This window comes from Alosa sapidissima, chromosome 13 (genome assembly GCF_018492685.1).
Source record: "Alosa sapidissima isolate fAloSap1 chromosome 13, fAloSap1.pri, whole genome shotgun sequence".
NCBI classification, from domain to species: Eukaryota; Metazoa; Chordata; class Actinopteri; order Clupeiformes; family Clupeidae; genus Alosa; species Alosa sapidissima.
In genome coordinates this window covers 3,976,889-4,048,977 of record NC_055969.1, presented here as the reverse complement: position 1 = coordinate 4,048,977, position 72,089 = coordinate 3,976,889, and the positions used below count along the sequence as shown (strand labels likewise).

The following is a 72,089-nucleotide window of genomic DNA, read 5'->3' as shown; positions in this document are numbered from 1 at the left end:
AGTGTGAGTTAGTGTGTGTGGGGGGATGGGCTGGGGCTGGGTGTGTATGTGTGTGTGTGTGTGTGTGGGGGGGGGGGGGGGTGTGACTGAAGAGGCTCGTGAGGCGATGAAACCCTATCTGCAAAGTTTTCGCTGTGGGTTATTTTTCTTGCCAGGCGAGTGGTCTGCGATCAGCTGCGGTCCCTAAACAGAGGGGAGGTTGAAGGGGCTCTCGCTGCTCGCCGTGTTGTTTCTTCACGTTTACCCAGAGTGCTTTTCTTCCCCCTCCTCTCCTCCCGCACCGCCTCGCTCGATGGGTGGGTGGACCTGAGGATGAGTGGGGTGTGCGGGGGGAAAGTGAAGGTGGAGGTGGGACAGGGGTGGAGGTGTATTTAAAAGTTCCAGACAGCCTGCTGGGCCGCGGGTGCTGAATTTACTCCCGGATGTGCGGGCCGGGGGCTCTTGCCTTTGATAGATGGAGAGCGCCCTAGATCTTCTGGTTTCTAATAAAAACGGAGCTGTTCATTTTTACAATGTGACACCACTCTTGCCTCCTCATTTAGGGATGAGTTATGATCCACTGGGAGGGGGTGAGGTGGGATGGAATGGATGGTTGTAGGAGTTTGGGGGGGGGGGGGGGGGCACAAGATATTTAAAGCGCTTTTGCATTTTCCTCTGATTACGGGAGCTTTCATCACAATGCATCACCTCCCGACTATGATAAGCGTTCTCAGGTCACGCAGTAAAAACTTCCATCAAACCAAACCTCCTCACTCACTGATAACGATTTTAACCCAGCGCCCAAAATCAGTGACCTCTCCAAATGACTTTTTTTCCCCCTTGAACTTCAATGAACGGGTCGGGGGGGGGGGGGGGGGTTGTAAAAGCAAACTACAAGGCGGACTGTTCTGAAATTTCATGGATGGATAAGTATGAAGACCAGGGGGAGGTGGGATTGAGGGGGGTGAGGGGGCAGAATGAGGAGCGGTGTGTGTTTGTGTGTGTGTGTGTGTGTGTGTGTGTGTGTGTGTGTGTGTGTGGGGGGGGGGGGGTTAACAGTGTGACTGAAGGTGGCAAAGAAGAGGGCGCCACCAGCCAAAGCTCCAAGGACCACCTGCTACCTCCACATTAGTTCTGACTGAGAGGAGGTCAATGATGGGGAGGGGGAGTGAGGGGTGATATGGGGAGAGGAGGGGGTGGGGTGGGGGGTTTGTGGAAGACTGGATGGGGGTAATGAGATTTGTCTCAGCCCATCTGATCCTTTGCCCTCACAGACTTCCAAAACAGTCAGACAAGTAAATAAACCCCAACACACACACACAAACACACACACACACACACACACACACAGCACTCCCACCTCCCCTCCAAGCCGATACCACCTCCACCTCCACCTCCAGCACCTCCACCTCCTCCTGTGGAGACTCCCACTGGCTGAAAACAGATTACTGGCTGGGGCGTGTGCACAAAAGGAATGCACGCCACACGCTGGCCGAATATGAACGAGAGAGAGAGAGAGAAGGGGAAGAGAGAGATAGAGAGAGAGAGAAAGAGAGAGAAATAGAATTGGAATCTGTACAGTTTTTCCTCTGAAACACAACTACCCACGGGTTCATGTGGTTCACGAGAGGCCTTGAAACTATCCCACAGCAAAAGTACAAACAACTTTTTTGTAGTTTTTGCTATTCTGTGGCATTGAGTGAAGTCAAATGTTTAAAAACTTTTCTCTTACTCAAACCTGGCTTGTCCTAAAAAATGACATATTTTAAGTGTATGCAAGCCATGCTATACTCTCAAAAATAGTCACTGGTTACTTTCCTTCAAATTCATACTTTTTGTCATCTACCACGTCTTCAGTGAACTGTGACAGTGAGGCAGCATAGGCCTGGAATTTTCTCTTTTAACTTTCTCCTTTTTTAAGAGTTGGCCCTGGTCCACCCCAGACCCCCACCCCCCTCCCCATTCAGCAGGAAAGACCCGAGCTTTCATAACTCTTAACACATAAACGAAGCAAAAAAATAAAAAAAATAAAAAAAATCAAGTCAGGGGAAGAGTGAAGACATGCAAATGTCCAAACAAGGTCCAAAGGAAATCATAAAACAATACAAAAGACAACAGGTTGCCTGCATCTCCCCCACACAGGACATATTCATCACACTCATCTTTGGAGGAGGAGAAGGAGGGGGGGGTGTAAAAGAGAAAAAAGATGGATGCAATATTAGCGAAGCCAGGATCTGAGAGTTGGAGTGGAGGGGTGGGGAAAAAAAGAGAAACTGGCGAGTGAGTAAACTAACTGCAGCCAGCAGCTAACCACCAACTTGGCACTTATTTAAAGCTGCAAACATTAAAAAGGCACTGACACTGAACGATGAAAGGAACCCCTGAGGAATTCTGCCAAATCGATACTCTTGGCAATGGCTAGGCCGAAAGCCTTAAAACGTCGCAGGGGTTGGTTGAGTTTTTTTTTCTGGGGAGGGAAAGGAGGGAGAGAGGGAGGGGGGGAGGAGAGGGGTAGCCTTGCGGTCTCCTGTTTCTGCTCCCTTCCAGAGCCTCCGTAAGATCAGTCTCCTGCTCGCTTGGTCGAGGAGGAGAATTCGGGAGGAGGGGTCCCCCACCCCACCCCATCCTGTTGTGGATTGTTCTTGGGCCTTCTCCTTCTCTTTTCTCTCTTTCTCTCCATTCTTGACATAAATAAGGGGATTAGTGCAGAGGGTTTCCGTCAGCTCTCCAGCGAGCACAAAGTGGGCAGGGGGGGCTTAGTGTCACCATCAGTTGTGTGTGTGTGTGTGTGTGTGTGTGTGTGTGTGTGTGTGTGAGTAGGGAGGGGGGGGGGGTGTTGGTGTCACAGTCTGTGATTAAAGTGCGGATCTGTGTCATCCAGCCAGTGCGGAAACACGGGGGTCTGTGCATTAATCCCATTACGAGATGAAGAGAGCACAAAGGAGGGGTGGGGGGCGTCCCTGGGTGTTCGAACAAGACAGCGGGGGGAGGCATCAGATCTCAAAAGTCACTTTAATAGCCGAGGACTCCATCGCTCGGGGTCTGCCCACAAGGTCCCCCCGCGAGGTTCCGAGACACTGAAGTCATTTTCTGCCTTTGTTGCACGGAAAAACTCCCATTTGATGTATCGTTAGCAGTTAGCATGCTGGGCTAGATGGAGCTCTGCTGTGGACACGGACACTATGAATGTCACATGGACAGAAGGGAGCTGCTATGTCAATACAATGTTGATTCTGTGGGTTGTGAAGCCGAGGTGCCGAGCCGGTGGTTACCCAACCAACCAGTTTTCAGAACACACACCCTGCAGAGAGCCACAGGTGGACTGGCAAGAGACAAGGTGTGTGTGTGTGTGTGTGTGTGTGTGTGTCCGTCCAGAAACCCTCTCATTAGATCACTGAAAGCGTGTGCGCTAGTTAGCATGCACACGAGTGTGTGTCTGTGTGTGTGTGTGTGTGTTTGATAGAGAGTGTGTGAGTGAGTGTGTGTGTGTGTGTGTGCGGGCGTGTGTCTGGGCGCATGCTTGTGTGCGTGGGTTGCGCCGCGGTCCACAGGTAGAGGTTGAATTTGGGGCCCGTGCGTGAAAGCGGGGCCCCAGGTACACAGCACCCGTGTGGCAGCACTTGCCACCCTGGTGTCACCCTCTCCTCACACTGGGGTGCCAGCGGTGGAGGGGGGACCGGGCAGCGTGGACGGCGTGTTTGGACAGGCATTCCAGCCCCAGGGGAGAGGAGGAAGGCAAGGTGAGCGGAGGAGGAGGAAGAGGAGGAAGCTGGAAGCAAGGCAGCCGCGGAGAGAGAGAGAGAGAGAGAGAGAGAGAGGGCTGGAGGGGCTGAGTGTATTTCGCAGTCACACTCCAAACGCCCCTCATGAGGGGACCAGGGTACTCTCGAGTGCGTGTCATATAGATAGATGGAGGGGGGGGGGGTTACCGTGCCAACGCTGACAGCGGTCTACTTGACTATGAGTCAGGAGAGGTTTTTGGAGGACTGCGAGGACCAAAAAAAAAAAGGGACAGGGTACTTTATTTTTCTCCTGAGGGTGGTTGGGTTCAAACTCTCCGTTATAGTTATGTACATTGCATATTGTTGTCATTTTGAGAAATATTATGGAATGTTATTTGGGCACCAAGTCTTCTCTCTGACATGTCAACTCTTCAGTCTCAGCTTGATGTCTGAACTTGCCATCTCTAAAGGTTTACAAACTCAGTCCTTGGCTACTAAGAGACACTATCTGAAGGCAGGCCTCTCAGGGATGAACAATCCCAGTCATCATATTAGAAATTGTAAAAGTATTAGGGAGCAGGGCATTTACAAGTATTCAAAGTGTAAGGAGGGCGATAACTCTCCACACAGCATGCTTAAAGCAGCAGGTAGAGTACTGCTACACATTTGTGTAGTATCAAAACTACCACTTGTTGATACAGCAGAGAAGAGCATGTTCATATATCCACATTCGTACCCCCAGGCAATACAAGGAGATTTCACACACATTTACTTGAGCCGTAAAATCTTGACGCATGATATTTTAAACACTGATATGTCACAGTGCACACAGTGCACTCGCAACCAAATCAAAAAGTGAGTTGAAGTTTGCGCTGGAATGACAGATTGCTTCATCCCATTAGGACACGGATAGAGGACAGAGCGGGATTCGTTGATGAGAAATCCAATACCTCCTCACTGAGCATGCCCAGACGGAGACGGCATAGCAGCGCTCCACTCAGCCAGGGGCCACAGACAAGCTCGAGCAGTCGTTTTTTTCCCAGCATGCAACACATCCACAGGCAGACGGAGCTACATGTCTCACCGCACTAACTGTGCGCATCCTGAACGGCGTTCACCCAGAACTATTATTCACTGGATACTGTGGCAATAAAGACTGCAGCTCATATGATATCTGATATTCCGTTTCCACTATGCTTTATGTTCGCAGTATTAACACGGGATGCTTTTAGTTTTCCCCTCTTTACCACTCCATATTGACCGCATCTGGTGGCTTTTGAAATATAGCTTTTCCATTAGTATCCATGTTTCTTTTTTTCAATTCACCACTTTAAAAACACCGAAAATGCAACACATATACATTTGTGCACAACACATTCACTCATTCAATAAAATGAACCTTAATACGCCATCAGTGACTATTAACATTTAAAATATGACATTTATCCATGCTATGCACTGACAAGTATCTGTTTTGGAACTGTTATCAGCATGTTCCATAAAATGATGCAATTCTGTTAATAGTGACTGACATCATGCGTTCTAGGAGAGGTTAGAAAAGTGCTGCCACAGTGTGGTTGGGTGGATGGCGACAGCGGACCACACGCATCGCAGCCGACTGACCGGCTCGTAGCTTTTACGATCGATCTCATGGACATAGATCATTACCTTAACAAAAATGCTAAATCAGGGAAGAGATATCATTTTGCTCACATGAAACCCCAGACAGCATCATAGTAAAAGCACTCGGCAAAACACACACACACACACACAAAGCACTGAGTTGGCTTTTTTAGTAAATGTCCAAGTCCAAGTAGAGGTTTTGAAAATATGAGGAACTGAAGAAGTTCAGAGGGCTGGCTGACTGGAAGTAGAGGACAGAAATGGTTAGGGGCTGGAGAGAGAGAGAGAGAGAGAGAGAGAAAGAGAGAGAGGGAGAGAGAGAGATGGGATGGGGGGGGGGGGTCTAAGAGGTGAAGAGCGAGTTCATCTTTCCCATAACATTTCTATCAGGCTGATAATTAATTCTTAACTAAGCTTTAATTTACTCTGGATGGAGGGGAATGGGTCTGTTGTCTCTGTAAACTGAGGACTATTTTTCTGTGCTGCAGCAATCTAAACATAGCTGGAAGAGACACTTGTACCAGAGGGAGTTTGGACCCTCATTCCGCCGCAGCTCTGGAATTTCAGCGTTGGGCACAACTATCCAGCCTACTCCTCCTATTATTTTTTGCCTGCCTCTCTCTTTTCTTATTGTTGGTCCCAGGCCACTTCAGAAACGGTTCTTCTTTTCGTATAGTAAAAATCTACTCTGCTACTCTCAGCCCGTGTAATCTGCCGTTGGCGATCTCCAGCTCATGCTGAAACAAGGTTCGCTGAGTGTACTGTCACAAGTGGTCATACTCCCTGTATCACACAAGGCAGCCAGAGACAAACCACAGTAGACGCAGGGACCCCAGAATTCCACTGCAAGGAAGTCTCCCGAAGCGCATTTGAGTTCTCTCTATACACTGAGGACATTTTGAGGTCAAATTGCTTTAAAACTATTTTTTCAAATGTTGCTTCCCGTTTGTATTTCATTATATAAATCTATTCCTTCCTTCCTCTAGAGAACAAAAAGTGCAAGTAAAAGTGCAAAAACCACCAAAAAATAACCTTTAACCTTTACACATCTCTTAACAGTCTAGTAGACAACTAAAACATTCCTTTCCTCAACAACAAAGCCTGCAATCAAAACAGACCTTACACCTTACGTAAATTAAAAAAATACTTTGATACCTAAAAGCCAAACCACAAGAGAGACAGATAGTTGTATGCACACATCTTCAAGATTTACAACTACAAAGTGACACGACAAAAAAGCACCAATTTGGATAGTGCAGCTCCTGTGACATTATCCCATCAGAAATCAAACAAACCAGAAATCAAACAACAAACACCGGTTACATCGTGGAGCAGGAAGTATTTAAAAACATGCCTCTAAATAGGAACCAAAAATGCCACCTGTGACTTAAAAGGTGTTTCCGAGCGCAGATGAAAGCACAGTGAGGGTATGTTTTGATTGATTTACAGTTAGGCTAATAACAGGTTGTGACACATTGTCTGGAGATCTGAGATCGTGCCTGTACACCCGCCTTCACAGTGTGAGCCTCTGTCTCGAGTCTCTGGCAGTTTGTGGCCTGACTAATGTGAGTTAAATGAGAGCCATAAAAGTCAAAATGGGTGTGAATTAGATCTGTAAATAACCCATCATTGTAAATAAATGCAATTTTATAGAACCAAAATAGGAAAGAGAGAGCTAGCAAGTGAAGAGCCGTGGTTGTCGTGGTAAGGTGCCAAGGGTGGGAGAGGTGAAAGAGCTCGCCATGAAGGGTTAAGCATTCACAGACACCCTTGTCTGATTGGCTGAGGCCCAAGAAACTGTCCAACCAGAGGCAAGCTTGGTGGCTCAGTCGTGGCATGTGAGGCCATCCTATGCAATATTTTGAAATGAAGAGATCGAAAGGCTGCAAATGTGCAGGCATAGAGATATGAACATGCTCACCCACACACACACTGTAAAATTGACAGCAGAATGAATTATGCCTATTTAATTATGCCTATTTACCAATAAGCTCATATATCTAAATCAACTTTAATTAATTTTAAATTACATCTAAATTGTTTATGAACTTTTGCAATAAATGACAATACAATTGCAATGATGTTTTCTGGCCAATTTCATTTAATTGTATTCCTAAATATGTATATGTGTATTAAAACATAGCCGTTTGTTCTAAATGTTTGATTTATTTCAGATGATTACTTTGTGTACTTGTGTAAAATGTGGGATTGTCTTTGGGAATCCACATTTAGGTTTCATTCATCTTAAGAGCACACACACACACACATCCAGAGAGAGAGAGAGAGAGAGAGAGAGAGTCTAAAGTTAGTGTTATAAAATATTTACTGTTCAATCTTCCCTTAAGCTAAACATGGCACTAGAATAAAATGGATGGAAAGCGCTCTGGAGCTATTCCAAACCAGGTAAGAGAGCAGAGATAGGCCTACTGAGATAGGCGACAGCGCTGCACCTCCAGCGTTTCTCGGGAGATGGAATGCCGAGCTGCCGCTATGAAATTCCCATTGTTTGGCCAAACTGCTTGCCATCATGTCGGGCGAAGCGGGGTGAAAGGCGGACAGGCCCAGTGATGCGAGCCGATGGATGTCGTCCATTGTCTGTTGCCAGACTTCTAGCAGGGAGCGATAATGTCGCAGTGATTGAAGTAGCGATGTTTAAAGCCCCCAACAAAAAGTCCTTAAAACTTCTTGACAGGCATGAAGAGTGCCCATGCAGAGAGAGGGGGACCAGCGACACCCCACCGTCACACACTGGCCACACTGTCTGTGCCCGGGTCCAAAACACAAACTAGCGCCGAGGAGAGTGCCCACACATAAGTCATGTCTACTAAAATCATCTTACGCTATATTAGAAATGATAATAACCTTACCAAGACAGGATACACACATATACTTAACTTCCACATAAACAACTGCGCGATACGTAGGCCAATTGCAACAGCTCAAGTAGGCTAGTGCAGTGGCTACGAAGGCGCGTGCACAAATTGCAACCACTCATAACCACTCGAACAAAAAACGCACACTTCTAAAGATTATTCAGGAGAATAATGTAGACCATATAAAAAAATGCTATACTGTACTGACTATACATTTAATATATTATTTATAATTTCCTTACTTTTGCGTTAACATTTACCATATTTCAAAGTTGAAAAGAAAGCGATGGTAAGAACGTTATACGTAAATACTAGTGTAAATAATACCAGAACAATAGGCTAGTGTTACTCAATAAAATAGCTTAATAAATGTACTGGTAGCATTATTTTTTTAAACAATAATTAATGTAGATTACTGGATAAATAATAATAATAATAATAATAATAATAATAATAAAATACACAATGTTATACTTTGCGCTGCAATTCTTATTAGCCTATATTTGTCTATATTTCATTATTTGTTAACATTTATGGCTTCATAATGTGACATAGACCATTGAAAATATTTATTCTGTGTGTTTTCCCAGAAATGATTGCTCTTTGGAAAAAAAGGCCTAGCCTACACAAAGCGTCAAATGTATTATTTTATAGTCTACAAAAATTGAGGAAAACAACGAATATATATGTCAAACAAACAATATCCTTGGTAAAGGCCGTATGTCCAATTTTGATGTGAATGTAGGCTATGAGGTATGCGGTTTTAAAATAATAAAAGATCAAAACAATAGCACAGAGACACAATAGTCCGGTTCGAAAAACAAGTGCATTGCAGCAAACTAGGGTCGCTTATAAAACACATTTCTAAATCTGTGGAACTAACTGACCATCCAGTGGTAGTCCTTTATGATATTTATCAACAAATACCATGCTAACGTCTTATACTGGAAACAAGAAATATACGTTCCAGTATCACTCGGCACTAATAACTACACCATGTGTCGCCTGTGATATGGTCATTGATGGAGTTACCTGTTGCGTGTGGACTCATTTAATAATCAAATTCAACGAAACCTGCTGGAACAAAGGTTTCGTTTTGTCTATTTTGTCTATTTGTACCTATTGCACGAGTTTTCTTAAAAACACAAATCATACTATCCAAATAGGCCCAACAGACACCCACACATAGGTCATAAAAGTACCCTGTGTCAGAGAGGCTGAGGCTACAATTCAATAGGTAGGAAAATAGATTGACATGTTCTTACTGTTGGTAGTCCAGTTTGCAGTATAGTTTTCTGTCTCGGTAGTAACAGGTCGTGGTAAGCGGCTGTTGACACACCGCGCATTGCAAACAGTCCTCGTGCCAGGACGAGTCGTTGACGCGCATGAGGAACCGGTCAGAGATGGGCCGCTGACATCCCTCGCAAATCGCTGGATGGTGGCACTCATTACCTACAATAAAGACACAATTTAGCACAACTAAAATGGCTTGAATTAAACAAGTAATACTGACTCCAGGCCACAGGTCAATGACCAACATAAAAATAAATTGTGGTGTCAATTGTTGGAGTAGGCTAAAACATATGATCTGATCATCTGATTGATATATTTTAAATATTTAACAAAACACCTACCCTGGCGAGGAGTCAAAATATCATAACAGAGAGGTGTCTCGACATTATTCAACCCATCCTAACTAACTCGAATGATTGTCTCACTCAAAGGTCAAGCGTCTGTGTGTGTGTGATTGTAGCAAACATGCATGGTTGGCCCAATAAAATAACTAATGCAATTCAAGGTACTCATCAGAACTGAATCCTGAAATGCAATGCTCAATTTTCCCTTGCTATGTGTACCATTCACTTAGCATGATATGTGCATAAAACATAAATGCTCCTGAGGAATTACCAAAACTAAAGTTTAAAATAAATATTCACCTTCACTGACATTATACTCTAAGAATCTGCCATAATTGTTGATCTTTTATGTGATGCAAATGACAGTTTTCAAATATGTAAACAGTTAAACATGCAATTGCAGTATTACATAGCCTACTCACCAAGCATAACTCCCAAACTTGCTGGTCCTGTCCTTATGTGATCTTCTATTTTAATGCCGTCTAGCATCTTAGCACTGGAGGAATGATTCCTCGCTGAGAAAAGCTTCTCCGTTGACCTAAAACTTGTTGCAATGTCCATATGAACTCGACCTGGATATGGGTTACTCTCCTCCAGGTCTTATACGTAAACCTTCGAAAAAATCTCAACAAAGGAGGAAAGCCAAACTGCCCTTAACAAGCTTGACTCAAGAAAGCTTAAACGCGCGGCATTCGCAATTGATCTCAAGAAAATTATATACAATACACCATGTCGGTGCAGCAGAATATATTTGCAAGGGCGAATTAGGCTGTCAGCTATTCGATTAGGTTTGATTTACGGGTCCTCTTAGTTGCCAGACTGTCAGAGGAATATCAGCCCTACGATGAGTTTCCGGAGAGATCCAAAGACTCGAGGTAAAAATGTTCAATCGAAAATGAGCAACACCGTCACGGAAGGTGAATATATCCAGAGATGACAAGCTGAGGAGCTTCGAGAGAGATCTCTGAGATGTAATGTTGTGAGCCGAGTGGGGTGTTTTGAGGAGTTGAAGACCGAGATTGAACTATCTGCTGAGAAACACCCTCCCTCTAACCTACCTCGCGTCACTTTCCTGCGCTTTTTACTGGCTCTTGCAGATGCTTAAGAAGCGCACCGCCTACGAACTGACTAGAGCGAGGAACCCGTCCGGAGGAGACGAGACTGTGCCAAGGAAGGAGGGATTAAGCTAATATTGTATAAAATGTACAGTTAAGGACGGACATACCCTAAACTAGCTATCTTTCAAAGCAATTGCAGAATAAGTTTCAGGAACCACGAGTAAACAAATCATCGTTAGATAGATCTACTCCTTCCTATTATAGAACAACAGAGGCAATGTGAAATATGAAAATATAGCCTACCACTATATTATGCACTACAGTCGCTAAAGGTGCTGTTGACATCACATTCACACGGTGCAGAACTTCTCAAAATAAGGATGTTCAAAGTTATAATTACACCCTATAAAACGTTATTTAAAACAACTTTATTTAGCCAGAAAGGTGTCTATCTACTGATGGCTAGACGGCAGGAACCATTACATTAATTTGGCATTAGCCGATACATTGTAAGCAAACATTATGTCAATCAAAGTTAGGCTATGTTTGCAGTAATTTTGTTCTGCAAGTGCGTTTACTTTATTGGACCCGATCACCTGTTAAATCAGCGACAGAGGAATCTTTCTTTCTGCCGCAATATTCAAACTCAAAGAGCTACATAATGGTCTCGTGCAATAGGCGATTGGTTGTGATTATCGGTCAATGCAGGGACAAACACTTTCTCTCTCTCTCTCTCTCTCTCCTATCTGAGATAGGAGACAGAGAGAGATGCGTCAGAGGTAGCATATATGAAAAGACGTGTGATTAATAAACCTTTAGATAAACGATAGCGGTGCATGTAGAATGAAAGGCCTAATCTTTCGTCCTGCTTTATCTTCTTGAATAATCCTCACTGTGTCTGGAAAGGTAGCCTATGTAAAAAATCATAAGCAGCCGCTTTCTTTGTCTCCCAAATGTGCTAAAATTCATTTGATAGATATACATCACTGAAGAGTAATATCGGGTGCAAACAAAGGGGACTTTATATTTTTTATTACTTTCCTCATTAGGATTCACCACTGTTTTAATTAAGTCAAGGCAGAGAATAGTCATTTACATAAACTTGGCGTTATAGGCTATTCGATTAAAGGCATAGGCCTACAGTTAACTTAAACATTTATCATTAACGTAATGTAATTATATTAACCTAGTATATGTATCATTAACCTTTGTACCTTTAAGTAAAACATTGACCATATTTTTTTTTAGCTTTTATTCGTTCGTAAAAGAAATGTAGGTTAGGCCTTTATTTTCACTTATTATCATGGCCTTGTTAAACACTTGGAGAGGCTGGTTATACACGCATAATAGGCCTATATTATATCAGTGGGTGGCCCTGATTACCGTGCTTGCGCATAATAGCGGTATCGCCAGACAGATCAGATGTTTAAGCTTTCGATTTTGCAGTAATGCTGTGTTTTGGGCTACTTGCTTCTATTTCAGCCTTGTGCCTACATGCGTGCATATGTGCGTGTTTGCGTAATATCATAAGATGTACAGGTTTAAAGTAACTTCATCTGTAGATCAGTACTGTTTGGTTTATTATTATCATTATTATTATTATTATTATTATTATTACTATTATTATGCTATTTTCAGTTGTGGCATAGCCCACAAACTCATTTTCAATCACAATAATTTATGACAAAAGCCACCACAGGTCTTGGTCATGGAGAAAGGACTCTGTATTGTGTAGGTTGGACTAGTCTCTAGTGCAGTAACAACGTGTCTCCCGGGTATCACTTTCTGTGGCCTCCAGGGTCTCTGCAGTGCTTTGCTATCTGAGCGCAGTTTAAGTGGGCTCATTAGTCCCCCGCGTTTCATATTACTCCTGCAAGAGAGACGAAGGTCTAGTCCTGCATCTCGCAGCATTCAGCGGAAGGCGCTGGATGTTATTGTGCAAAATTTCATGCAATTTGATATCGGCTTGTTTTGCGTGAAATTGACTGTAAGGACTCTATTGGATCCAATTCCCACTATGCTATTATAGGCAAGACCGTTTTAAATGTCTGGGCGGTACAGAAATCGACCTTTTAAGGTCTGTAGTTGAAAATATACGAACTTAATAGGCTAATAGCCTGTTTTTTGTGTATGTAACTTGCAATAATTATCTGCAATAACAATACACAGGCCTAACAATTGTCTGTCTTAAAACGTTTTATATTTGCATTTATATTATGCCTGTGTTGCTCAGTTGAATGTGGACATCAGTGTAAATATTTAGATATAAACATTTCCATATAATCACAAACCTCTAGCTGGGGTTTGCAACAAACTTTATAGGGTATGGGATTAGGAAAATAGCAATAAGAAATCAGAAACCTCTTCACATAACATATAACACTAGGACAATGTTATGCGTAAAAGCGCACTTACAAATCGTGAGTATTTATTTAAATATCTTGCAAAATATAAAAAGTTGGTCTGTTTAAGTAATTTCAAAATAGTATTAGATTACTGTTTTAAGACTAAGAGCAATTTCGGCTCATCAATAGGCTACAATAATAAAGGAAATGTGAGTAGGCACAAAATAATAATACTTTAAGAACCACTTACGTATTTTTACATTCCAAAAATAAAATAATGACATTTAACAACACACGTTTATTTTGCGTCTAATTTGCCATATACACAGTATTCCTGTTCCATGCAGCTGTCTCGTTTAGTGCATTATTGACACCAAAAACATGTCACAAATGAATCCTCAAGCAAACGCACTGTGAGATAACCGATGAAAGCCTTACGTGATGAGAGAAAGCAACGATGGGTTACTCGAACCATATTGCCTTGCTGCGTCCTAACCCACCCCATCTAACCACCAACGCCTCACCTCTGGGTCCGCGCTTTGTGTCTGCGGGATGCCAGAGAACGTCACGGAGACCTCTATCTGCAGTCAACGTTGTATAACCCACCTTTGATGTATGTGCGTGTTGCGCCCTCTTGCGTTTTTTGGACATATGTGCGCTTCCTCAGGGCCTACTATTCCCTCCAAAACATTTGAATAGTACATGAAGTATTAAAGATTTGACAAATCGCTTTCCTACCGTCATGGACCTCCAGCCCGATTGCGATCTGATCGATTGGGCCAATTGAAGTATAGTAATTGCCTTTAATACTCCACAATGTGCGTTTGCTGTTTCTAATGTATAGTTTCAAAAATGTATATATTTGGATTACTTTATTGTCCACTAGACCCGTGCGAGTTGAAACTCTGAGAAAAGTGTACATTTGAACTGGCCTAATGGCCGTTTTTGTTGGAAATAAGTGCGTCTACGTCATTGGCTTTCGAAGTGTTTCATAAAACACAAGTCGCACCATGCCCATAAAGTACCTCGGTACGTAATTAAATCTATCAGATGTTAATGGTTAACAGACTAATGCGGGAAGGCCAAACAGAAAATAATAGGAAACTTATTCTGTGCAACTCTGATGCAGGTGCTGATAATTGGCCCCAAAAGTGCATGGCTGCAAAGACTTCCATCCTATTCCTGTTATCCTGAGGTTTATTCACTATAATTCTCTGATAAAAAAAAACGACAGAGATGTAACCACAGTCGACATTATGAGCCACCATAACCTTTCACTTGCATGTAGGCCTACTTAAATATTAATAAGAAATTCAAATCTGAACTTCCAAAATATGGCCATTGCCATGACCCCATGCAACAGGTGTGAAGCACGTGTATTAGGCATGGTTTAGTGTAAGACCACTTCCGCTTTCGCTCCATATCACAGTCAGATGATGGAAACATATGCCGAGCGGGCTTTGGTCAGAAAACAGATTTAGCACCTATAAGCTCATTCACCGATTTAGAGGGATGGATTTTTGGCCTGCAGGCCTATGGTGAGTTTGTTTACACTGGCTTTTTATCTTCAGTAGGTAACAAACTAGCCTACTCTGTAGCCAGCAAAACCATTAGCATATAGGCCTATAGGCCAATTTAATTCAGATCTTGGAAAAACATTCCTAAATGTGGCTGGACATAGGCGCAGGTTATCGGATGTCTTGCTTTCTTTGAAATGCTGGGTAAGGTTCATTTAGAATATTCCTCTGTGCTGATTTGCTAAAATACAATATTGATTCATTTTTTTATCGATACTTGATTGACAGAGAGACAGAGTGGAAGACTATTTTACAAATATTAGCCTACCAGTTGCCAAATTATTATTATTATTATTATTATTGTTATTATTATTATTATTATTATTATTCGTATTATTATTATTATTATTATTATTATCATCATTAGCCTATTATCAGTAGTCTAGTATTCTTATTATCACCATCAGCTGTGTTAATTTAGTAATCTATAAGGCATTAATCACTTAAATCATTTCATAATGCGTTACAAACATTGATTTTCTTGTTATTTTTGAAAATGCACGGGACTAGCCATATATTTGTTATAGCCTACGTCGCTAGGTCGAAAACTAAAATCATAAAGTCATACCATAGCCTACGCTATGGACCTCCAACCCTTCGAAATATTGTCATCTTCTATTAGATGCCTTCAGATTGGCTTTCTAACACTTCGGGCGTTCGTTGAATATGGTATCTGGAATAGAAATAAACGGAATTGAAAAATGTAGCCTATATTTTTTCGTTGCTGTGACTAATTTCTTAAAATGACCCGTATAGGCTACCAACATGTTTAGACAGACAAGCATTTTGTTACCCCACCCTGCGAATAATCTTGCTATTTGTCTTTGGAGGTGTTTGTAGCCTAAATATTATTGTGACTGCACGTTTCTGACTCAGAACCAATTTTCGATATGTCGAGACAGCAGAGTTATGTAGATTTATTAAACTTCAATGTAACGAATGAGATCACAAAACATTCTTGAATTTACCAAGAAACATAATTTATTGGCAGAAAAATCGAACCCATGGATGCATAATGTGTCTCATATAATTCTATAGACACATTAACCAACCTTATTTTTAACCAAGACGAAACACATAGCCTGCAAGTCATAAAGGAAACATTGTTTAGCGTCTGAAGGGTAAATTCATTTTAAACTGACACTTTTTGGGAGGGAAAAAAAGAGAAAGAATAAACAAAACAGCCCACACTGAGGGTGTTGCTGTTTCCCACAGCACTTTGTAGGATATGTGCATATTACTCTGTTTTCAGAAACCAAGACAGTTCCAATTCATTTTTATAGACATGCTCCCTATCTTCAATGGAATGCTACGTTTAGTAATTAGAGGCTGGAGGTCTGGGATATTAACCTGGCATACAGTTTCGTTTATCTACTTTAAATAAGGTATTATCCAACAACAAGAAATTACGTTTTCATTAGGCTTGTGTCTAAAGTAGACCTCAACTATAACTACTTATAATATATAAGTAGCCTATTTAAAATATATTTGCATGCAAGCAATGTAGACCTAATCAAGATTGGACGGACGTTTCACAGAACAATGGCTCTTCAGGCCTACTATAGGTATAGTTGGGTAATCCACACTTTGAACACACTGACGTCTTAAACCATAATGAAATAAGCTACGTCCACTTTGCAGTCTGGGTGGAAGACCTAAAGACACACTCCGCAGTTTCACGAACAGTTGTTGTGTTGGTAGATCTGCTCAATACATTTTAACCCCTCCCTACCTGTGTAATTAAAGTACCGTGTTGATAGGCTGCTTGTTTTGGCTCGGTCCGAGCCACTACGTTTCTCATTTACAGGCCAGCACTGTGTCCAAACAGAGTTTATTTTTTGCCACAAACATGGAAATGACCGCTAGATAGCCCTAACCTTTAGCGTATTTTCAGTAAATGTGGGTGTATACTGCATACTCCATCGTTTGAAAAGAAATCAGCAAAGCACCACATCAGTGCACAGGAGTCATTACACACAGCAGGACCTACTGATGCTCACCAGTCGTGCTTTCCTGTGATAGGGGATTTATCCCCAACATTCAATAATCCCACCTCATAGCCTACAACAGAAGAGAGAACACCCCAGTTCAATATGACATCCGTGTCAAATGATTCAGAATTGTGTATCTTTTCACTGATTGTAAGTTATTAGTTATTGCTTTACTGTAAGTCTCTCTGGGCAGTGCAGTGCAGAGTGCAGAGTTTTTCCTTATGAAAAATCAAAAACATTTAGAAAGACTGTGATGAAAGTACAGGTCTCACATAAATTCAATGCAGCAGAAGTGAATACACCTGTGATCACACAAGTTAGATCTTCCTTCATGTCAGTATTATGACTGCATTGAATAGGGGAAAATCAGGAGGTTTTACAAAGATGGGATAGAGGGTTTTACAAAGATGGGATAGGAGGCAGGAAGGTCATTGACCAACTTATATCAGTAATCAGGAAAAATACTCAGGCAATCTCAGGTAATCAGGCTACCACTAATCAGACCTGCTGTGGTCATCCTACTAAAATGACGGCATGTACAATGTATTTCAGTTTGGGAACGTGCGCACATCCAAATTAAGGTGCAGGAGCAAAAAGTTCAAGATCCAACATAACGGAGAAGGTCCGCACACTTGTTGTGTTGGGGATTGAACTCAAATAAATAAATAAATAAAAAACGGAGAGCAAGTGTGCGTACCTTCTCTGTTACGTTGGGCCGTGTACAATGTGCTCACTGCACTCAGGTGGACAGATGGCTCAGAGCTGGCACAGGGCTTATCAGTGAATTGGAGTTCCTGTGTCCACTCCGACAGTGCAAAATACATTGTTCAATGTTGGCAAGTATATTGCCTGACTTGAATCAATTAGATTCGGGAATGTTTTAAAGAGAAGGGTAGGGCAACGCAACCCAATGGACGCTAGGTCTCTGAAAAACACTGTATCCTCCATGCTAAAGGATTGGAATCTAAAATGAAGGTGGACATACAAGGTATTGAAAGCATAAGATCAATAATGAAAGGTGTACTAATTTTTGTTCCTTGTGAGACCTGTGTTCATGTTAACCCTTCACCTGCCAAGCAGACCACACCCAGAATATCAGATATATACTGGAGAGGTGGTAAATTCCTTGTGTTATAGGGGGTAGGTTACCCACCATGGCAAATCAATAACCAAGCCTAACTAAACATAACCAAATAAACCACCAAAAACGCTTTGAGGGCCAAACATTTTACCAACAGAGCAGCCTCCCAGAATATTTCATTGGGGTTATCAAGCAGTACCTTCTTTCATCTGTTTTTTTTTTTTTTTTTTTTTTAATTAGGCCCACGATGCCTCCACAACACTCAACAGTGGTTTCCCAGAATTTCAAGCACTTTTACATTATGCAATTTCAAACTCTTTCTCAAATCTGCAGCTTCTGTTGTCATGTGATGGAGCATAGGCTATGGGTGCTCTACATGGAGCGGGTGCTCTACAACTTGGGTTAGTTATTTTTGTGGATCCTTGATGCAGTTATGCATCCATGATTTTTATGTTAATAAATCTGAGTAAACATGTACACATCTTTCTTCACTCTCGATAAGCTGTGCCTGGATGCAAATTTGTTTTGCCATAATATATGACCCCTTAGGTCAGGGTCCATAGCTTTTGTTTCCTAATATGTCATCATGTGTATAAAGACTTCCATCACATGTCACCAACAGACCACCTGTAACCTAGCTACAGATTTTAGTTAAGAGTTTGAAATGGCATACCACAAGGGCCTAAAAGTTCTGTACAGACTCTTGGATGTGGCAATTTGGCCCAATTTTGGTGTTGCAGTTCCATTAGACTCATCAAATGAGACTACACACACTTGACATGAGAATGAATTGGAGCCTAGGCCTACTGAACGCCCGAATTGCTCACAAATTACTCTGCCTAGAAAGGTCTAGGAGTTGACACAACGACATAGCCTCAACACAAAATTTAATTTTTAGCACTCCTACTAAACCATGCATCATCAAAGCGACCGTAAATAACAATATGCACTTGGGAAATCGAGTTTCGCTCTTGTAAAGCCATTTTATCGAGTTTAGCTGTATTGGTAACACATTTCCAGTCTGTTGGAGGATAGGCCATACTTCTGAGTAAACAAACCTCATTCCTTAATGGTTGCCGTGGTTTCAATTAAACTCCTGACTCAGAGGTTAACGTCGGTTCCACAACACAAGACTTGCTGTTTCTCTTAGCATTTCCCAAACTGAAGATCAGTCATGCACAGGGTGTGGACATACACACGTTAACGGTGTGAAAAGATGAAAGTTCTATAAGCATATCTTTGAGAGCAGCACTTACCCTGCTCCTGGGAGGAAAGGCTAAATTAAAACGCACAAGAGAATAAAGATTCAGCAGAAACAACATTATGAGCCTATACGTTGTGGCGCGAAATCGAGAGCGTTGCCCGGCGCAGACCTGACTTAACTGTCAAAACGCAGACGGCCTTTTCGCCACTTTCATTTCCTGCGCACGCAATCCTGATGTTGACAGCTCTATCTTTGAGCCTGCCAAAGCCAGTGCCGCTTTTTCTGAAGAACCATTTATACTGCAGGTCAAATTAGCATTTCCGTTCAAAGCGTGGAGTTACTAGATAACCAAGCTTAATAAATATGTTCCCAAAAACATGAACCATATCAAAGAGTAAGTCTTGGCATCTAGAAGCAATAACAAAATTAATCTGCCACTTAGCTTTGACCCTTCTTTATTGAAAGTCTGAAATCTAACCCAAACACTGACACAAGTGGCCCAGAGCAAACGAGAACTTTCAAATCGAAATCGTTGTATTCAAGTTGAAAGTTGTATTAAAATATTGTTACACAATATATGCATAGAGAACTGTGTATTCTTTTCTTTGTCTTTCATGTAGGTGCACCAAATGAGGTCTCTGGCCACAATGACTGTGACTGTGAAGCTTGCCACTGTGCAAGGTAGCCTATTCTATTCTTGTGTGTAAGTCTGTACAGTGGATAAATTTATAGTCTCAACACAAGTTCAATACACCCCTTCTCTTCTTGAGGATTCACATGGCAGATGTAGCACTTCCACCAAATAGTGCAGAGCAGCTGGTGATATGGCTCCATTCACGGTTTATTTGGCTCTTGTCTTGTGGCCCTGAACCACTTCACTTGACTATGGTTCCCTTTTGTGAAAATCCTTCCCTCTGAAGCTAATGGAAAAAGTGGAGCTTCAAAAAAGCCCCCAATCCAAAGCCCTAAACGAGATGAGCTTCAAGGAACCTCTGACGTCTGTGGGGTCTTAGGAGAGCGCTGTAAACCCTCCGACAACAATCCCACTTTTTTTCCATGATGGCATTACACAGCAGTTGACATTTTCCACCATCACCAGTGATTGCACCCAGAAGCCTGCTCCATGGTCATTCTGGAGGATGGAAGGAGTGGGGTTTTGTAGGAAATCAATATTTCAGCTTTTCATTTTAGATAGGTTGGACAGTGTAAAAGGGGAGCTCCCCTTGCCTCAATAAAGGCCACTCTAGCAGGACTTTGGGGACAGGAAAATACACTAGTGGAGTGATTCCAACTTGCTACTTTAAATCTGTCATTGATCTATGACAAAAGAGCCCACAGAGATCTCAAACTTTTTTTTCCTTCCAGGGGAACCAGATTTCGGCCATTTCCCCCCAAAAGCCACTAAGCCACTCACTTTGTCAGCAGAGGAATATTTGCATGGAAAAAGCTTCTAAGTTCAACCTGTAGGTTTTTTTTGCAGGAGCATTTCTAAGTAATGTGATACAAATGCATGCTTTCCATACATCACTTTGCTTTGCACAAGAGTTTGAAAGTTACTGGTGCCTGTTGCTGGTTAAATCCCTACATGACTCTCAATATTCCCTGATATTTCCTAGGAGACGACAAAGCGGACTCAGTTATTCAAGTGCACTTCAAACTTAAACTCACATCGTTATAATAATAACAAATTATGATAAACGTTTCAGCCAAATGCCCAAATGCAAATGAGGTTGAGCAGAATAAACATTTATTTAGTTTAAGAAAGCTGAACACAACCTATTCTGACAGTACCAAACATATGCATCTCAGAGACCTTACCTTCCCCTGTTCCCCTGGGTTCTCCCATCTCAGCATCCACAGGACTGGCTCGGGTCCATCTGGTTGGGATGAAAGGAGCAGGTCGGTTGTAAATGTCCTATAAAACGGCCCTGGCACCTCAGAGAGGGTGCACTGTGGCAGCACCTGTCCCGGGAGCAGGGGTCAAACATCAACCCAGCCACCCCCACCACACACACACACACATCACTGACTTCCTGTGTGCTTTCTGTAGCCGCAGACACAATTCCATAAGTTCAAAAGACTGGTGAACTACTCAAGTGTTGCAAATCATGGAGTCTGAACAGTTGTCACTGGAGAATCTCCATGATTTTTGGATGGGTTGGAGGCTTTCATCTATTCCGGCTATTTTTAACAATTATTACCAATACGGAGAAGATGCTTTCATGCATTCTGATTGCTATTTTTAGGCCAGTATTACCAATTTAGGCCGGTGTTACCAATACCTGCCATTATTCATCACCCAAAGAAATCACAAACGGATTTTGATAGTTTTCCTCACGTCGGTCTATCAGTGTGCCTGTACTCCACTGGGTATTCATATAACAAAGGCGAACTAGTCAATGTGTCAATGTAACACTGATTCATCTAAGAAACCAAGGCCACGTTCAGTCCATGCCCAGCAGCGTTATTCTCAGTCTGTTTTCCTCCACTTGCAGAACACCTTGGTGCAACCACTGGCTAGCCAACAGGACATCAAACAAAGCCCTTCCGTCCCACATACGCATCCATCAAGCAGGCAGACCATACTAGAGCAGGGAGTGGAGGGGTCATTAGTTGGGGGGAAACACACGACTTGCGGAAGGGCCGGCCTTTTGATCTCCCCAATACAGCCGGCATCCTTGACCATGAAGGGCTGAGCAATCAGTGACCATGCTTTTCACCAGCAAAGTGATACACAGAATAGGACGAGAGAGGAGTGTCAAGGGGACAGTATTAGAGGAGCAAAACAAAGCCTGCAGATGGGAAAAGAGAGGGAGCAAGAGAGAGAGAGGGGAAAAAAGAGAGCATGACCAGGCCATCGTTGCCTCACTCTCTCCATCCGTCCATCAGAGGGCCTCAGCTCACACCTTGGCCCATCACAACTCAATAAGTGTAATCACACACACATGCCCAGGGCCTGGGAGAGCGCTGGGCTGAGAGGCACACACACGGATCCCCGGAGCGCTTTGATGCCTGTCTCACTGGGGCTGAACTCGCTCCTGTGTTCAGGCCCTGCTGCTTTACTTAGGTCCAGGCTTATGGAGAATAAAACAAACATGGACATTAACTGATACAGCATCAGGACAGATCAGTAGAGGAGAAATGGGAAGAGATTCTCAGTCCAGCCTTCAGGTTCTACTTAGAGTTCTATTCACTTCTTGGGGTTTATATTCCCATATGGGGATTGAAATATGAAATATGGCACACTTCCCACTCTTTGAAATGTTTTACTATGAAAAGCCTATACATCTTACATTCACTACACTTGTAAGACTGTAATGCAGGGTGCGTATGCAATAATTATTTTTACAGCTGTTGTGACTGTTTATGTGATATTTGTTATATTTATGTGTAACTAAATGGTTCATTCAGGACACACATCAACTTTGAACTTGTCCCAAGAGCAAATTAGCAGATCAGTTTCTCTTAACACAAACTCAGGAGTAAACATCAGCCTTAGTATGCTGAAGGAACAAAAAAACTGGTCCAAGTTTGTGCTGGCACATAGGAGGGGTCTTGCTACCAGTTCATAAGTCCTAATCTCTCTGTTGTTTTACTGGGGCTTGTTAAAGCAGCTGGGGTGGCAGAGAGATGAGAGAGCATTTGCCCATCTGCGTGTGCCACTGCTAACAGCCGGCTTAACATCTACCAGAGGCCGTGAAGATCCAAGCGGAAGAGGGGACATGTTAACAACGAGGGATTGTAAACTTGAACTTACGATGCTCAGATGTCGACAACAAACAGACATATCCACTCACTTGTACATACAAGCGCGCACACACACACATAAAGGGATACACACACAAGTACGCAAGCATGCCATAATAAAGACAGCCACACACACAGCCCCATATTGACTTTTACTGACTGAAACACACAAGGGAATTAGGCTTTGGAACCATGAAAGTGATTGTGTGGCTTGTGCGTAACGTTGGATGTTTTTGTTTTTTGAAAGGCTCTCTGCCACAGGATGCTAAGAGCACACATAGAGATGTTACCAGAGCAGGCTTCCACAGGATGCTGTGTATACACAACAACAGCAACAGCAGCAGCAGGTTCCCTATACAGCACACAGAACACGGCAAACGTGCAGCTATTTTCACAGAAAAATGAGCATCACACAAACCAGTCAACAGTATTATATACATTTATACATGTATGAAAAAAGCATATTAGTTAACAGTTAAGCGATGAACAACAACCACGTGGAGTTAGTGTATTTACACGACACAGTCCTAACACATATGTAATTCACCCAAAGGCAAAACAAACAAACAAAACAAAGAAATTTGTTTATCAGTAAAAGTTGTTCTTTGTGTTCTGGGTGCATGAATGCTGACTTAAGAATGATGGTGCAATGACATGAGAGCTTCTAGTGGCTGTCGATCATTTTCACAGCATCTTGAATTCTCTGGCCTCCAACACAATATCAAGTCGTCTTGGACATATTACTAACAATACAGTTAGTCTATATTTAAACTTTGATTAAACAATAATAATAATAATAATAATAAAAAACACTTGAAAACTGGACATGTTCTTTTCTTAAAACAGTTCGATAAATTGTTCATGTTCTGGTTCGAGCTTAAGGCCAACTTAAATTCAAACCTCTTTCAGAAGCACCCCTTTAAACTGTACCTGCGGTCCTGGACACCATAAATGTTTTCATTCTGCACAATACTACCTGCACACACAGACACGTTAGCTAGTAGGCCTAAGCAAGAGTCAGAGATGGCTGCTGGAAAGAGAGTAGACAGCATGGCGCTGGAGGATAAGGCCTAAAGGATAAGGCCATGCACAGATCTACAAGTCGAGTGGTTAGATATAACGATCAGGCTTGGTGGAGTCACAGGTAAAAACGCTATTGGTCATCACTACTTTGTTAGAAAGAACAACAAACGCTTACAGTGGCCATAGTTAACTCCACGTTGCCAGGACTTTAGTGGCTAACGTTTTTTGGAGTGGATTACCTCACAGTGTGCATGTATTGGTTTTCGAGGCTCGCATTTGAGACGGAATCGTACGGGCGAGCGTTAGCACTTGGTGTATCCGAACAGAACAATGTCACCTGAGTTTGGTCGGCCGCCCATTAAGACAACGCTGCACCGAAGAGAGATTCTTGTGTACACGAGAAAGGGTCGAACCGACCGGCAAGCAGTTGGTGTGTTTTTAAAAAGTGAGCTGACCGAAGACATTGAAGAAAGTGATTACCATTAGGCTGGCTCAGAGGTCAGGGTAGACACTAGCTAGGGCATAGATTCACTCCCACTAATTAGAAACAAATAATTAATCCCTATTGCGACAGCAAAACGTCAAACAACACGGACAGGTGTTAACACTTCCAACCAAGCAGAGCGTGTTCTCATCTTGAGTGTCATGAGTAAACAGAGTTGATATGGCTAGTGTCAAGTGAGTCTCCAAGTGGGACTGAGAGACAGTGACAGTGGCAGTGACCTGAAAAGACCGGTCCAGTCATCTAACACACGGGTCAACAGAGGACATGGGCGTACACGGGGTCAAAACATCAGTGAACTGGCTTAAGCGACAAAAAAAAAAAAAAAAGTGACAAAAAAAACAAAAAAAAAACAAAAAAAACATGCACTCTCACAAGCCAATTCCGATTTTTTTCTTAAGTCTAATTCTGTTCACTCTTTTTTACAAAACAGAAGAGGCATTTAGAGACTCCTACTTTTGTTTGAGACATACAGAGACTGACAGGACGTTTTTTTTTTTTTTAAAGTGACCTTTCATAACAGGCAATGTCAATACTGTGTGTGAAGAGTTTATCCTGTTGCCTTTTACACATTAAAATTCTAAACTAGCACAACGTACACACACACACACACTCTCTCTCTCTCTCTTCTCTCGCTCACACACACACACACCTCTTAAAAAAGAGAAACTTAATTAAAAATGAAAAGTAATGTGAATTATGTGACCAAGGTGGACCATAAATACTGGAATTATAGTAAACAGAAATAAGCACATTGAAGTATGCCATGAAATGCCACAATGAAAATAGCTACGAGACCAGTCCAGGACTCGTGCCTTCAGAGTTCTGCCAGCGGGCGCTGGTCAATGTGTGACCATGACTGTTAGTGGTTGTGTTTATGTTCTGACCCACCAGTCTGGCTGACCATGGGGAGAAGAAAAGTCCTGGCGTGAACCAAAATTGAGACTTCGAATAAATCATAATAGTGCACTCAACAGAGAAGTATTTTAACTAAAACAAGACAAACATAATAATATCAACACTTCAAAGCAATCCTCATCCATGACTCATTCATATATGAAGGGGGATGGGGGAGGGCAATGTTAAGTGTTCTTTTTATGATTTTAAAGAATCAGGTTCAGATGTTCATGGGTGTCAATGTGCTGAATTGACTAGGGGCCTCCTCAGACATAAGTAGTAGTGTCAAAGTTAGACAGAGGGGGGAGCTATATCCCACACAGACACATTGTATATTAGGCCTGCTTTCTTTTCCACCTGCAAACACTTGAAAGCGACACAAACACAAAGGATCCGAGACCTGTAGTATCTGTCTGTATCCATGGCCTCAGTCAGCAACAGTCGGACAGCAACAGCAACATCTCTCTGGCAACCAGTTGCTTCTTTGTGACATCACAATGGAGGAAGAAGTGTTTATTTCCAGGGTAATGCCGAACCACGTGGAGCCAACTAGGGCAAGCGAGGGAGGAGTGTGTTTGTGTGTGTGTGTGTGTGTGTGCCTTAGCTTACACCAGTCAGGGATATCAGTTTGTGTGAGTGTGCCCAGATCTATGGTAGTGTATCTGAATCTGTGTGTGTGTGTGTGTGTGTGTTCCTTCTTTAGTTCACAAGGCTTTCTGGTTGGAAGTCCTCCAAAGGCCGAAGAGTCTCTGCATCCCTTTTTAGTTCTGTAGCGTTACGTAGTGGTTTCCATTCGAAAGAAAGTCAGTCGACTGCTGCGCTCCTCCTCCTCCTCTCTCCTCTCCACAGAATCAACCAGCAGCAGTGATGAAGAGAACCCCAGAACGGGTCAACAGGGCTCCAGAAATCAGTCTGCACCGCATGCCCCCTCTCCCCTCTCTGTTAGTCCAAAGTCAAATGGAAAAAGAACACTGCAGCGCATCCTCCCGCTTGTCTGATTCATTTATTTCTGAGTTTAGCGTCTGGTTTTCATACTCACTAAGGGCGAGTGGTGGGCATAAACATGACTATAGATGAGTGGATGAAAGGCTGTGGAAGAGGGCACTGGTCCCCCACTCTCTCCCTCTTCCCTGTTGGCTCATTCTCAGTAGTTCTTCCTGCTCCTCGTCCTCTACCTCCGGGGGGGTTGGGGGGGGGGGTGGCTCGTGGAGGGGTCTGGGAGGGGGAAGGGGGGGGGGGGGGGGGGTGTGAGGAGTCGACTCATGCTTCTGAGCCTCCCATGGTGGTCCGCGTGGGGCTGGGAGGCAGGCGGGCTGCTGCGCTGTGCTCGATACGGAAGCTGTACTCATACTGAGAGACACAAAACAGAGAGAGAGGGAACTTAAAACTGTACAGAGATTTAAACAACACCTCCAGCATAGCTGTGTGGAGACAGACATCCATATTCACACTAAAAGCCCACTTGTGGTTGTTAAGCTGGACCATAACCGTGTTACAAAATGAGAAAAGATAAATTCAGATTAATTAGATTAGAAAGATGTACAAGCACTTCCTGTTGTTTCAGGAAAAAATAATAGAGGGTGGAACAGTAGGTACCAGGGTAGGAATTTCACGGCGGCCACAGACATCACAAGTATCACAGGAAAGAGCTTTTTCTCAGCTTTTAAACGATGTTAGCCGATAATTGCTGTGTTGAACGGTTCGCGAGAAAAGTAAATAATATAATTCAATTTAATCATACATTCTACTGAAGGTTTTGCGTCCATGATCTCCCTACCCGTTCATCTCTTATACTTCACGAACCCTTCTTTTAACACATGACAAACCATATATCAGAATAAACAGCAGACCTTATCGAATACAAAGGTGTAAAGCAGTCCCCTGTACAGTTAGCCGTTCCAGAGTAATCCAGTTTTGAATTTGCAGTAAATTTCGACATGCATGGATGTCTCCAAATTTGGGCTTTAAGTTTTACAATGTAAAATATGTAAAATAATTGCTGTGTTGAACGGTTCGTGAGAAAAGTAAATAATATAATTCAATTTAATCATACATTCTACTTAGAGTTGGGTATCGTTTGGGTTTTATCCGATACCGGTGCTAAATCGATACTTTTAAAACGGTGCCGGTGCTGAAACGGTGCCTGAACCGGTACTTTGTTTTTAAAATGTTTTAAATTAAAATGGTCTAAAGCATGAATTGCTTTTTTTATTTATTGATAAGACAAATTTGAACATGAAATTGAACTGTTATATTCAATTTACTATCAATATCTCATTGCTCCTACAAATAATACATTTAAATGTTAAAACAGCTTGCCATGCATGCACACACAATGGTAAGCTCTGCTTTCAAGTTTACCCAGTGTAGGCTCTACTTTCCAGTTAATTCAGTGTGTTCCCAAATGCTTCAAGAAATTTCATGTCTTAACCCATAACACGCAATAGTTTTGAACATGTCAGGCTACATGTCGGTGTTGAAGTGTTTAGATTCCCAGCGCTAGCCTAGTCATTTTAACAGCAACTATGGCTATGCGCTAAGACCAGTCAGCTGAGTTTAATTAGCGATAACGTAGGCTACGGAGATGGTTTCGTAGCCTCTTTGACAGCTCAGTGACATCAGGTATGTAACCTACATATTTATGTTTTTGCCAGCTAACTTTTAACACGATCTTCATATTCATTGTGATGCTATATGGGCCTCATGTACATGAAAGATTAATATCATGCCATTATGTTGTTTAGAACACACCGTGAAATAAAGTTTTCACCTTACAACTTTGCTGATAACATTTCAATTTCAGTTAGCGCATTAGCAAGGACATTGTGTAAGGTATTAGGCTGCTGTTAGGCTGCTGTTGATGTTGTTTCATAGCCTTATGCTTGTGTGTAGTTAGGCCCACTGCTAGATTTTGACAGGAGCTAGCGATATCGCTTGAAAGTAAGCTACTTGGGCTCACGCAAGCTGTCAAACACTGTCCACTCGCCTATGTGGTGCACCCCTCTGGTTTATACATCCACTTATGTTAGCTAACTGTATCTGGATGTGTTGCTATCAGAGCAAGACGTTATAGATGGTGCATGACATGCAGTGATGCCTTGTATAAAATAAATAAATAAATACATAAAAAAAAAAACGCTATTTAAGCACCGAAATGATGCACCGAAATCAACGTTGGTATTCGATTCAGTTACTACAGTTTGTGTTGGCACCGGTCCCATATTAGAACCGTGTTTCGGTGCCCTACCCTAATTCTACTGAAGGTTTTGCGTCCATGATCTCCCTACCCATTCATCTCTTATACTTCACAGTCCCCTGTACAGTTAGCCGTTCCAGAGTAATCCAGTTTTGAATTTGCAGTAAATTTCGACGTGCATGGAGGTCTCCAAATTTGGGCTTTAAGTTTCACAATGTGGTTAAATTGTTCCACATGATTTCATAACAGGCCAAATACAAAATAAATGTTACAAATATCGCCTAGATATTGGTAAATCAGAGGACAGCTGACTAAGAGTTTGTGAAAGTAGCCTTAATGATCACAAAATGCTAAGCATGCATCCAGGCTATTTGAGTTTCTTAAAGCTGAGCTGTGCTTAAATTGTTCAATACATGATTTCATAGCAGGCCAAATATAAAATAAATGTTATATAGCCAGATATCTGTAATTATTAGATCAGATGATTTACAGTTCTATGTAATATGTCATGTTTCTGTAATGTTTCATACAGTGATGCAGGTCTAAAGGTGATGCAGTGAATAGGCTAAATACAACTTTGATCATTTTTATATGCTACTACTGTATAGTTAACTTTGGCCTTGGTGCCCTGACATGTGGACTTTGTGCCCCCCACCAAATATGCCCAACTGAAGGCCAAGTGGCCTTGCCCACAGAATGGTGAAATTCCAAGCCTGGTAAGTACACTCCGCTAACAGCAGGTACACACTATGCTATATCCACACACATTGCTATAACCTGGGAACAAGATGGCCAAATATATTTTTTTAAGTGTACTTTTTTGGCCTTTTTATGCCTTTAATGAGACAGGACAGTGGAGAATGACAGAAAGCGAGCGGGAGAAAGAGTGGGGGGGGGGGGGGGTCCGGAAAGGATCGCGGGGCGGGAATCAAACCCGGGTCGCCGGCGTACGGTGCAGGTGCCCCAGCCAGTTGGGGCCAGGCCAAATATTTATTGAAGACGCTGAACAGGTGGCACCAGAGTAGAGACATGTGGGCTAAAGTACATTAGGAGAGTCAGAGATGGAAAGAGAAATTCTACACTACAGCAGTACAGTTCATATGTAAGCAAACTCTGCCCCCTAGAGGCCAAATTCAATGAATGCATTCCTGACAGACATTGCAGACTAAATAAGTAAACAACTTTGTCCCCTGGCTCCTGTTCATGTGTCAGAGGTTTGGAACTTAAAAAACTCATTTAAATTCAATCTGAAGCCACATGTTGCTATACCACACTAGACCGTCTCAGAGCCAACACATCAGAGGTTTAGAAACTAATTGGATTTATGTAATTAAAAGAGTGCGATATCTGACATTACTGAGTTCATGGAGAGGTTTATGTGCTTTGTCTACAGCTGTGCGTATAAACAATAAATTAAGTCGACTGGCACCAACATTAATCCAGAGTGTTCTTCTCCCTCACTCACACACACATTAAATTACACATGTACTCCTATGGGTCATAGTGGTACATACAGTACACCAAAGACCAAAATGTAACACTTTGAAACTTAAATGGGAAGTGAGTGAAGACAGAATTCCATCAGTTCCTCTGTCTGTTTATCTCTCCGTCTGTCTCTGTGTGTGCGTGTGCGTGTGTGTGTGATACGGTCAGATGGAAGAATGGCGGAATCACATTTTATATTTATAACAGGTTGTTTTGACATCATCAGTTTTGTGTGTGTGTTTTTAAAATCAAATTCTGACCCCATCTCTGCCCAGTACACTCACCTCCTTCTCAATCTCCGCGAGGGACTTGATGTTAATGCCCATCAGGTCCACCTGCTGTAACTGCAACAAAAACATGGGAGCATCAAAATACATGAATTCATGAAACTATGCCACTGTTTTATGTGACTGTTTTTTGACTGATCACAAAACAAGCATGCATATTTTCAACCTCTTTCTATTAATATCCTTGGATTTTGAGAAGTCTGCCAAGAGTAAAACAGAAACAAACTCTGGGCAACACATCTGAAGTTTGTGCAATTTGATTTTAAAATGAGCAACGTGTCCACTCACGTCACTGGAGGCACTCGCAAACTTGTCAGAAATCATGAAGGGCACTCCATCCATCGCTGAGACGAACAGCACAAGAAGACATGGAGAGAAAACAAAACACGCAACGTCAAAGGGTATCCTTCAAGCATTCACACGCGAAACACACTTGGCTAAAACAGGAAAATCGTGTCCACACCAGCCCTGTCAGACTGATAAGTTTAAAAATACCTTTTTTTTGTGGGGGGGGCATCTATTATGTAAATGGTTTGGTGTGACTGGGTTCAGAAGGGCGAGACATGGACAGGACAGGGAGAAGGGAGAGAGCCAGAGGTCAGTAAGGAGAACCTGGCACTTTTGTGTGTTTTGTGTGTTTAATGTCTACATAGCACTGCAGTTACGCGCTTACAACCAGGGCAGCGACCGCCTTTCAAACAAGCCAAATTAATTTGATTTTCATCACAGTGGGGGTAAAGGAATGTAAACTTTTCAACACGTAAATCCCTTAGAGTTGTCAGACAAGGGTTCAAAAGATGCATTTTAAAACAGCCTTTGAGCAGTAGTCAGTACGTTTTTTTTTTCTTTCCTCCAGCTATGTAAAAATGCAGACCCTTATAATATAACATCCACATCAATCCAAACAAAGTCATTTCATCATATTCATAACCATGCATTCGCTGATCCAGTTCCCTGACTGCCTTGAGGTACAATAAAACAAGACCTATTATGTTTTTTTTCAAATATGACTGCAAGTACTGTAGGCCATTTCCAACACAGTAATGTAGTTCAAGGGAAACACTACAATTGTGAACATTCTGGAAATGAATACTGCCCCGTCTTACTGAAAATGTCACAAGACCTCACAAAACCACTTTGGCCTCGAGGTTTTTTGAAGACCTCATTTTTCATTTTTATACATTTCTTTTAGATAGAACACTAATTAGAACTCTACACACTCCAGCTGTGATATACAGGGGAGCGTTCAATATGTCTTCATGGGACATTCAGATGATGCATCCTCTGCAGCAGAATGAGCGAGTGGCATTGGCTATGACGGGCGGCGCATCTCCATGGGTTTGCATGAAGAGGCCATGTCTGCGTATCAGCCCAGACTAGAGGAGAAGGACTCCGAGTCACGGCCACGCCAGGGGATGAGCACTGACCTCTTTGCAAAACAAAAAGCACAAAGCCCCCAAAACAGGAGCTGACGCTTCAGGATACGAAACGAAACGAAACGAAGTAGAAGGATAAGGAACGGGACGGAGACACAGCGGATGAAAGATGAAAAGTCTTTAACTATGTCAAGTGGGAATGCCAAGACACAAGACACATACAGAGGGGGAAAAAGAAATCGGAGCATAAGACACGCACACGTACGCACACATGCCTACACACACACACACACACTCTGAGTCATCAGTGCGAATCATCATGGCTAATGAGGCGGATTTCAAAGACAGAGTGCCGGCGATGAGACGATATGGGAAGAGGATTCTGTATAAAGATCCTTAATTGCACAAGTCATAAATCCATGGGAAGGAAGGAGGGAGAGAGAGAGGAACAGAAGGAAAGAAAAAAAGTCTTGTGGGAGAGACAAAACACAGAGAGAGAGAGAGAGAGAGAGACACAGAGAGAGAGAGAGAGACACAGAGAGAGAGAGAGAGTAAAGCCGGGGGTGTAGGGGCGGAGGAGCAGTGGAGGGAATTCTGATGAGCCCCCCTGTCAAAGATTAATACTGTATATGCAAATTACTCCAGGCATTTACAAGTTCTGCCTAAGCTCCCCAGATCCACCTTCAACTCCCTCCTCTCCCCTCACCCGCATCACCACCCCCACTCACACCTCCTGCACTTCCTCTCTTCGTCTCTCTCTCTCTCCCTCCTCTCCCACTCCTTCTCAGTCACCCTTTCCATCCGTGACTCACTCATGTTTCATTCATCCTACACCTCACCTGTCATACAAAACACTGTTACAGAGGAGGTGAGACTGGGGGTGGTGTGTGTGTGTGTGTGTGTGTGTGTGTGTGTGTAGCTGTTTTGAGGGGCAGGACTGGCATGAATTAATTGTGATTCTTCTCTCCACTCGACTGTTGATGGACCCCTGGGAAATGTGCATCATCGTTTGAGTGTGTGTGTGTGTGTGTGTGTGTGTGTGTGTGTGTGTGTGTGTGTGTGTGTGCGCGCAGTGCAGGAAAAGAAGAAAGCAGGTGCCACTCCTATCTGCGATCGGTTTCCACAGACGCATGAGAAAAGTGTGGGGTTGCCGTGACGCCTGGCAGGCGCTTTGTTTTCATGCTTGCGGCGACGCTTGTTTGTTTGGCTTTGATGAGGGTGGGAGGTTCGGCAAGCGCAGATGAGGCGACGCCGCTCTGTAATTGCTCTCGGCTTTAAATGGTTGTTCTGTGTGTGTGTGTCTGTGTGTGTCTGTGTGTGTCTGTGTGTGTCTGTGTGTGTCTGTGTGTGTCTGTGTGTGTCTGTGTGTGTCTGTGTGTGTCTGTGTGGTTGCTGGGCGTTTTGAACTGGTTGAAATTGTAATGTGCAGGTGTCTCAGCTGCTGGAGAGCCTAAATTCTGACCGGAGGCAAAAAGCAGGTCAGGACGAGGCGAGAACTCACTGGGACTAACCTGGCCACATACACACGCAATCATTCCAACAAATACACAAACAAACACACACACAAAGAAGCACTCAGACACACACACACACAGCTAGTCTACTGTCTCACAAAACAAAAAACAAACACAACTCGTCCTTTTCTTCCTTTCTTAGTTCTGTCCTGACACTGAACGGAGGTGGGTCTGGAGGGGTCAGCTCACCTGAGATGGCGTACAGGTTGGAGTTCTGGTGCTCGTAGTCCGGCCTGGTGGTGCTCTTGCCTCTGAAGCTGGCCGGTAGGGTCATGGATATGTGCCTGTAGGGGGCAGAAACAGCAGCCAGATTATCCTCACTGTCCAAACACACATCATAGAGAAGGTACACATACCAGTGACCGGAACTTGGACCAGGGAACCAGCTGAGGAAGGGGCGTGCCAATGCGACAATAATGCTTTTGATGCCAATGCGACAATAACGCTTTTGATGCTAATGCAACAATAATGCTTTTGATGCTAATGCGACAATAATGCTTTTGATGCTAATGCTACAATAATGCTTTTGATGCCAATTCTATACTAATGCTTTTGATGCTAATGCTACAATAATTCTTTTGATGCCAATGCTATACTGCTTTTAATGCTAATGCTACAATAAGGCTTTTGATGCCAATGCTACAATAATGCTTTTGATGCCAATGCTATACTAATGCTTTTGATGCCAATGCTACAATAACGGCTTCTACACACAGTTGTGATCAGTCAACGCATGCCAGTGGGTGTTCCCGACGGTAGCTTTGCAAATGACTTGAAGTATAACCGTAATTTGATTGGTTGGTGCCGTCCGTCGATTGGCTTGATTGGCCGGTGCCGTCTGTCGGTGCAGCAACAGGGCTTCTTAACACGAGCGACGGGAGAAACACGACGCAACGGACCCACAATTCAGTTCGCCAACGGATGACGTGAGCCCATGTAAAGTGAATGGGATGCGTCTCCAGCACTGCAACGCACGCAGCTCTGTGTAGAAGCCAAAATGCTTTTGATGCCAATGCTATACTAATGGTTTTGATGCCAATGTTATACTGTTTTTGATGCTAATGCTAAAATAATGCTTTAGATGCCAATGCTACAATAATGCTTTTGATGCCAATGCTATACTGCTTTTGATGCTAATGCTAAAATAATGCTTTTGATGCCAATGCTATACTGCTTTTGATGCTAATGCTACAATAATGCTTTTGATGCCAATGCTACAATAATGCTTTTGATGCCAATGCTATACTAATGGTTTTGATGTCAATGCTGAGAGGACTGAGCATATTCCAGTCTTGAAATCAGACCGTGCAGGATGCTGCTGCTGGGCAGTGCCCTCTGCTGTGCACGATACTGCCTCCTCATCACATTATAACGCACACACACACACTTCAAAGTGTTGGCTCTCTGGCCTCTGTTCTAAGTATAGGCACATCGGTATGACAAGGAGGAACAACATACGCCCTTCTCTGTCTCTGCACCTGCTTAACGTCTCCCTCAAATGCACTCAGGAGATTTAGGAAAAGGAAAAGGGAGTGTCGAGTGTCGACATGTCTGCGATGACGAGCAGGTGTGTGAGGGTGTGCGTATGAGTTATGCAAACACAGAAACTTATATAGGAGGATTGAGCATATGTAGTGGGTAGACCACACAGAGTGTGCACACACACACGCACACACACACATAATATTCATACTTTTAAATTATCCATCATCCAACATCTACTTAATCCTAAAACAAGTCAAGATGGTTCCCTCCACTGCAGCAAACTGTTTGGGACCATTCACCATCTCTGAAGATGCTCACGAAGCTGCCAGTCAAGCTGAGCTCCTACTGCTGTCTAATGGACTTGCCTAAGCTGTCAGAGTGGTGAATAATGCTCGACCTGTTCCAGTCCCTCTAATTAAATAAAGAGCTGAATAAATGTTCCAGCCGCACAACCACCACCAACAACCAGCCTCCTGTTCCAGCCGCACAGTTCTGCAGTTGGCCCCCGGCCTGAAGACTTGGCATGGAGGGGGGGTGAGGGGCCTGCATGCGGATGCTAAACTGAGGCCATCAACAGGAAGTGAGAATGACAGAATCGTAGGGAGAAATGCAATGATGACACTGCAGGAGTGGCGGGCGGATATGGGCTCGGTCTATTTTTATACGTGCAGAACTTCTGAGGGGTTTTGCAGACAGGAAGACTGACAAAAAGCCAAAGGGAGGGAATAGAGAGAAGGAAGAAGGATGGAGAGATAGAAAGAAAGAAAGAGAAAAAGAAAGAAAGCGACAGAAGGAGAGGGAGAGAGAGAGAGAGATAAAGAACACAGCTTGTATGACGAGAGAGTGAAAGATTACATGGCTACAGGGAACTGATGTGAGGGGTGGTGCTGGGGTAGGGCACAGCTGTGGCTTTAAGCAGCTTCCTGTTAACACACACACACACACACACACACACAGGGAATTGTCAGATTCTAACCACACGGCAACCACATCCTCCACCACGTCGTGCCACATCCTCGGATCTCACACCTAAGCCGCAAGTTCCACCTGACACGTTGGCCTCGGCGCTGTCCAGTCTCATCACGTCAGCGGGGCCTTCTCCTCGGAGGGGCAGCCATCGCCTAGCAGGCCACACTGGAATGTTCACGACAGGTCTTAAGTAGGCCGGTTACCAGGCAACGTGGGGCTTAAGTGAACCGAAGGGACTGGTTAAGCAGTTCGGATGGCCACTAGTTGAGTTCAATAAACTGAGATACTTCCAGGGCCATTCAGGGGAGACATGAGAGCAGCCTGAGGAATGTGTAGTGTAGTGTGTGTGTGTGTGTGTCTGTGTTTGTTTTACTGGCTCTAAGGTTCACTGGCTGCTTACACCACTACTCTCTCTCTTTAAACACACTTTTCCCCTAAAGGAGGCCCCTCTCTTCTAAAAAACACACAAGCACATGCACACACTTCTCCTGAAGGAGGAACCCCGCCTTAAAAACATACAAACCTCTAAACACTCTTATACACTTATAAACACTCACACACACATACACTCTGTTCTTAGGCAGCCCTTTGTGTTTGTTTAGGTCATTATCTGAAGAACGCCGCATATCTGGCTGATGACCAGTCCAGCTCCAAGCCCTCTTTCGCCTCTCTCTCTCTGTCTTCCTGGTCCACCTCTCCCCCCTCTCTCTCTCACACAAACAGTCCGCTGCAGCTGGGGCTCCACGCTCAAAGCTAGTCGGACAAGGCCAGACTCAACAGACGTCCATCTCCTGACAGCTGGAATGCCGAGCGGCCTCTCCTCCCAGTCTCTAGACAGCAAGCGGCTTCCTTTTTAAGGGGAAGCTGAACCACATGCTCCTCCGCACATGTGTACCGCGGCCAGATGTGCTCAGATGAATACATGCATATGGTGTACAAAGAGACACAGACATAAGTCCATACACATCATACAGGACTAAACACACATGCAAATGCATATGGAAATTGTGAAAACATATAGACAAAACACACACTGGCAGTCCCATATGCCCACCTAAACACATATGGCATATACAGACCGTGTACCCCCCACCCCCACCACACACACACACACACACACACGAGATGTCCGAGAAGAGTATACGTACTTGGGCATGACCGGCGCTGGAGTGGAGTTGGCGGTGGTGACGGGCTGCACGTTGTTGCTGTTGCCCAGCACGGGTGACGAGTCCTCGGCCCGGGGCACCTTGCCCATGCGGTACCAGATGCCCATGTTGTTCAGCTCTCTGTGGAACCAAACCACACCCACTATCAAACCACAATGACCACAGACGGGGCCTAAATCAAAAATGAACGGGATAAGAGCTTATGCATTACACTGTGCACTCTTCTGCAGGATATGCCGATTACACAAGCTATAAACAGAACACTACTGAGACACTTTGATCATCTTAGAGTCGTTTCATAGTCTACACAACACATGCACTGAGACTGTTGCATCGTGGCTGGCTTTGTGAGGGTGTATTTCTATTGGTTCATGTGTGTTGTATCATGGCTGGCTTTGTAAGTGTATTTCTATTGGTTCATGTGTGTCGCTGGTACTGACCCTATGAAGGTGTACTGGGGTGGGGCCTGCTTGGACCGGCCCAGGATGCGCACGTCACAGATGGCCGCCTCCGTGGAGTCCCGCGGGATGAACTTGATGCACAGCCGCCTCTTCCTGAACGCCTGCTCCTCTGTGGGTGTGTGAATGTGTGTGTGTAAGCAAGTGTGTGAGAGAGAGAGTGTGTGAGTATGTGTGTGTAAGCAAGTGTGTGTGCGAGAAAGAGAGAAAGAGAGAAAGAGAGAGAGAGAGAGAGTGTATGTGTATGTGTGTGTGTGTGAGAGAGAGAGAGAGAGAATGGGTGTGTATGTGTGGAGGGGATTTGGGGACAACAGAGAAGGTGGCGGATCAGTTGACAATCCAATCAATTACATAAGGCAAAGAGCACTAGACTAGACTCCAGCCCTGAGCAACAGGAGACCGCAGATACCTTCTCCGAGTGAGCGCTAAATTATTCATACAGAAGAGAGAGACGGAGAGGGACAGAGACGATTACCGATTTGACTACAGCTGTGAAATCCAAGGAGCAACAGACTTGCTGTTCCTTAGTCTGGAGTGGTATTAAATTCCTGCTGATCAGCATACAGAAGTCTCCATTGTAAGACATTATATGACGAGGACGACGACTTTAGAGGGCAGTGGTCAGTCGAGCCTTTTATGACCGGAAGCAACGTGCCCCTTTTTGTCCTACGCTCATGAGTAGAGCTTTTATGATTAATGAGATGGTTTTAAACCACCAAAACACTTCTTAACCACTTGTGCCTACTATTAAAATATAAATACAGAAAAGACCGAGACACCAGGATGGGAGTTGCAGGGCGACAGACAGACAGACAGACAGACAGACAGACAGAGAGGTAAGTAGTGGTCTGCAGCCGAGTGCTTACGGGTGTCTATTGTCTCCTGGATGGGGATGAAGCCCACAGGCAGTGTGTCCTTGATGTCAATCAACTTCATGTCCACCAGCACATTCCCTAAATGACTCTGCAGAGAGAGTGATCGTGATAGGCCACATGATGGATAGAGAGGAAATAGGGATGGGGATAGAGAAAGCACAGACAGAGAGAGAGAGAGAGAGAGAGAGAGAGAGAGAGAGAGAGAGAGAGAGAGAGAAAGAGAAATACAGAGAGAAAAAGATAAAGAGACAACATATTGAATACTATAGATATTGCTCATAGATATTGCTTGTATGAGCCTCCATCTGAAATAATACTCCAGGCATTCAGACAGGCCATTGGGGGCTCTATAATTAGACACCAGGCCCACACACTTGACTGTTACACTTGGCTGTGGTCCCGCTTGGGTGGGATGGAAATAGCTGTTGGATAAATTTGATTAGATGCAGTGCTTACATTTCTCTTCTTCTCACATGGGGAGAGGGTGCTAACTGAGTGAGCGCAGACAACAGCAACTCATGAAAGTCATGCGCCCGCACCAGCAAAGAAAAGGCCTCCCAGAGCCAAAAACCAACAACTGTGAAGGGCTTCAGCTTTTGTCAGAGGGCCAGCTACTTCTTCGACAAATGACTGGAACTTTGGGTTCTCAAAGAAATGCCACAGAAACACAAGTTAACACATTCCAGGTCTCACTTTGAAGGCAGAGTTGATTTGCATTTTGTGTTTGAATCTCAGAGATCAAACCGTAACAGATAAAACTCAAAATGACCACTCCCGATTTCGGAATCCCACTCTTGAGAGGGACACGGGAGACTCAGGAGCTGCCCATGACGAGGTGCATCTCTCTCTGGTCAGATGAAGATGCGGACTCTCGTCCTGTCTCGGTGAGACTAATGTGGCCATATCGGTTTGTGTCAGCGCTGATTACATCTAGCGGGGTCTGCAGCGGCCAGAGCGGGCCAGACAAAAACAGCTTCCGCTGATTAGACTGTCGGCACTCATCACGTCACACACGCACGTGGCGGCGCCCGTGAAAGCCCATAGCGCCGGGCAGGAGATGTGGCCATTTCACCGGCACAGGCCACAACCTGTGAGCTTCTCACACACACACACACACACACACACACACAGGGTCATATCTGTTTACGATCTCAAGAGTAGTGATGTGGGAGTTGATGGTGCTTTCCGCTGTGTTTAGACTGTTGACACTCTGTTTAGACTGTTGAGAGTTCTGCAGTGAAGTCATGCCTATGAAAAGATGATGTTCTGGTGGAAATGATTCGGAACCGCACGAGCCCTCGGATGGGACGGATTCCTTCCACTCACTCTCGCCCGGCGAGCTGCAGCCAGGAGCAGTCGTCCGGGTTGACCTGGGACACGGGTCCGAGCGTGTGCGAGTGTGTGTGTGAGTGTGTGAGCCTGTGTGTGTGTGTGTGTGTGTGTGTATCAGGGGGGTGGGGGGGTGGGGGGGGGGGGAGATTCCAGCTTTACAACTTAACAGGCAAGCACAAACAAAGTTAGGAGGCCGGGTGAGGAGCTTTGGAAGTGTACAAAATGAAGACATCCTATGGCTAATGAGGGAAATGAAAGGCTGCACTAGGGGAATGAGACCAGTGGAAAAAAAAAACACTGGCTGGAAGTGGCTCCTTAGGAAAGAATTTATCTCCTGATGGCAACGGCCTGCTGTTAAGGACAGCAAAAGGCATTAGGCTAGCTGTGTTTCACCATCCCGAGGCATTAGACGAGACATCTGGGGGCAGTCTGTGAAAAGGGCTACACTAATAACGTCCTGAGGAAGTGAGGCGGCAAGAGCCGACAGATTCGGACTTACGTTCTCTTTGGAGAAGACACGGGTGAAGCACAGGTAGCGCGTCACCTTGGACTTGAATAGGCCGTCTTTCCACAGGTCAGCGTCCATCCCGTCTGTTGTCTGGGCAACCTGCAGGGAGAAGGAGAGGCCATACTGAATGAATTGGACACGCCCTACCAACTGAGTTTGATCACAGAAAAAATTATAATGGGGTTTCCACAAACAAAAAGTGTATAAAGACTGTATTGTAGAGGAATTCAAACAGTAAACAAGGGGTTGTTTTGTCTAGTCTTGTTTTGTAAGAGGTTATGCAAACAGAAACAAGTCATCCACACAGACACAGAGATCTTCTGTTTAATTCTGCTAGAGCACCTTCCACATGGTATTTTTATCTTCTTGAGGTTTATATTTCACCTCTCAATGCCCAGTCTTTCCATAACAGTGCCCTCAGGAAAGACAGTATCTGCTCTACAGACACTGAATAGGTCTGTCTAACAGTGAAGGCATGTGGATGTGTGTATGCATGTGTTTAGGGGGGGGGTGTTATATTGCTGGGAATGTGCACTAAACGGCAAAAGCAGCTGGAGGAGCTACCCACATACAGACGGAGTGTTTCGTAGCACCATGGCAACAAGCTTCACACAGATAATGTACATTCCTAGAGTGTATGAGTATGTGTGTGAATGCGTGGGCACAGGCCAACATTAGGGGCCACGGCATCACTTATGACGTCCACAGCGCTGGCAATACTGGGGAAGATGAGTGCCATGATAATGTGTGTGTGTGTGTGTGTGTGTGAGCACGTCACAACCTGCTGTCTTTAAGACAGAAATAACTGTGAGGACGAACTGAAGGAGGAGGAAGTGAAACTCACACTAAGGAGGAAAAAAAGGATAGAAGTGAGACACTGACAAACCCAAAACCGCCAGTCAGTCAGAGCAGGTTTTAAAAGGTGGAAACATAAGGAGAAAGAAAAGAAACAATGGAACAAAAAAAGAAAGGACATACAGAAATAAAGAAAGAGAGAGAAGTGAAAGCTCTCTCGAGCCATGGGCCTTCCGCCCTCCTCTTGCCCTCTGTTCCCAGGTCAGTGCACACAGCATCCTGCTAAGGGCCGATGAAAGGCTTCGGAGGAGTGAAAGGAAGAGGAAACACCACTCCACTCCTGCTGTCTGCCTTTCCCCTCACTTCTCCTTTCTTTCCTTCTCTTTCTCTCTTTCTTCTCCTCTCTTCTCTGTGTGCAGGGCCCTTCTTGGGTGGGCTGTGTGCGAGCACTGGGCTGTGTGCTTTCTCGGACATGAGAGGGATGCGTGTCTGAGCAGGCAGGAGGAGGTAGCGCGCTGATCGCTCCTCAGCCGCCTCGCTGCCACCTCCACTTCTCGTTCTGGTCTGGCAGGAGTTGACGTCAACGGAGGCGCGTTTAAAACAACACAATGGTGGCAACTGCTCGTCCGCGCCCTCTGGTTTTCTTGAGGCCCTTTGCTTTGTTTTTGCGAGTCACAGTCCACACCCAGCCAGTGCCAGTTCCACAGCTGCGAGGTCACTAGAGGGCAGACACTGCTGCTAAAATGGGACAGTAACTGACCGTCTGACCAGCTATGTAATGAAGGTGATGTTGGGCTCTGGGGCAGCCATCGGTAGAAAGCAATCCCAGCAATCCTGTGTGTGTGTGTGCGTGTGCGTCTGTGTGTGTCCGATGCCTTCTGTGGGGGAGTGGGGTGGAGAGAGGGCGGGCGAGAGATGCGTTTGGAAACAATGAGGGGGATTACAATGAGTGTATTCATCCGGCGCGGCCTGCAAAGAGACGGCCGTGGGGAAGGAAGTTCAGCAAAACAACAGCGGAGAGCACAGGCGATTAAAGCAGAGAGAGAGAGAGAGAGAAGAGAGAGAAAAAGAGAGAGAGAGAGGAGAGAGAGAGGGGCTCTACATCACAGACCACCAGTCAGAGGTCACCCCACGAGACCGCAGTCAGATTAGCCAGACCAGAGAGAGTGGAGGACAACAAGTAATCCACTGTTCCACTCGCAAAACAATACAGCCCTCTCTCTCTCTCTCTCTCTCTCTCTCTGCTTTCTGTCACTCTTTCTCTTTGCCCCTCACCCGGCTCCTTTTCTGCCCATCGCTCATCCACTCCCGGGGAAGGCACTGTGTGAATGGGGAGAAGTGGGAGGACCGGGGCGCTACCAGCAGGGCCGGGCTCCCTCTTTCACGCGCTCTCAGCTCCCCACACTGGGAGCATTGTTGGCTCCCTCTCCTCTCCTCTCCCCCTGCTCTCTATGGTGGTGTAGACTCTGCTCCTCTGGGCCAAATTCAACACCACTCCCAGGTCCAGTCCCAGCCCCTGCGGTCTCCCTATGGAGTTCCCTCAGCCATGACGCCCCTGCGTAGACTCTGCAGAAAACTGGCACAGAAAATCTCAATGACCGTTGAGAGATTTCATTGAGCAAAGGTTGCAAAAAGCAGTGCAGGATTAAAGTGGAAAAGGTGAAGGGGGTTGCTTGTACACAAAGAGAAGGACAAGTGCAAGTTATGGGACCCAATGACTTCTCTCTGAGCTAGAAAGAGCAGAAATAAATGGAGAGGTGCAGCCAGGATATCTTGAAGATCTCTGGCGCAGGAACACACAGGGCTGTTTCCTGCAACATGATGTTTAATGCCCCTGTGTATTGCTGGGGTTAGTGAAGGCGGCTCACTCTGACCTGCTGAAGACACACACACACACACAATCTCACACACACACGCAAATGTGAAAAGCTGTGGACTCGAATGTGTGGGGCCACTTTCCCCCCTTAGACTGAGGTCCCCCAACACAATCCTCTCTCTCTCTCTCTCTCTCTCTATGAGTGTGTGTGTGTGTGCATGCCTGAGAGACTTATTAGGTCAGGTGACATCGATCAGCTCACGTTTCTCCCAGCTTTCTCCCCGCAAGGAATGCCTTTGATGCTCGGCCAGGAGAGCACTTCATTGGGAGCGCGATCAAAGTGTGTGAGAGAGCGTGCGAGTGTCTGGAGTATCTAGGTTTGAGAGTGGACATTACGTGTGTGTGTGTGTGTGTGTGTGTGTGTGTGTGTGTGTATGTGTGTGTGTGTGTGTGAACAAGGATATTTTCCCCCTTGGCACACGAAACAAAATGTAAGGAGCTACAAGAAATAAACCTGTCTACCCCTTAAACTGTTCAAATAACATGTACAACACCGACAGTCGTTTGTAAATAAAAATACCTATAATTATCCTCTTAGGTTGGTGAGAAGACATTGCACAATGGCTCAGCCATCCAGCCACTTCCTAAAATTGTGCTGACCACATTATAGGCTTTTTATGGAATTTCCCCACTAGCAAGCATGCGGTCAGTCAGAGGGATTAAAAAACCCTATTCACATCTAACTGTATATTGTGATGTCTATCTGTTTGGGAATCCACCCATGAAGCATCAACCCACATTAAAGGCCGTCACACACGGCTGGCGATGCCACAGTCAAACGCAACGGTGGAATTCTGTTAATCGCTTTACTACACACACTACTGGCGACGCGATCCCCCATCGATTCAGTGGAGATACACTGACCAGACAGCCGTTTTCGATTATGACATATCAAAATAACCCTGAGCAATGGGACGGTGGCGGTTGCCCCATCGTTCCACTAGCTGTGTGTGTTTCCCCATTTACTTCAATAGATTCTATTCCATTTTGCCAGTAGCCTGCCCTAACTCGCTGTTGCATCGCCGGCCATGTGCGTAGGCCTTAAAGCTGCTAGCACTTCTAGCTGCTCCTGCTCTTCCAGTTGAGCTACCAGGAAACTGAATGGAAGGAAAATTGGACGGGAGAGAAAGAATAACAGGTCCATGCAAACGACACAAGGCCGAGGCGTCCACAAAGAGACGAGAGATAAGACATGAAAAACTACAAACAATATCCAAATGCAAACAGCAAGGAGGAGACGGGAGAGAGTGTGGGAGAGAAGAACAATACAAAACAGATGGAGATGGTGAGAACACACAACTCAATGTGTGTTCGAGAGAAACGCCTTCCTGACCCAATCCACATCCCCAGAGTTTCCAATGTGTCGCCTCATAAACAAACAACTCACCTCCTCCCACACACACACACACACACACACACCTCCCACACACACACACACACACACACACAGACTTCTACCTCATCAACCTCCCCCCTCAGACACACACACAAACAGACTTCAACCTCACACACACACACACACACACACACTTCAACCTCATCAGCCTCCTCCCAGCGCCACTGCTGGGCAGACAAGCTTCTCTGCTGCCCTACTTCTCACTCCTCTAGTAGCTCAAAATAGACACTGTCCAGAGGCCCTGTCCCCCAGTTCGCCACAACAGTGCTGAATTTACAGACCCAGAGAGGGAGCGTGATAGACTGAGTGCTGGTCTCACGTGACACATTCCTCTTACTGCCTGAGTGGAGTGGGGGTCCTTGCAGAGTGCATGTACACAATCAAAGTAGCTGCATTTACATGTGCTCCTGTCAGGTAACTGCATCAAAACACCTTAGTCTAAGGAAAGGTTGGGAAACAAATTGTAGAAACTGGTAATTGATCAGCTATGATTGTAGATACATCCATGCACTTGAGGCTTGTGGTACTGTGCCTACACATTAGAGCAATGTAACCTGATGCCATCACACACACACACACACACACAGAGTCCTTACCACATCATATCCAGTGGGCGCCCTGTTTCGGGAGGCCACTACCCCGACCCCAGTGATCGGATCCATGGGTAACTCTGGCAGTGCGTCCGACAGGTCCCGTACCTCTGGCATCACGGAGGATTTCTGGAGAGAGGGAAGAGAGAGAGAGACGGAAAAAAAGAGAGAGGAGAGAAAGAAAGAGAAAGAGAGATATCAGTAACTCCATCCTCACTCAGCACCTCCTTTATCAGATTAGGACCACAAAAGCAGAGCAGAGCCAGGGGGCTGCGGTCTGGGGTTGTGATACAGGGATTAGACTGCACAAGACACACAGGACACACAAGCTCAGATACTGATAGCTGAATGACTGGCAGGATAAAGGGCTTTACAGGAAGAGACCGTTGTTAGACGGAGTAAGTATGACATGCAAGGGCAGGGAAACAAAGCTGCTGCAGGGAATGGAATTAGGTATCAATTTAGCCCCGATAACATAAGAACAAACAAAAAGCTTGATCCAAGTCAAAAGAATTATGAGTCTGTGGAATGCAATAAGTGATATCACAAATCAAGTTAATAAATAACATTCTTCAGTCAGATGCAAGCTGCTGAACAAAAAGCAGCTTGTTCAGCTTTTCAAGCGTCTACCATGGCTGGTCAGTTATCCTTCACTAGAACATGTCATAGTCTACCTTAGGGAAACCACCTGATTGGGAAAGCTCCTAAGATAGTGCGAGAGGAAAAAAAGATTCACATGCGAACATGACGACACCCCTCAAACACGATCAGCGGAGAGACACGGCAGTATGCCAAACTCCTCTTGAGCGTGTCAGAACAGCAACAGACCCGATGGTTCATCCAAGCCTCCCACTGCTATACAACTGAGTGGGAGGAAACAGCATGGGCCACAGTGGAGTAACACTGTGTGTGTGTGTGTGTGTGTGTGTGTGTGTGTGTGTGTGTGTGTGTGTGTGTGTGTGTAGGTGCATCTCAGTTGACTGTACAATTCCTTCTTGAGTTTCTCAAGAAAGCAACTGAACACTAACAAACACCACACACACAGTGTCTAATGCCATCAGTCAGTCAGAGTGGGTGGCTGGCTGGCTGCTGCGGTAGGCTGGAGGAAATCATCTGACAGGCAGCAATGAAAGCTTAACCGAAACTGTGTGATCTAGATAATCCTCTGTGAGTTAAGAGGACTTTGCAGAGATTTCGGCTTTCAAAGAGACGCTTAGGAACAAACAGTGACGCCAATGACAAGAAACATCCAAAAAAATCTTGATCGCTGTGGTTGAGCACCAGACACATGCTGTAGGCCATCAGCTAATGACAAAAGGACAAACGCTAACAAACTTGATGCAAGCTCGATTAAATGGGCATAAAGTACTCCGAATGAATTGCAGATGTGCTAAAGGACAACACTTGCTCAAAAAGTACACAAATGGCTTTGGAGTTTGTTTTTTTGTTTTGTTTCCCTTGTTCTAAATTTGGATTAGGAGTTTGGGAGCTGACAGTGCAGGACAGGATTCTGCAATCTGCACGGCAATCTGAAAAGAGCGCAGACGCCCGTTTGTCTGCACTGATTCAGTCTGATACAGATAAGCAGAAACTTGGCAGCCATTGGATGCAGAGATAGACTACTAGCTATACTTTAATGCTTCGCATTCCTCATTGGCCAAGCTCACAACTTCTGAGAACGCACAGAGAGGCTCATGTTCTCCCTTCTTCCAGGAGATCCTCCAGTCCGCTATGACAGAACGAGGCAGCAGCATACTAATGAAAGCCGACTTTCAGGGGGCGAGCGAGCAGGGAGCTTTAGTGAGGCAGGCAGCTAGGCAACAAGGCCTCCCTGCCTGGCATCTCCTAGGCGACCCAGCTCCCTGGCCTGAAGGGGTGACAAAAGGCCGCCTCAAAGAATGCCATCCGAGTGAGTCAGGAGAGGCCAAGGTAAATAACACTCATGAGAGAGAGAGAGAGAGAGAGAGACCCAAACGAAACTTGGCACAGGGATATGGCGCAAAGACAGGACTTGTTCTTTGAACACAAGACACACCTGACACACCTGACTTGACTCAGGCAGGGCGGGACTCGGCTATTACATCATCACTCTCTGATGGACATAAGAAAAACGCAAGACATAGGGATTATCACAGAGTTACCTGCATCCTCTTCGTTCCTCTATTTCTGTGGCAGTCAGCCTTACCCTCGAGACTTGGAGGCAAGTAAAGAACTGGAGAAGGGAGCGCTTTCAAGAACAAACAAAGGAATACAAAATACCCCATCAGAAATGACTGCAAAACAGACCCACACTCCTGGTTCCATTTTCATTGTCAGAGACAGACCTTAAATATTCATTCATCTATTCCAGATATATTCACAAGGCAACACACACAGCACAAGTGTACACTGTTTCACTAAATGCCCCCAGCTACAAACTACTCAAAGCCCTAACCACTACCCTGTCAACACCAGACTCCTGCAAGAGAATAAGAATAAGCATGTTTTCTTTATATGAAAGGCAGACTTCAAATGATGCCAAGTGTGTGGTTTGTATTGAAATGAGTTTAAAAGTTGCCTTTAATACGCAATGAGAACAGACTGGTCATATGCCCCGACTTACCCTATTTTGTTATACATTAAAGATTTTAAGAGTGTGGCACTCTACAATCTTGCTCTGCAAATACAAGAATCTTTGCTGCAAAAGTCTGGCTGCATCTGCAGCAGTGCACACTCATGAGGCCTGGTGCGGGGGAAACCTCTCTTTGGACAAGCTTAAATTCCTCCGGTGAAGACGACAACATCTCTATAGAGACTTGAGAGAGAGACGGGAGCGGCCAAAACCGGAGAGACGAGAGAGAGCCAAGATCACGCTGGGGCTCAAGCTTGTAACGCAAGATGAAACCACAGGGAGCAAGAGAAGGAGAGAGGGGGGGTATGAAGAGAGTAGGAGAAAGACAACGGGGAGAAAGACTGTCGTTTCGGTTCTCCCGAGGAGTCAGAGGGGGAAAGAAAGGTAGCGGGCAACGTCCCGGTCCAGCTAGCTCAGCTGGATTCGGAGGGCAGACGGTGAGGGAAGGGGGTTCCCATGACTTCCCAGGAGCAGCAGGGCTGGACCAAGCTGTGCTGCCGCTTACTCAATTGTTGCGGAATTCCACCACCTCTCCCTAAAAGAAAGTGGCTTCTAGGGGCATTTATTTGCACAGGTGGCGGAGGGGAAGAAAGTGTAAGCAAACACAGTAAAGGGAAACTGGCCGAGCGCTGCCTTCCATCTCACAGGAGCGCCGCTTTTACGCCTCGTTTGCGTCGGCCGCTGGTTCTCACACAATTCCCACACCCCTGACAGGAACGAGCGCTGGCCATGGCCAACCTGTGGAGAGCGATCCAGCACGAGACAAGACTGCACTACAGCCTGCATGCTGGAGCTCAAAACAAAACGACCAAAAGAAACTGCTGACAATTCTGGACCATTTCATGCAATTCATGACCAAATTCAAGACCGGTCAGACAGTTTAATAGGTGAAATGATGGAGCAAACATACTGAGGAAAATGCAACTCTCTACACTTAAATTATTCTGATGAGCATTTAGCAAAGACTTGGGGGCAAATGAAGGGCATGAGAGTTTCATCATCCATCTGCCTTTTCCCCAAGCAGTTATGAATTCAGAGACTTGGATAACCACATCAAGCCTTATGCCTGATTAGATTTATTATGCATAATCCTGCTTATCAGGATATGAGATTCAATCAAAACTGCATGTCCAAACTGATGGAGCAGACATCTGTTTTCTGTTGTCTGTTCCTCTGATAATAGTAGGCTACACTCACTAGTTTTTGAATAGAAATATAGTGAGTGACATAAGTTTGGAAGACAAAAAGTCAGAGCTTTCAGATAAGTGTCAAGTGTATCAAGTGAAACAAATGTTACTTTGTGAACCATTTTGATCTGCCACATTTCCACCATAGACACCCCCCCCTCTCTCACAGTAGCCTACTCGTTAACGCTGAGCGGTTAAAGAATGTGTCCGGGTAAGGTTAGAAATGTCCCAAGACAGTAATGTCAATGTCCATTTCCACTGATGACATTTCAAGTGAATAAAAGGCTAAACAACTCAGACTGCCGTTTCTGTCCAAAGTTAGCACAGTGTAAACAACTAAGTAACCTTGAATATAGATAAATTAAGATGGTAACGTTAACATGACGTGAAAGCTGCAGCATCATCTCGCATCTTTGCGGTTCCACCTGATATCTTTTACCCACTCTGATCTGCACTGGCAGTCACTAAGCTATTCTGATGTTAACAAGTTAACCTGTTAAAGAGTAAGATAAAGTTACAAACAAAACGAAAAAAAGACATCAACCTGTAAGTTTAACAACGAGCTAAGTTATCAGCTAACAAACGTTAGCTAGTCAAAAATCCAGTGAGTAAGTAACACTAACCAGGTTTATATAGTTAACGTTAGCTATTATTAATTAGAGGTGCAAGTGATTATTTAAGTATAATCTGTTATTTAATAAGAACTACAATAAGAAGTAAACAAATCTACACAGCACGGGTAATGGATACTGGGCTGTGTCGCTTTGTTCAGGTAGCATCCAAGCAAGAGCTGTACTGTTTGCTAACAATAGCTACCTTGCTAGTGATAACTAACGTCAACGTTAGCCATACATTCCTAGCTGGCTACCTAGCGAACATAAATGACAACCATCCTCCGAATCCTTGCAAGGGAAAACAAAATAGCTTGCTAGCGAGTTAAGGATGGTGAGTAACGTTAACTGTGTGTAGCCTGCTCATGCACTTCGCCAATGCATTACTATAATTGACTAACTACAGTATTGTTGATATTATACATAACCACCTTACTCAAACCCTCAATGGAATCCACAAACTGTTCCGTTTCAAGTATTTGACCAGTTAGCTAGCATGTAAACATAGCTAACCGCTGGACTAGCCATCCAACGTTAGCCGGCGATAACTCAGAAACAGTAACGTTTGACATCATTGTACACACAAACAAGACTGAAAATACTAGTAAGTAAATGCAAACAACACTGAGGTAAGGTTAGCTGTACGTATGAGCTCCTTAGCGACTTAACTGTTACTCGTAGCACAGCGTCCTTCCTTTTCAGACAAAAGCAGCTTTTCATGACCACACACACTGCAGCAGGCAAAAGAAAGCCTCGGAAGGGCTTGGGGCCACAGCGGAGGGGGGATGCAGCTTTGGGGGGGAGGCCAGCCCTCGTGGAGGGAGGCAGCAGCGGGAAAGCGGCGGCTAGCTAGCTAGCTTGCTAACTAGCTGGCTAACATAACGTTGTCTTACCCAGTGAGGTCAACAATTTTATCTCACAAGAACGATTTCAGTTTAGATAACTAATTCTTCTGTATCCTCTTCTGTTTTCCTTACGAAATCAGAACGATAAAATCCGCATCTTTCTGGGGATGTTCATCCAAATGAAGTGTCATATGTCTCCTGGCGCACTAGCTGCGATCGGAGGCTGCCATTTGATGGGAATCAAGGGAAGTCTGCCACCGAAACTGCGCACCAACTGCTGTTTCACTTCTATTAATGGGTTATGACTGACAGAGTGATGGAGCAACTGGGACAGGAGAGAATCAGGGTCCAAAACCATGCTTTAACGGGGCAGAACATAGTAAACCGTATTTAAAATCTTATGAAAATGAACTAATTTAACTGGTCAAATAAAAATAATGTGAGAAATATATTTTAGGTGTAACTTTGTAGGCCAGCACAGTTCAGCACAGTTTACACATGGGAAAAGCACAGACAATTCCAGATGGTTAGAGAAACTGCTCTGTTAAATGAGTGTTTAGGGCAACTAAATGGCTAAAAAGCAAAGTGTCACTGCATCCTCTGATACATGTTAAGATTTGGAGTGATTAGACTCTGCTTAAGACAGAACTATGAGAGATTGCCAAGTCTTAAGGCTGACCCAAGTTGCTTGGAAGGCATCCCTTACCAGCTCGAGAAAATCCCACTAAACAGAAGGTAGATGCATCATATCCAATCGAAGCTAATAGGATTGGTGTAATCTACCCTACAGTTGAGCACAAAGTCCTTTGGACCAGGTCATTTCCAACAACCCAGCTTCAAGGTGGAGGCCAGCTTTCAGTAGTGGACTATGTGAATGGTGTTTGACTGCACTGGAAATTTAGTCTGCATCTGTATGACATTAGCTACAGATAGGCTACTTTGCCAGGCACAGACTCAAGCAATTTCAAGTAGTTTAAATATAGCTTTGATTTGCCTAGACTAATTAATTGCAAAAAAAGTGTAACAGCAAACGTGATTGTCTTTGTCAAGTTAAACTGTAGAGACTGACAGTGTTAGTAAAAGTTGGCCTAGAAATGAGTCAGTGAGTTAGTCACATAAAACAGTTTAATTACATGGAAATTTTGAGCACTTAAAAATCAGGATAAACAGGAATTCTGTCCCGGGAGAACAATGATGACGCATTTAAGCAAAATGTTGTAGGCTTCGTTCATACTTGGCCTTAGAATTATGAGCATAGCACAAGGGAACCTCTACTGGACAAAATGCTGTATCATCATTCAGTGCAGGTAGGCCTATTTGGTAGATTTCCTGGGTCTACTTAGATGACATAAAAAATATATTGATATAACTCACCCTATTAACCTGAAAAGACTCTGGTGAAATAATGTTTAGTAGAATGTTTCAAGCCATACTTCATTCAAATTGTTTTGACATTTTGTTATTTTTGGATGCAGTCAGAACAGCAGTAGACCTTGTCTATTCCAAGTTTTCAATGTATTTCAGTGTATAAAATGTAGCCAACACTTGCTTTAGGTTGTGTGCCAAAAGGGAAAACAAAACATAGTTTTCATAATTATGTTTTGGTTTGTCTTCTCCAGGGATGGAAATTAGCTGTCGTATTTGTAGTCGCAGTGTCGAGTCCACTATACTCATCCGAGTCAAGTCCGAATCGAGACCCTTTTGATCAAGTTGAGTCCTGGTGCTTGTTAGGGAAGCATAGCCTAGAAACCTAGACGCACCCTAGCGGCGGCAAATTAATTTGCTCAGCCTGTACACATTTCAATGATATAGGATGGCCCGCCAGGCTAAGGGAAGCATGCTTTCGTCCCAGAACAGCTATGCTGTAGGTGCATTCGCGAGTGTCATGGTTTCACCCTCATAGCCTAATGGCGTATTAAAAAAAAAAAAAAGTTGAGTCCTCGTCTCAATATGCGAGTCTGCATGCACAAGTCCAAGTCAAGTTCGAGTCACTCAGTGCTCAAGTCCAAGTCAAGTCACGAGTCGCTAAATTTAGCAAAAAGACTCAGACTAAGAGTACTACAACACTGAGTTGTCGTAGGGGTCATGTAACGTTACCAATATAATTAACGCAATTAAGTCAAGTCAAGTCAAGTCAAGTTTATTTATATAGCACATTTCATACACAGAGGTCATTCAATGTGCTTTACATAAACAAAACCAAACGATAATAACAAATAAAAGCATAGAAGGGCAATATAGTCAAAGAATAGTTAAAAGGTAAAGATCATAATAAAAAGAAAACATAAAACACAAGGTAAAATCATTTAAAAATAAAGAATAATTAGTAAGCAAAAACAAAGGCAAAAGTAGTAAAAAAAGTAATAAAAGACAAAGTAGAATAATTATCGAGGCAGATTCAGAATTTGTAACTCGGCACAGTTTAGCAGAAAGCGTCTGAGAACAGTTTGGTCTTAAGTCTAGATTTAAAACTGGCTACAGTTGGGGCCTTTTTAATGTCATCCGAAAGTTGGTTCCACAGCTGAGCCGCATAGCAGCTAAAAGCTGCTTCACCATGTTTAGTTCTAACTGTAGGTTTTACTAGCAGGTTTTTCACCTGGGACCTGAGAGGACGAGAAGGTGTGTACTGCTGAAGCATGTCTGACAAGTATTTAGGTCCTGCTCCATTTACTGATTTATAAACAAGCAATAGTGCTTTAAAGTCAATTCTGTGACTTACTGGAAGCCAGTGCAAGGACTTAAGAATTTGAGTAATGTGGTCAGTTCTTTTAGTTTTTGTTAGAGTCCTAGCTGCTGCATTTTGTATCACCTGAAGCTGTTTAATAGTCTTTTTAGGAAGGCCTGTGAACAGTCCATTGCAGTAATCAACCCTGCTGGAGATAAATGCATGAATGAGTTTTTCTAAGTCATGTTTTGACATCAGCCCTCTGAGTTTGACAATATTTTTGAGGTGGTAAAAAGCTGATTTAGTTATCGCTTTCATGTGGCTGTTGAAATTTAGATCACTGTCAATTAATACACCAAGATTTTTAACAGTATCCTTTGCCTTCAACCCTTTTGTGTCAAGGAGAGTGGCAACCCTAAGTCTTTCCTCATTTTTACCAAATATAATTACTTCAGTTTTTTCTTTGTTCAGCTGAAGAAAATTTTGAGACATCCAGGTGTTGATTTGTTCTATACACTGACACATAGATTCAAGAGGACCATAGTTGTTTGGTGATAGAGCTAAGTAAATTTGTGTGTCATCTGCATAGCTATGATATGAAATCAAATTATTTTGAATGATTTGTCCAAGTGGGAGCATATAGAGGTTGAATAATAGTGGCCCCAAGATCGACCCCTGGGGAACACCACAGGTCAAGGACGTTGGTGTTGAGGTACAGTTTCCGATGGCAACAAAGAAGCTCCTTTCTTGTAGATATGATTTTAGCCAGCTGATAACTATGCCTGTAAATCCAACCCAGTGTTCTAGTCTGTGTAGTAAAATATTGTGATCAACAGTGTCAAATGCTGCACTAAGGTCCAGTAGCACTAGGACTGATGTTTTACCTGAATCTGTGTTGAGGCGTATGTCATTGGAAACTTTAATGAGAGCTGTTTCAGTGCTGTGATTTGCCCGAAAACCAGACTGAAAGTAATCAAAATACCCATTTGATGTTAGGAAGGTGGTTAATTGATTAAAGACTACTTTTTCAATAATTTTGCCAATAAAAGGTAGATTGGATATGGGCCTGTAATTGTTTAGCATGGAGGCATCCAGGTTATTCTTCTTGAGAAGTGGCTTTACAACAGCTGTTTTCAGTGACTTAGGAAAAGTGCCAGACAGCAATGATACATTTACAATTTGAAGGACATCCGCCGCTATGAGGTGAAAAACAGTTTTGAAGAAATTGGTAGGCAGAGTGTCTAAGACACATGTGGAAGGGCTGAGATTCTGTACCGTTTTTTCAAGTGTTTCGTAGTCTATCAAGCTGAACTCTGACATCAAGTTTAGTTTCCCTCTGTTTGTTGCTGGAAGTTCAGGTTGTTGAATTTGTAATTGAGCAGATATGTTGAGTCTGATTTTGTCAATTTTACCTTTAAAAAAAGATGAAAACTCATTGCATTTATTAGTTGAGAGAAGTTCAGGCGCTAATTGTGAGGGGGGATTTGTTAACTTATCAACAGTTGAAAATAGAATACGAGTGTTATTTGAACTTCTATTGATAATGTTAGAAAAGAAAGACTGTCTTGCTTTGCATATTTCAGAGTTATATGTGCGGAGCATCTCTTTATGGATTTCATAGTGGATCTGAAGTTTGTATTTACGCCATTTTCTTTCAGTCTTCCTACACTCTCTTTTTAGAAGTTTAACTGCTGGATTTTGCCTCCATGGTGCTTTCTGTTTGTCCTTAACTTTCTTGAATTGTAATGGAGCAATGTCATCCATAATGTTTGCCATTTTTGCATTAAAGTGATCAAATAAGTCTTCAGAGTCTGACAGTTGACTTGACTTTAGTGAAAGTGCTTGCTTAAAGAGAGCACTTGTCTGATCATTTATGATTCTCCTTTTTACCATCATAGCTGTGTTTTGAGTGTGTGGGGACATAGACACATCAAAGAACACGCAAAAATGATCAGATAAGGCCAGGTCTTTAACAGCTGTAGAGACATCGAGACCCTTTGTGATAACAAGGTCGAGGGTATGGCCGAGAGAGTGTGTTGGCCCCTGTACATGCTGTGTTAGGGAGAAAGTATCGATTAGTGCAATGAATTCCTTGGCATAATTGTTTTCAGGATTATCCACATGCAAGTTTAGATCCCCTGATATAATAAGACAGTCATACTCTATGCAAACAACTGATAGCAATTAAGGGCATAATGGGTAAATCGCACTGATTTGAAGTTAGGCTACAACACTAGGCTTCACGGAAAACTATGACAAGCTGCTATTCAGACCTATGAGGCAGACTCCACATTCACCCATTCTTCGAATCTCTGTTGAACTACTTCTACTAGCCTACTTTTTCCTCAGCTTTTAAATAGTGCTAATGTTAGCCATCAGTTGCTGTAATAGTTTTGTTGCTAGGCCTACTGTGCATGGAGGACAGGCCAATTATGAGTTCTATTCAACATTGGTGGTTTAGAAAAAAAAAAAGCAGGACATTTTAATCGTATGGCAATAATACTGATAACCGTGATCATTTTGGTTATAATTGTGGTATCAAATGTTCATACTGTAGGCCTATCAGTGGCTGATAAAAAAGTTAAGTGGCTGGTAGATTTTGGAATCCACCAGCCAACAGTGGCAGGAAAATATTTAATTTCCATCCCTGGAGGAAAATGTATTGGAGGAAAATGCTGCCAAATATGCCAAGCTTCCAGCTTTTGTTTTGAAGAAGAAGACATACGTGGCAACTTTTAAAGAGAGATATAGCCTTATAGCGGCAGAATTATTGGGCCAATATGGCCTACTGGACGTTGTAGCGTTGTCAACCTATTCGCAAGCAACATATTAATTAAATTATTAGCCTTTTTGTATCATCCAATATGGCGATTCATAGACTGCAAATATTATGCAAATATTGATAACAAAACTCAAGCTTGATCTGTGTGCAGTAGCCTAGGCAAAAACAAAAGTAGCCTCTGAGCAGCATATCAGCCAGTCCCCCGCTGAAAATGATTAGGCCGAAATTAGCTATGACTAGGCCTAAAGAGACAAGTAGAATGCTTAATAGATTTAACCATATGAATTAAAGTTATTTTATGTATTAATGTTATTTTAAGAAGCTTCCATCTGGGGGTGATGGAAGACAGTGACACCCTCAGTGTGTTTGAAGTGTCCAGTCGATTGCGCAATTTGTCTAGTTGCAGTCATTGCCGAAAACCCGGCCTCGCATACATACGTGGTGGGAAACGTTTTCAGCGCTTTTACGGCTATCTCGGGATATTCTGCTTTGGTTTTGATCCAAAAACCCGCCAGAGAGGTTTCCTTATACACACTATTAAGACCACCGTCATTTGCAATTTCGATCAACTGCTCTTCCTCCTGCGCTGACAAGTTAGGACTATTCGGGATATTGACAAATGGGTTGCGGACCCACTTATTGGTTTGCCGTGAATCTTTGAAGGATGGGAAGTAACGCTCAAACTCATTTGAGAGCGCAACAAGGTGATCGCGCACCAGCTGCGAGAGAAAGGGCCCTGCCTCAGTCTCTCCCAAAACCCCCACTACTTTTTGGAACATATCAAATACACCCCGGTCCACTCGTCGTCCCTACAAATCAAGCTTGGCTTTAAATACAGAGACTATCTGCCAGTTTAAAGACAGTCGTCATTCTCCCCTGGAGTGACAGGTTGAGGTCATTAAGCAACCCGAATATGTCACACAGGTAAGCGAGTTTTGACACCCAGTCCTCATCACTAAAATGTGCAGCTAACGATGACTTTTTTTCTGCTCTCGCAACTCAAACACTCTGGCCAGTGACCTGCTAAAGATGCTTGTTTTTTGTTGCTCATTCTAGCAGTTTAGCTAACTTCGTGTGACACTACCGTTCGCCAGGAACTGATCAAGTGAAGTGAGCGGACCTGAGGATGCGCTGCGCTGAAGGCAATATGTAAAAGTGTTGAAGGCGGGACAGACAGACGTAAGAAAATAGACCTTGCAAAATGCAAACATGCGTGCAATCAAACAACTGCATATAGGCCTTTGCCATGTAAAAACGTGACATTATTGCGAATTAAATTTAGTTTAGTTTGCATGCATTTTTTTAAAAACTCATGTCGTAGGCTACGGCCCGGTTAGGAATGCCCGGTGGTTGGGGACCGCTGGGCTACATGATCAACCTATATGCCTTGTTTGCTCAGAAGTGGGTGTAGTAAAGGAGAAAATCACCAAACAACATGATAGCTGACCCATGCAGAAAAAACATGTAAACAATACAGTAGTTCATATGCCTCTTAGTAGAATTGTGGGATACATTTCAAATGCTTAATTTCTTCCTTCCTGTTTTTGTTAACTTATCAACCTATCCTTGAGGATAGTGGAATATTGGTAGCCTATAATAAAAACTACATGATAGTAAGAGCTGAAATGTTGCCTTATTTATCCAATTTCCACCACCGCTAAAAAAGTGGGCCGGTCTTGGGCTTGAAACTCCCGGGCTGAAAAGTGGCCCCACTCCAGCCCTGGTAATACCAATCAATCTATGACTCTGCACAAGAAATGAGTGCCAATTAAGCAGTGCCAGGTCAGTGAAAACTTGTTTAAGCCTCACATATAACTTTAAAAGTAATGCATTTCTCACATTGTTTTCATGAGGCACTTCTGCTGGTATCTCATGTAAGGAAATATATTCAGTTGCTTTCTTGTTTCATAAAATACAGTAGGCCTATTGAGTCCCTCAAATTGTCCTCACAGATTTAAATCAACAGCTCATCCAAGTGTATCTGCACGATGAACTCAAAATTCCATTTCATTCAAAGGGCCTGTGATTTATGAGGTTAAGTACATAAATGATAAGAGCTTTTTTGGTATACCACCTCAGTAAAACAAGCCTCAGAAACACATTCAATCTCTTCTTAAGAGCATAATAGTAAGAAATGCAAGTGAAAAGTAAAAGATTTGCAGGAGTGAAGGGCCTGATGTCAGAGTAGCTGACACAGGAAGAGATGGGTTTTCAAGCTTGACTGAGATTCAGTTGCCATTGATTTGCAAGTCATTATGAGTGAAATGGAGCATATACCTGGAGGATGGGAATTCAGTAGGTTGATACTCTGATAGCACTTTCATACAAGATCAATAATGTCTTCAGTTTGTTGGGGGCAGCTAGGGAGCCTTTGGAGAGAGAAAGGAGAGCATGATGTACCCTTCTGGGTTTTTTGAGGACAAATAATAGTGTCACAGTCTGAAACAGTTTTGACTGTCTGGTGTTTGATTGCTGACAAGCATGGGCTGTGAATATAGGATTGGATAATAAGCACGTTTTCATGTTTGCTTGCAACCATTTGCCTGATTTTCTTTTTTTTTTATCATTGTCTGTGTTCTTTAGGCCTAACTGCCTACAAAAAATATATCTGATTGGCTAAGCAGTCTTATTAAGGAAATTGTGCTCTGTGGCACATTTTAATTTAACAATAGCAATACAATTAATAGACACCCTGTCAATATCTACTAATGAACAGACATACATGGTAAAGCATTCATTGACTCTGTCAACATTTCATGTAGCAGTAACTGGGCTGTTATATGGACTGTTACAGCCTCAGGGTCACTGATAAAATTATGAGTTTCAGCATCAGCATTTCATCAAAGGTCACCTCGGGTATTAAAAACTGTATACAGCATTTATGTTCATGAGAAGGGAATAGTTTTCATTAGTTCTTTACCAAATCTAGTAATATAGTTCATCTTTAAGATTGTTTATTAAAATGTATTTTTCCTTAATGAATAATAAACCAAAATACAGATATAAATACAAAAAAACATTATTTAGCATCACATCAAGTAATGTAATGTTATAAGATGTATAGTAAGCACAACCAAATGGATGAATGTACAGACTCTATTTGTTTCTCAGTGCTCCATTTGTTTACTGATATAGGACCAGGTGACAGTACTTCTTGCTCATTCTGAGAGACTGAGATTGTCTGCCAGCCGATATATATTTATTTTCTCATTTTTCTTGTGTTTAGTTTATGATTTATAAGGTCGCCAGGGCCTGATCCAGTGTGTGCTCTCCTACCTTGATTCTACCCTATGTTTGCTCGCATACATCTGGAGTATGCCAAAGAGCTCCCATTTGCTCCCGTTGATGGATGGCTCAGTGTCCATAATTACCTCATGTCAAGTGAAGGACTTTGTGTCCGTGACACAAGAAAATAACAAAACCACGCAATGTTGCATCTTGTCAAACTTTTCCTTAGGATTTTACTCAGCCGACGATCAGAATGCAAGGATCAGAAGGCGACAGGCCTGTAATTATAGCTCATGTTTTAAAGAAGCCCTGCTATTATAGGCACTTTGCATAATGACGGCAAATAAATCTTCAGTTTGTCACGCTGTCACATGCTCAGACAGCTGGCTCGTGATGGCCTTGCCATTGGATATAATGGGGCAAAAATATAGAGGGCTGGTTTTGTTCCTGTTCATCTCCCTGCACTATCAGTGCATGAGCAGGGGAGACATCCTCTGACAGACACCAGTCCTCCGAAAACACCCTGCACCCCCGACCCCCCTTCTACCAAAAGACCCAACATACGCACATACATTCACACACACATGCACTTTCATGCACCCATTCCTCTCGGTGCTGTTTCCGAATGAATGGCGCACGAGTGGCCTCGGCAGCAATGCCAGCCTTGCCCACCAGTGCCCATATGAATGGCACCATCTGGAGCACCACGTGGACCTCGTAATCTTCCCTTAATTACATTAGCGGTGCCATCCGTTACCATGCGCGGGGACTGGGTGAGAGCTGTGGGGAATTAGCTGGGGAATCATAAATAATTGCTCTAAGTATCACACACCAGATGTGCGTGCCAACTTGGCTGAAGTTAGATGAATGGAAGAACGCAGCTAGGCCTGGTATCATCAGAGCAAATGTTATTCATTGGGAGGAAGGGCAATGGGGTGGTGCTTGGCCCCCGTCAGCTAACACACTGCAGCTAAGTGCGCTCGGTCAGGTTCGCTTTCCAAATAATATGTGGACAAGTCTACCCTTTAGATCTTGAGAATTAATCACACAATAAACCATATTACTCAAGCATAAATTACATAATATTATGACAATTTTTACAGTGATTCAGACACAAATGGACATTCTAGAAATATAATAAAAAGGAAGCCAGGGAAATAAAAATAAGCATTTAATTAGAGGGTAAACATGGGAATAGTTAAACCAGTGAGGAAAAAGTAAGAGTGGGATCAAATGTAAAACTACGCCCGGTTAGCAACTGGTAGGTGCTCTGTGCCAACATGAGGAAATCCCGTACAAACACATGACACACAAGCATCAAATCCCATTGGCACTAATAAGATCACTGTAATCTACCCAACAGCCAAATCCAAAGTCACCCTTGCCAAGACACAATGTTGGTTGTATGTAAATGATCAGTGATTATCATTGCCTGTGCAGAATTGCACTCACATACAGGCTTGTAGGCCTACACAGAAAACCCACATCATTCATCTCTCTACCTCCACAGTGGGACTCTATCTCTCACTCTCTCTGTCCGTCCCTCTTTCTCTCTCTTTCTGACACTCACAAGGCCCCTCTGATAAACACTATCTCTCTCTCTGTCCTACTCCCACTCTGATGAAACAGTGCATAATTAATAACGCAGATAGGAACGTGCCCTACTGTAGCCCACCTTTTGTCGCGGGATGATGCACGCCTGCGGCCCGTAATTGAGTTGGGAGAGAGACCTGTGAAGGACCTCTGAGCTATCCATCTGTGTAACGGAGGGGGCCCATGAGCCACTCGCTGTCAGCTCCGTCACTGTTAGGATTTCAACAGGATGCTTAACTAAAATGAATGACTAATTCAACCCTGAGTGACTCTCACAAAGGTGCCATGGCATCCTGCTGCGCACGTTCCCACACAATATATTTGAATGAGAACTGATTGGAGATGTGTTGGGTGGGGGGTGGGGGTCGTTGAAGAAAGGCAAATGGAAAAGTAGGTATTGACTAAATGCATCTTGAGCCATTTATCATAATTTCTCCCTCCACCTTGTCGCCGCTTCTGTGTTTAAGGAAGACAGATGACTCAAGATGTTGTCTCCCTCCCCCCAACCCGACTCAGACGCTTTCTGCTCCGGTAAGTGTGTCCGACACGGAATCATTTTGTCACTTTATCATTTTGTCATGGGCGTTTGTCAGTGCTCCCGTATGCATGTCGGAAACAGTCTCTCTCCTCTGCACCTCAACTCACCTCCACCCTCCTCCTCCTCCCTCCTCCTCCTCTCTGATGCAAAACGGGTGTCAGGATGACAAGGTCTGTGTTTGCTCCTGGAGTGGGCTTGTAATGGATCCCGCACCTGACAGGAGTTGCCAGCTCCGGTCTAGCTGGGTGGTAGCGGTACACACAGCCCGTTGGGACTCACTAAAGTAGTAATCAGCCATCTGTGAAAAGGATAATTATTCCTGCAGGACAGCATGGGTCCTGTCTCCATTGTACATTTGATTCATGGATGTCCAAAACTCATTATGAGGAAGGATTACTGCACTCATTGACTGAAGCATCATCACATAAGGGAGAAAATATAATCTGCATACAATCCTTTGACCCACTAACTATTTCCAAGGTGTTAAGTCTACCGTAGTGTTCTGCAATTGTTTTACATAATTTGGTATCAAACATTGCCTAACCTCAAAATGACCTCCAAAATATAATGGTTGTAGTTGCATATAACATGCTTTCTGTTTCCTAGCACAAGTAATGCAGTATTTGTAGTTCTCTATTTATTTGCGACTGTGAGATGTAGGGGGTAGTGCAGCGCATTCTGTTTTGATGTCTGTCAGCAATGTGATTGATTGATTGCCTGATACACTTAATGCCATGACACTGAGTACTAACTTATCATCACTTCACAGATGCGGAGGTCATGATGCCTCACTCATGTGTCAACCCCCGGTCAGCAGTCAGTCCTGTGAACGCTGAGGCCAGAGCATTCAGCCCCTCCCTTTGGTTCAGCTGCTAAGGCACATTTCTATCTGACAAATGGTGTTACGTCTTTCAAACTATTGCTTTGATGCTGCAAGGTGAGCTCTTTTTTGTTCTTCAGTATCACAGAGATTCAAATCTGTTTTGTGACTGTTCTGTTGACAAGTCAATTTTTTAAATTATTATTTGAATGTAGACTTTTACCTGAGAAAAGACAAGAGATTTGTCAAAGCTTGAGGCTGTAATATGGATGTCCAGCAAACAAAGCAGAGAACATTCCCTAGAGTTCCAAGTCGTACACAGCGCTCTCACAAACTGTTGCCAGGCGCTGGCTCCGAAGCAACCACCAACACCCATGGTCCAAATCACACACAAAGGCTCAAAAGCATCTCGGAGCTTGGCAAGCGTGTGGTCACCACCAACACCCTTGTCCTCTGCCAGGTTCCCAACCTGTTGCATGCTGGGATGTCGCGGCAGCCACGGAGACATCTCACCGCCGGCCAGGGTGGATTAAGCTGCCCAGCCCAGCCCAGCCATGTTTGATGGGAGTCGTAAACCCTGGTCACTTAAACACGGCCTTGCTCATAATCACATCGTAAAGGCAGAACATCACACGTTCAGCGAACTTGTTTCATTATGCTAGATTTATTTGCGATTTCAATTTCTCCTTCCTGGACATGCGACAGCCAAAAAAGATTTCCCACATCTAAGACTCTGACATTCTCTGCACGCATATGTAGGCCTTAATTGTTTTCTGTGCTGTATAATCCAGACCATAACGAATAATGTCAAAAATATTGCAGACATAAAATTTTCAGCCACAATTTTACCATTTCAATAACTTTAAATCTATATATACTGTGATTCATTTGGACTAGAGCATTATGGCGATACCACATTCAGGATTATAATTATGTCACAGTTCTTTTGAGGATGCAAAGTTTAATTTATTTTTCATTCCTTCTAAACTTAACCATATTTTCAATACTTGCCATATTTTTATTTTCTACCCCCCCCCCCCACACACACACCACTACCCCGCTACTCTCTTTTCCTCAGTGCGCCATCTTGCAGCCACTTCTTTCTGATTTTTATTTTTGGCCAGCAGGGGGCGGCAGTGACACAGACCTTTGAAAAACCCACCAGTTCCACCAGCTTTGTTAGCCAAATTAAGACTAGTCTATTCTTAAATTAGTCTTGGTATAGGCATACACAAAACACATGTTATGTTTTGAATACACATAATGGTCTCTGAGGAAAGTGGATAGAACAATTTTGAATTTGAACATATTTGTAATGCTTTCCAATGAGTGATTCATAGCTTTTATAAAGATATGGATATCATACACAAACAATACAAATACTGAACAAGCGCTCATATATTGTAATGTAAACAGACTTATTGCAATTATTTGATATATTATAATGTGAACCAAAAATAAAAAAAGACCCAATAATACTGGATGTCATGTCTGTGCACCAGACACCAGATAACCACAATACCGTGTGAGTCAGATTTCACCAGTTTGCGCGCGCATTGCGTAATGTGTGGCACACATCATATTTTACTCCCAGACAAAGCAGGGGTCAGGACATTTGGAATTTCACTGGGCCATTACCCGGTGGCTGATGCATATGAATTTGCGCTCAGGGCAAGCTGCGTTTGAGCGAAGAAAAATTGGATGTGGCTAAAGGTCAACCACTCCCCACAATTTATATGCATACTGTCAGGCAGCCGCTCAGAGCTCCACTGCCACCAGATTTTCACTGATATTGCCGTAAAAGTCATACAACCTTGTGTACTCTTGAAATCACAACGGTATAAAACACTGGAAAGCTTTAAAATGGCGGGAGTCGATTATGGAGCGTGTACATTTCTCAAGGTGATAGAACTTGCATAAAATGTGTCATATTTTCACATTTTATAGAATGTAACAGATTTAAAATGTGAAGTAAAAGTTCAACAGAGAAGTGTGAAGTTGTAATGAAAATCTCCCTGGGGGTTAACCATTATTGAAAAGCCGAATCAAGCGCCTACGTTGATGCACAGTGGAGAGAGGCTGATAATGTTATTTAAAAACGATATTTCAGTGGTCCACAGCCTTCCAGATGAATGTGTATCCTCACCATCTGAACCGGATAACCCGAAAGTCTGCCAGCCGCAAATGCATTCCGGCAAGAGAAAATTACCTGGTTCTCAGCACGGGAGATCCAATCTGTGGGTGCATGACACGGGACGGGAAAGGCCTCTTACGCTCGTTACGACGTGTCGACTCGCATTAGGGGGACAGGGGGACTGCATGCCGGCATGAGGCGGTGGAGTGGGGGTGCACAGGGAGGGCGGGAGGGGATTTGAGGAGTTGGGGGGGGGGGGGGGGGGGTGAGGGAAGTGAGGAGATTGGGAGGGGAACGGGTCCTCCAGAGAGATGCAAGGAAGTCTGCCTGTGTGGTACTGCTTTCAAGACACCCCCCAACACACACATATTGACACACACCCTCCTACACATACTCCCACACACACACATACATACATACGCATTTGCACGCACTCCCCCCCTCCTTCTCCCATCCATCGCCATGGTGACAGGCCTCAGATGGATCCTGAGCCGAAAAAAGGAACAAGGATGTGGTGGCGGTTGTCATGGGTGCGGGTGGGGGGTTGGGGGGATTATTGTGAAAGTCCCCCTCCCACCCACCCCCCACCCAGTCCGGCTACCTACGTTTGCCCCCAGTCCCCCATCAGCATCAGAAGCCTTCCCCCCTCGCAAAAGACTCCATCATGCCATTTCAATTTCGGCTGTCGCTTTTGGTATCGTCGCTGTCCCGTTTGTCCATTCCCCCATGTTCCAATTCAGCGGTGGGTTGTTGAAATATCACTCATGATCAGATCTGTGTGTGTGTGTGTGTGTGTGTGTGTGTGTTTCTGTGTCATGGGGCCTGAGTGACACACTGCTGACAGCCTCATGTAAGTAATCTGCCCAGCGTCTGCCCAGTGACTCCTCACACGGCACCTCAGGCTGTTCCTCACGGTGACATGAGGTTGCCCCTCTCCACTGTTTTATTCATATCTGCATAACCAATACACTGCCATTATTAATCTATGCAGATACACACAAACACAGACAAACCTATATACACACACATATAATCTCAAGCATGTGCATATTTACACATTCATCTACATCCATGCACTAAATAATCGATCTATGTTCAGAGAGACATCCAGAGTATAAATATATATAAATACTTCAGCAGGTGCGGTCAGCAGACAAGGAGTGTGGGTGTGTGTGATGGGGGGGGGCTAGGGGGTAGTGAGGAGGGGTGAGGGGTGTGTGTGTGGGGGGTTGGAGGGGTGAGTGAGGTTATCTGAGGAGAGAGACACGCCAAGCTGCGTTGTCACAAGGCATTTACTGACCTTTCTGTAAATGGTTATTTGAAAAAGCCAAATGTGAGTGAATTCAGCCCTGATCTGCTCCTTTAGCCGCCGGCGGATCTCATGTGTGCCTACGAGAGGCACAGGTATGGAGGCCAGGGCCCAGCGTGGCCCAGCCATGGCACAAATCTGGCCCTGATCTGGGTTGCGATTAGGAAACAGAGGATAGGCCTGTGAACACCGTATGCAACTTCTATATGAACATGCCATTGTATATATCATATAATAGGTTATAATATGCAACAATATCAAATAATATCCATTGTAGATGCAAATATATCACATATATCTTTTAGAAACTGTATGTGTCTGAGAGTGCATATGGTGAAGGAATTGACTAGTGGTCAGTATCAGTATTGTGCTTTTCCAACAAAGCTAAACAACAGACAAACAAAACACATAATATCCAGCTTGTTGACCCCACTGGTCTGGTTTTGCCTTAAAAGCCACACCATCCTCACAAACCATGACTAAGTAGAATGGAAAGGTGATGATAATGAACAGCTTATGAATATTTGCACTGCCTTCTCTTTCAATGAATTTCAGTGCTGGCTGTCAGTCAGAAGGATCCCGTGAGACCGGCTGGTGAAATAATTGAAATCGAGTGCTCCTCCATGCGCCAATTGTATTGGCTTGGGCTAATTTGAAAATGAGCGCCGCTCAGATGTTTTGTTTTCCCCTTTGACTGACATTTGATTTTATGCCTGAATGGGTAATTGGTGGGGATACAATTTGGGGAAGAAATTAAAAAAATATATCAAATTTTTGAATAAATACAAAATTCATGCCACTCGTCCTGATATAAAGTATCTATCTATCATATTGCAGCTTGATGACTAATATGGTGGAGCTCGAGGACTGCATTTCCTGTGTCCATTAACAAGCCTGAACTGTGCAGAGTGAGTCCCCAAATTGCTTCTTTTCCACGGACTCCAGTCCTGTTGATGACTGAAGGATCGAGCCTCTGTTGCCTGATTGACCTGCCGGCGCCGAGGCCGTCGAGCACGCCAAGCACAAACGTCTTCTGGGAACAGTTAACAAGACAGCAACGCCTGCCTGCCTGTCCGACCTCTCCCAGGAAAACACGCGGCGGCGTCGCCGTGGCAGCAGCAGCCTTCGTGCACAGTTGATATTCGCCAGCGAGTCGCAATGACCCCTTACCTCGCGAGCCGTCACCGGGCACTCCCCTGGACCGTTGATGGATGACCCCATTACGAGGAGCACAGGCCACTAACACCGTCGCACATAACGGAGGCCATGAATCATGCAACACCGCCACAAAACACAGTCTGAGTAGTGACGGGGGAGGAAATCTGGAGCATGTTCTCCACTCCTCCGTCTCACGCTGGGAAGATATACAGTAATATGGAGCAGAGAGACTCGAAGCTCCTCAGCCTACCTTATTTATAGTCGCCTGCCTGTTGCCTGTTGTATGTCGGCGATTTGGAGTGTAAACACAATGTGTAATATTGAGGAACTTTACTTAAAAGGAGTCATAGTTTTTTTTTTTTTTTTTTTTTTTTTTTTAATCTTAATCTTGTCTTTGAAGATCTAAGCAACAACTAATGCACCTACACACCAGCTGGATAGCCAAAAATGGATGCCCCTACTCCCACATTAAGTCTGTCACTTGATGTTCACAAGATGTTCAGCATTTATAAATGCTGGTATTATATATTAAAGTACACAGCAGAGAAACAATGGGGACTTTTACCTCTCTACCACCAATGAGATATTTTTGAATATGAATAGTATTTGAATATGAATAGCTGATATAAAGTTATATGGATTTAAGGTAATAGGGGTTACTTTGTCGGTTTTAAATGAGATGTATGAATATTTTGTTGTCTTAACAACTGAAAAGGTTAACACAAGACAGATCATTTTTCCATCTTTATATTTGTTCCTGTACCCATTCACTGTGGTTTGACAATTCAATTTGGTGGCTCCCTCTGGTAAGATAAACCGTCCACTAATGCAGCACAACTTAGTCTAATATTCTCTTTATTGCCAATGTTCTCCTTTTGAAAGTGCCATGTCTGCGCATTCAGTTGAAGTGAGTATCGCAAAAAACTAATTCTGGAGCCAGTGCTGTGCAGCTAGAAGAATGAAGTAGTTTAAGTCCATCTTTTTATAGATCAAGTGTTCTTTTTTATAAATCGCTGGCTTATTTTTGCACTGAACTCTCTCTCTCTCTCTCTCTCGCTCTCCTATAGACTCGGAATCCCCTGTGCCCCGGAGAGAGGAATTAAAATATTAATCCAGCGCAAAGCTGCCGAGGCGAGTTTCCCAACACAGAGATACTGAAGCGGCTGCTTGAAAGTGGAGATAAAGAACGGGGCCCCAAAGAGCAGCTAGTGTCTTAGCTGAGTAGCGGAGACTTAATGTCAAGGAGCCGGGGAAGCTCTTTGCATGTAAAGCCTCTTTTTGACCAGAATTACTGGGCTCGCTGTGTTGTTGGTGGCTGACACCTTGCTAATATGGTGTGGATGACATGCACACCCAGAGACGTGGATTAGGCTGTGTCGATTTTTTTCATTTAACTCAGAAGAGACTGGTTAATGGCTTTTGCTGGATTTAGAATTTTCCAATAGCTTTATACACTCCAGTATTTTTTTTTCGTTCAGTTTTTGCTCTTTTTTCCATTTGTTTTGAGAGTGTAACAGCTGCAATGGCTGCACACAAACGTGATTTTTACTCAGGATATCAAAATTGAGGTACTATACACATTTCAAGGCAAGCTATGTTCATGTCTGAACAGTCTTCCTGTTGAAAGGTTAAGTAGACCACAGGCAGAATAATATCAAAGCCCGAGGATCGAGCTCGGCATGTGCAATTAGAGGCTTAAACAAGGCATGGTCGTCGCCACGGAGACCAGGGAGGAGGCGGCGTTGCCGGGGGAAGCCGCGGTGCTGGTGCGGAGCACAGGCTGGCGCCAGACGCTGGTATTCCTCTGCCACCCCGATGGGCAGCACGGGCAGGAGGGTGGGAACAGGCGCAGCCAGACGAGACCTCTCAGCTGGGCACGGGCATGACACCGTCCAATGAGACAGCAGGCCGTGTGGGAGCCCAAGCCAAGGAATGTCCACAAAAGATGGTTGGCCACCAACAAACATTCTCACAAGCTGGTGCCTCTGGTGCCCCACTTGTCCTATCGCAATGCCATGTCTTCATCAACTGAGAAAAATATGAAGTTGGCTTTCATAAACAATAGCATGAATCGGACATATCATACAGTATATATCATAAATGCATATATTTTCTCTCTACTCTTGATTACCACCAGAGAAGGAGAGTGGGCAAGAAAATGAGAGGAAAAAGCAAAGCTTGCTTCCAACAGAATCTCATATAGGGAAGACCAGCTAACACTTCCATTACACTGTCACAAGTACAGTTTCCTCTCACAGATTACACATTTGCGCATTTTAATTAAAGGTCACCTCATCTGGGAAGGAGACCTTTGACATTTCCTCTTCCTCTCTCTCTCTCTCCCACCCTTGGCCCAAGCTGAGTCAGGAAGGTCTTAATGCCTGAGGACACGCCTCACGCCCCGGAGTGACACATCTGGGGTCCAGGCTAGACCAGGCGGCCACTTTACTAACTCTATCACATGTGCAACCTTTCACCTGCTTACAGAGGCATTAGGAGGATTTGATCACTTCCTGCCAGAAGAAGGCCTACACAGCAAGATGTGGAGTAATGTTGGGTGAATACAGAGCTTTTATTTGATTGAAATTGCTGACAGTGATTATTACTATGTGAATCACATTTTGTGTGCTTGTAAATGTGGGATAGTGAACATAATGATCATAGCTGATGGTCTCCTTCATTTTTTTAATTGAATCTTTGAATTTAGACATATTTGGTCGAGTCACACATACATAAATGTAAAACAGGCACATCGCATAACTTGTCTTCTTGCTCTATGTATTGGTATTCATGATTCCTTTTTTTAGTGTCGTCTCTCAGTGGGGAGGAAACTGAAGTTGTGTTGTTTGGGATGCCAGACCAGACAAGAGAGAGAGCGAAAGAAAGAGAGAGAGAGAGAGTCATTTCACGAGATCTTCGTCTGAGTGACTCACTTCTTCACCTTATTCACATCTGACAGCTGGTCAAGCTAAGGAGGAGAGAGGGGGGGAAGAGAGGAACCATAAAGGTCAATCTAGCATGATTTAGCAATAAGCAAATTCAAGCAGGGTGTCACCTCTGGCTCAGTTTCCATAGAAACTATACCCATTTTTAATCTACTTCAGGAAAGAGTGAAGATTGGGGGAATTCAAATGTTCATTACAGTGTTTTAAAGTTAAGATAAAACTTATTTTGGATATGTTTATTCATTCCAACCTCTAAGTTTGTAATATTGGACTTGGATATGGGAAAGTAGATAAGTAATGGGAATCAACCCCAACCTTAATATTTGATACATTAACCTACAACTAAGTTTAATATCTGATATATTGACATAACCTACTCTCCAAATCACGGTTGGGTTGTAGACTCATCTTAAATAGAGTACTAATCTTAATTGAGGACTGAAGGCTATAATTCATGAATAAGTGAGCTGGATGAGCTGACAACTTACTAGACATAATAATCGCAAATCAATGAAACTGAATAGGTATTAGACAAGTTAGTGATTTTTGGTGTTTTTGATAATTTGATGTATGAGGTGTTGGACTAGCATATTATGAAGCAGGGGGGGTACCTCTATGGGCCATGAAACCTTTTTTTACAAAAGAAAACAAGTTCAAGAGTCTCAAGGTTCTGTTCATTTATTTCTTATCCAATACAAGCAGCACAAACCTAATCTCACTTGACCACTAATGGAGGTGCTTTAGCTGCGAGCAAAATTAATTTCTCCTGTGTGTGCGGAGAGGAGCATCCCACCAAAACACATCCGTTAAGTCGGGTGATCATCATGATTCAGTCTCTCCCCTTGGCTCTGCTAATACAGCTTGTAGCCGTCAACAAATTGAACAAATCTGCTGGCTTTATGGTGACCTTTTCTATTGATTTCACATTCTGAATTGACACTGCCAAAGGGAGTGGGATGAGATTGATAGTGCACAAACACACGTACAGACACAGACACACACACAGACACAGACACACACACACACACACACACACACACACACACATACACACTCACATGTCTCAGAGACATAGCCTATTCCAAAAACATTAACAAGAAAGCAAAGAACCATCATTGGAATCACATTGTCTATCCTAACTCCTGTATGGCTACAATGGGCGAGGAGGGTGTTCATTCCTGGAGCCTCTGCACTGGTCTTGTCCCCGTGACTCCCACCCCTTCTCTGGGCTTTTTGATGAACCCCTGGCTCTGTTAATGACTCCCCTTCATGAGAGAGCAGCGATGGCGGTGGGCACCGTGGCCAAGCGTCGCCGATGATTAAAGAACCTTATTAGCGCCAACCGCGTGATGGAAAAGGGCCGCGCGCGCGACTTGATCCTTCTCAAATGACACTGCGACGTCTCGAACGCGCCACCGGCAAAGAAAAGGGGTTGGAAAAAAAAATATCCCTGATTAGCGTGACATGTACCCGACGATATGGGGAAAGGGGGGGAAGGGGGGAAACGGAAGAGAGAAAGAGAGTGAGAGAAGGGGAGAAAAAAGTGTTAATAAAAGGAATATTAGAGCGGGCTTGTGATGCGGAGAGCGGAGATTAATTTAGCCCGTGGTCTGTCTCCTTCCCCTCCCTCTCGGGCGCGCAAATTGCGGAGTTTGGAGTGGGGCCGGATAACGAGCTCCCTGCTTGTCAGCGTGCTTGTCATTCTACATAATTAATGCTGAGGAAGACTCTTCACCAGCGGCTCCCATTTCTCATGCAAACACACATACACACACACACACACACACACAAACACACACACACACACACACACAAACACAGTCACAGTCACACACACACACACACGCACTGAAGAATGCTCCTTGGAAAACAATTTATATTTACTATCACTGCTCTCTATTTCTCCCAGCGATGGCTTTCTAGCCATTCCACTCCATTTCATTTTGTTTCATTTCATTTTTTTGTCTCTCTTGCTCTTTTCATTTGTCTGTGTGCCAGTCTGTCAGTCTATCAGTATGTGTGTGTGTATGTGTATGTGTTAGAGAGAGAGAGTGTGTGTGGTATGTGAAAGTGCTCTGTAGGCTTATAATTTAGTTTCACAGGGGCAGTTTAGGCCCATATGTTCTTGCAGTGGCAACTGAATAGATATCCAGGTATCTAAGACCAAAGTATTAATGCTAAACCGAGGCATTTTATTTTCTTGTGCAAAACTTTGCTTGAAACTTGACACATAGTGGTGTCATTTCGTCAAGGACAGTGTTGCAATTAAAATCTTTTCAGATTTCATCTGTGCCTGGGAGGGCCCTTTTGTCTCTCTGTCTGCCTTTCTCTCTCTCCTCTCTCTCTCTCTCTCTCTCTCTCTCTCTCTCTCTCTCTGTCTGTCTTTCTCTCTCTCTCTCTCTGTCTTACTCTCTCTCTCTCTGTCTGCCTTCTCTCTCTCTCTCTCTCTCTCTCTCTCTCTCTCTCTCTCTGTCTGTCTTTCTCTCTCTCTCTCTCTGTCTGTCTTTCTCTCTCTCTCTCTCTGTCTGTCTTTCTCTCTCTCTCTCTCTCTCTGTCTTACTCTCTCTGTCTCTCTGTCCCTCTACGTGTCTTATTTCAGAGAAAAATGTCAGCAGTAATCTGCATGCGTGTATCTCTGCTCCTCTCTGTTCCATGTTACCAGCTCCCAGAGTGCATTATCACGGGCGCACAATTCATCTTTTTAGCACTGCCTGTGTTTTCCACCCGCAAATATTACCACGCTGGTCATTTGTTTAGCAAAACAAATGAAGTTTATTCTCATGTAGCTTTTATTTATGACTGGAGGTGTTGAGTGGAAATGTGGTCTCCCTCCAGCCGCGGGACCATAACTCACAGAATATTCACAGGAGATGAATATTAAAATCATTTGCTTTCTTTGGGTTTGCTGAGTAGTGGGAAATTTATTAGGCGCGGCACCGAGATGCATTATTCATTGAAGTGTGTAAATAATTCACGCCCGTTTCCTTTTGGAAAATTAACCCTTTGCCTCTTTTCAGGAGGATGCCGGTCGTTTCTTTTGAAAAGCAATTATGTTGCTTAATTAATGCTGTTATTAATACAGTAATTAGCTTGAAT

General features: G+C 43.8%; 2 protein-coding genes across 7 annotated transcripts in view; both read right to left on the bottom strand.

The window, feature by feature from the left end:
* lmx1ba (LIM homeobox transcription factor 1, beta a) overlaps nt 1–10,967 on the bottom strand; it is a 48,318-nt gene extending 37,351 nt beyond the window's left edge. For all 3 annotated transcript variants that reach the window (XM_042059207.1, XM_042059209.1, XM_042059208.1), the window contains exons 1-2: nt 10,257–10,967; nt 9,463–9,649 (exon numbers count right to left, since the gene is read on the bottom strand). In XM_042059207.1, the coding sequence (XP_041915141.1) occupies nt 9,463–9,649; nt 10,257–10,395 (326 nt within the window). In that variant the 5' untranslated portion in view covers nt 10,396–10,967. The remainder of the gene's footprint in view (nt 1–9,462; nt 9,650–10,256) is intronic.
* A 12,009-nt stretch (nt 10,968–22,976) lies between these two features.
* Nucleotides 22,977–50,101, bottom strand: mvb12ba (multivesicular body subunit 12Ba). 4 transcript variants are annotated; one of them, XR_006021537.1, is made up of 11 exons: nt 46,709–46,729; nt 44,574–44,696; nt 39,902–40,009; nt 38,062–38,158; nt 37,178–37,307; nt 36,720–36,857; nt 33,307–33,401; nt 30,516–30,571; nt 30,225–30,284; nt 26,299–26,609; nt 22,977–26,198 (listed from the first exon to the last, which is right to left on the bottom strand). XR_006021537.1 is itself a non-coding variant. In XM_042059211.1 (10 exons), exons 1-10 carry the CDS (start codon nt 49,694–49,696, stop codon nt 26,520–26,522), a joined length of 948 nt encoding a protein of 315 aa, XP_041915145.1. In that variant the 5' UTR covers nt 49,697–50,101; the 3' UTR covers nt 22,977–26,519. The 4 variants fall into 4 exon arrangements, 3 of the variants coding, with proteins under 3 accessions (XP_041915145.1, XP_041915146.1, XP_041915144.1); XM_042059211.1 differs by lacking the exon at nt 46,709–46,729 and adding an exon at nt 49,646–50,101 and having other exon boundaries at nt 22,977–26,609; XM_042059212.1 differs by lacking the exon at nt 46,709–46,729 and adding an exon at nt 49,870–50,101 and having other exon boundaries at nt 22,977–26,609.
* Nucleotides 50,102–72,089: the final 21,988 nt, after the last annotated feature.

Excerpts from the sequence above, each read along its gene's own strand:
- mvb12ba (XM_042059211.1), bottom strand. The coding sequence starts at position 49,696 with ATGAAAAGCTGCTTTTGTCTGAAAAGGAAGGACGCTGTGCTACGAGTA. Across the intron at positions 44,697-49,645 it reads ACGCTGTGCTACGAGTAACA|AAATCCTCCGTGATGCCAGA; the intron begins GTTAAGTCGCTA and ends CCCTCTCTCCAG. Across the intron at positions 26,610-30,224 it reads TCGCGGAGATTGAGAAGGAG|TATGAGTACAGCTTCCGTAT; the intron begins GTGAGTGTACTG and ends TGTGTCTCTCAG.